This window comes from Labrus bergylta, chromosome 11 (assembly GCF_963930695.1).
Source record: "Labrus bergylta chromosome 11, fLabBer1.1, whole genome shotgun sequence".
In the NCBI taxonomy this organism is placed as follows: Eukaryota; Metazoa; Chordata; class Actinopteri; order Labriformes; family Labridae; genus Labrus; species Labrus bergylta.
Window position 1 is genome coordinate 12009702 of NC_089205.1, and position 72089 is coordinate 12081790.

At 39.1% G+C, this 72089-nt stretch overlaps 1 protein-coding gene across 1 annotated transcript; it reads right to left on the reverse strand.

Annotated features, from left to right (window-relative positions):
• Positions 1-26163: 26163 nt before the first annotated feature.
• Positions 26164-37264, reverse strand: LOC109991063 (acetylcholinesterase). The gene is made up of 10 exons (XM_020643365.3): positions 37154-37264; positions 34978-35289; positions 32352-32586; positions 31897-32029; positions 31642-31793; positions 30913-31099; positions 30155-30462; positions 28879-29088; positions 28626-28783; positions 26164-27249 (listed from the first exon to the last, which is right to left on the reverse strand). Exons 2-10 carry the CDS (start codon positions 35279-35281, stop codon positions 27152-27154), a joined length of 1785 nt encoding a protein of 594 aa, XP_020499021.2. The 5' UTR covers positions 35282-35289; positions 37154-37264; the 3' UTR covers positions 26164-27151.
• Between the last annotated feature and the right edge of the window lie 34825 nt (positions 37265-72089).

Consider the following 72089-nt stretch of genomic DNA (forward strand, 5'->3'; position numbering starts at 1 on the left):
CGCCTGCTTGTTGAGCAGGATATTGAGAATGACAGCAGATTTGTGTTGCAGATTTAATCGGTTTCAAACAGGGAAGTGAGATGCACACCTTGATCAAGCCATTATCAACCGTGAGCGAGAGAGAGATGCAATTAATTATCCAACAAAGGAAGAAGAAAGATAGGCTTCTGAGGATGTGAAACAAAAGCACATGCAGCAAACATAGAGTGCTCGATTGGCATGTAATGTATTATATGGAGCATTTTTACACTCGTTTTTTAAAATCTGTCAAGAAGGTAATAGCCTAAACATGTAGGGAAAAATGATAAGTGGAAGAGTTCCTTGTATTGAGACCAGGGGACATTTTTATAAAAGTTTATTTTGTGTGCTTTCCTTAAATCTCCACAAAGGCTAACTTCAAGTTCAAGGCAATGATGCAAGATTGCAGTTTTAGAGAGAAAGAACTCAAAGTCAACTCTCTCTGATGTGCTACCTTTCATTTTGAGGAGAGTTTAACCCATGCCCATATTGTCTTTTATACTGTACTATTGCTTTACTTTTAAAACTTAAACATTTCAAAGTTCTATTATGAGCAATCTTTGTAGGTCAGTTTTCACATTACACATTTAATTGTGCTGCTGAGGCAAATTACAATAGCCAGAGATATACAGGCTTACTAATATTTACATTTTACGAGACTTGCCGTGCATGTTTGCAAAATATATGCGGAACGAGGGATATATGATAAGTAAATATCAGAACTGGAACAAATATCACAGGTGGAGCCTGAATAATATACTGCTTACAGACAAAGTTAAACCAAATCAGCTTCTGTTTCCCATTCATTGAAGAAAAGTGTATATATATTAGATTTTTTGGGGGAGGGGATTTTGAAATACACTATTAATCCCTGAGGGAAATTCTCTTTTACACTATATACATCCTAAACACACACACGGACAAGAAGGACCTGGGGACATGCATTAGTGGAGAGATGTCAGACCTACACACTGCTACACAGGAAGCAGAGTGGTTGGGGATTTGGTGGCTTGCTCAAGGGCACCTCAGCAGTGCCTGGGAGGTACCCTGGCACCTCTCCAGCTACCAGAACAACTTCAGTAATTCAGCCCGCACCGGGACTTGAACCGGCGACCCCCCTGTTCCTAACCCAGGTCCCTGTAGACTGAGCTACTGCCTCCCCAATGGATAGATACTCGATATATACAGTATATATCCTCAGGAGTAGACTGACTCTACCACTGAGGCACGGCCAGCCCTGCATAAGTGTGATAGAGAATTGGGCAGAGGCATATAAGTCACATTTGAACTGCAGCTGCTTGTTTTATTTAGATTTTACAGGTTTTAAAGGCAAGAAGTGAAAACAATACATACATCACATAGAACATAACACATGGTGGTGTTGTGGGGGGGGGGGGGGGGGGGCATGAAACCCAGAATGAGTCTTGAGGTACAGGGTTACACAAACTAAAGTAGTATGCCCAGAAGACCACAGTATAAACACATGGACACTGACACGAGGAAGATAGGTTAAAGTAATTGCTTATTTCAAAACTAAATAAGTAATTAACTTGAATTGCAAAAATAATGTGTATGTTACAATGAAAAGCATTCTGAGTTCACTGGCCCATTGCTTTGTAAGACGTTATCCCCCACACTGCTACAGAACAATGAAGAGCTCACTAAAAATGCAGTAATATGTAGTTGTCTCGTCTATAGGCCAGCATTCATTGCAAAATCTGCACCTCGTGTTCATTTCATAATGATCCTTCCTCTGTGAAGTCAAGCAGCAGAACTTCATTGTGCAAATGCTAAAATGCCATTTAAAGTGTGCTAGATATGCAAGAGTAGACGTGCAATGTCACCTTTTTTTTTCACTGTTTATACTTTGCGTGATGAAATTTTTAAAAAGACATTTGAAACATGAATGAAGAGTATATCCACTTCTCTAGGCACCACCACCCCACAGCTGTATGTGAAAGTGGCTTCAAATAAAAAGGTTCACATTGCACGGAGATGCATTTTAAGTCAGCTCAGTGGTACAAGTATCATATTTAATACTTTCACAGGTAAAGCTCTCTACCACCTCCACTGCTTCTAGATCTGTTCTTTTGTTGTTCTCATTCCTCACTCTCTGCCCCTCCCCTCCCCCCCCCCTCCGCTGAGATGTGAGGACATAGCTGAGGGAGCAATGACCCACATTACCCTGGCAACAACTTGTGATGAATTGTTTCCGTGCATGTGTGTCTGTGTGTCCACATCTTCATCGAGACAACGGCTTATGTCTGCTTTAACACAAGGGTGTGCCTGATGGAGCAAGCTTTCTGAAATGCTCCGATCATCATCATCATCATCAAAAGGGACCTCTTCCATCGTCTCGGAACTTGTCAATCATCTCTTATTGTTGCATGAGGATTCTGACATAGTTGACTGCGCTGGCATTTGTGCTGGCAGGAGGCTGTGCATGTGTGAGATGTCTTTGCATGCAACACGATTTGCATTCAAATCAGATGAGTTTATATGTATGTATGCTGATCTTCACATTTGTTAAGTCGAGGCGAGGTCACATCACTTAAGGATGGGTTGCTTAAAAGGTCAGTCCGACTGTGGCCAAATCGTTAACAATGCAACAAAACAATCCTCTCTGTGTGCACATCTGCAAATAAATGATTTTTTTTTGCATCTTGGCGTCTCAGAAACTGCCAATAATCTCTAGTGTTGTATGTAAATGTGTGTGCATGTGCATTTACATTGATGTCCTAGTGAAAACATTGAACCATGTTAACATTCGACAAATCCTCACATTATCAGTCTACATTAAACCTTAATATCTTCTTCCCATTTGACCCCTGTTCTAAATCCATCAATGCTTTTTTTCCCCAACCCTTCATCTACAATTCCCTTGTGTAAGTCCTCATTGTTATTTTTGCATCTGTAAACAGCTGACAAAGATTGGATATAAAGGAGAGCTTTCCCTTGTGGATACAGAAGATTGAACTTCAATGAATTGGCATGATTAACCTATTTCAGATACAAGAGCAGCTCAGTAAACTATTCAACCCTCTACATAACAAATAGATGGAAGTTGAGAAGATTTACATTCCTTTGAAGGAAAAGTCACTCACATCATTTATTCTTTTTTGCATTTGTGAGTGGCAGACTGACTTAAGTACGTTAGTGTGCGAGACCATGAGCCCATAATTAGATCACATGAAATGATGCTGTATATCATCAGCAATCTCCTGACATGAAGGTCTGGCATGACAGCAGCGAGGCAGTGTGCGGCCATGGTTCTCTTAAACCCATACATTAGACTTGCCATAGTCCTCCCAGGAGATGAGAGTGATTGGCGGTTAATTCCTGTGTTGTCTGGCTGAGGACAGGTTGTGTCTCCTCAAGGACAATAGGCAGATCAGTGAGGTTGGTTTGTATGAGTGAGCCGAATTTGGATGGGCAAACTACCTTTGTTGATGCCTGTTTTGACGTTATGTCGATAAAGTGATGGAAAATATGATCGTAAATTTCCTTGTCTGACTTCCTTTCTTTCTATTCTGTCTAGCTTGACGCGTTCCTGCAGCGTACTCCATAGAAAATAGATTAGCAGCGTATTAGAAACAGAGCAGAGCGTAGTGGCACGCTCCAGAGACAAACTGCAGTGCTCGCTGAGGAAACACAATCACTGAGTGGAGTGGCAGCAGTCTGCAGCGTAGTGTACGGAGCTGATGGGAGCGGCTCACAGAGTATGTGGAAATTGGGGGTTACACAGCCACCCCATCATGATCCTGGTGAGATGTGATCATTATCATAATTTACATCCCAATTGCTTTATAATGTTGTTCCCTGTTAATTGACAAGTGTCATTGGCAATGAATGTCCAAATGTTAAATAAAAGACATTCACAGCACAAAGCCCCTTGTCCTGCTTTTAGAAATCAAGAGTTGGAATTCCTGCAATGTCTGCAATGATGTGTTATCACTTATAACAATTAGAAACAGAATAATAGTGCAGCTGCCAATATCATGTACTGAGACATAGAAATAAAGTGAGACTGGTTCAACATGAAGCTAGAAGACCATGACTAATTTGATTCACTGAGGGAGAGTTTTATTGGCGACTACTGTAATTTAAACGTTGCCTTGCCGCAGTGTGCTCATAACATGAAAAAAAAACACATCTAATAAAACTGGCAAGACGCTATGATAATGATCCGCTGAAAGGAACATTAACTTTTCAATAAGTCTGTTTGACTTAAATATTTGATCTTAGTTAATTTCATATTTAAACTCCAAACCAATTCAGATTAAGTCATTATGATTTCATGTTTTTGCCCCCAGGAGAAGACAGACTATCTGTTCTTGACCATGGCCTGGCACACTCGTCAATTTAATTTGAAGCCAAGAGACACTTCAAGGCATGGGAAAATTGGTGGACACCAGCAATCTTAAAACATGCAGATTAAAAATTGAATCTAATTAAACGAGTGATTTTATATGAGGACCAATGTCAATTCTTCAGTGTAGCAGCATTTGAATGTGTCATTGCATAATGCAGGATAAACACAGGTCATGGGCACTCCGTCATGGCAACAGTTGATCAGAGTTACGAGATAGTTGTTTGGCATGGTTTACTTCAGAGGCTGTGGAGAATCAAATGGAAACAAATCACAGGTTAGTCTGATTTACACATTGATACCTTCACTATAACATTGAGTGTGATCTTGGAAGGGCTAATCTCTTTTAACAGATACATTAACAGATCATATAAATGCAAAAATCTATTGGCAAGTACAAGGCAATCATAATATTGTACTCAAGTAAAGATATAGGCTTTTGTTCCATCATTATGACCACAATATAGCAGACTGAATTAAGACAATACATAATAATATATGCATACTTTTTCTAAATCAATACCAAGCATAAATATCCATTAACCGGATTATGGTATGTGGGGAAGAAAATAATCTTTGTAATATCCTCTCCATAGATAAAGGACAGTGTGTCCCAACCTTTCCCTCCCAATGACCCACATTGAAGGGGATGTCTCTCATCTTTTTAGTGTCTAAGTGACAGAACAGCAGCGAAGCATCATTCAGTCCATATGGTTCTGTTGAAGTGAGGGTATAAATCTAGCAATAGTCGCTTTGCAACACCAGTTTGCTTGAATTACAGCCTCTGGTATTTTAATTGTCTAGTTCAGTCTTTGAATACCAATAACTACAAGTGAAGCTAGTGAGACATGAACGTTGTAATTTCTTTTGTTAGGTCACCATTTTTGAATATTGTCATATGTAGTTAATTTATCAAGTTATCAGCCTCAACATGTGGTCAGTGTAGCTCCTTCCATGTTGGCTGTATAGCATGTAAGCGTCATGCCTGTCTACCACTGCTTTGGCGCAAACATTTATCTGAAACTATTGAATGGATTTAAATTGGTGGTTCACAAATTAAAGTCTCAATTAAGCTTCTTTGTAAAATACTTAGTGAGATAGTGACGTTTCATTTGTTGCCCATCATCAGGCTAAAACTGTCATTCTTTGGTTTATAACCAAATATCTGCAAAAACAATGACTTCCCTTACACCAATAGTACAAACAAGCTGAACTATAATAATAAACATGGTAAAAAAAAAAACAATATTGGTCTTTTAGCATTACGCTAAGAGGAACACTGTACAAAAGTAAAATAGAGTCCCATAAAGTCCCCTTCTGGAACCACTGACAAAATGCTGATTTTAGGCTTGAAGGGACAACTGCACTCTTTCTGTCCCCATTGCTGAGAACTGACTGGCCAAGTTTGCACTGTCTAATTCAATTAGCTCAGAGGCTTCTCCAAATGACCGAGTGGACAATGCTACATCATGCTGTTGCCAAGTGCTGCTGATTAACTGAACTCAATGCATCATCCATCCATCCATTTCTTCTGCTTATCTGAGGTCAGGTTGTGGTGGAAGCAGAGGAAGTAAGTCAACCCAGACTTCCCTCTCCAATGCATTAATGTATCAGTCTTGTACAATATTTTGACAATGATGGATTGTATAAGTTACAAAGAGGCTTTAATATAGTGTGTCAACACTAGACAATTACTCTTTGTCATCACTTTATTCATTGGCTCATGCTCATCCTGAAATTCTTATAATCTAACACTGCGATGGACTGGACTCTCTTATATCGTAGAAGTTTGAAGTATAGCAGCAGTTTAAGGGGTAAAGGGTTTGGTTTCACTGTCACTCCATGTATCACAAGCACATGGCAGCTTTGTAGTGCGGAACACAAGGGACATTAAGATGGCTATCAAGTATGAGTTTTAGGAGTATGGACTATAAAGTCAGTTGTTTGAAGGAGCCATCACTTGTTTGTTGTCAGGGGTGGTAGTAGTTGAAGTAGCTCATCCTGTGTGGCTGAACATTAAGCCTATGCACATTTTTAGTGCACTTATTAACACAGGTATATGGCTCGGGGCTATTAAAATAGACAGAGAAAGTTTGTAGAACGGCTTCAGCTCAAACTTACACCAACAAGAGCACTACAGAGTCAGTGCAGAATTATTGCATTTGTTTAACCCTCCCTACTTGTGTTACATTATAACTTTTTAAAGTAGTAATGAAGCATGAGCAATTATTGCCCTTTTTGATTCATGGTGTGATTGAATATATTACATTTGGTTGTGGTTAAGGCCTACTTCTTCTCTCCATTCTCCGTCTTGTTCAAGATACAAGAAGGTGAAGCAGTGAAGCTCAGCGCGCTCTAATTTCACACCGTGTTGTTAAGAAAATAAGTTCTGAATGCTTGTTAATGCATTTGTGTTTGTCTTTAAGTGTATCTATGCAAGTGTAAAATGGAAAAGAATGTGTGTGTTTGCAGCACTAAGAGCGGGGAGGCTTATATAAACGTTGTGGTAGTAGTTGTCTGTGTGAGATGACGTGTGAGATTGTGTTGTGTGACGTGAGGAAGTGAGTCAAGCAGGTTTGTGACTCTGTTAGTGTGTGTGTGTGTGTGTGTGCGTGCGTGTGTGCGTGCGTATGTGTGTGTGTGCGTGTGCGTGTGTGTGTGTGTGTGTGTGCGTGCGTGTGTGTGTTTAATACCTGTTCTGTACGGATGGCTAATTCCCTCAGACTTTGCTGTGATAGTTTGATTAATGACCCAGAGCCTGACTTAAAACAGCAGGGGACAGGATGAGGGCAACACACATATTCTCCTTCTCCCATCCTCTCTCACTTTTGTCTTTCTCTCCTGTCTCCCTTCCTTTGTTTTCACATCAAACCTTGGCCTCCCACTCTCTATATTATTGAATCTATCTTCTCTTAACCCCTACTTTTCGCTCTTCTCTTTACTTTTTTCTCTCTTTACCTTACATGCCTTCACCTCTGTCTTTCTTTCAGTTGTCCCTCAAAAAATAACAGTTTCTGTTATTTGTCTTGTATGTATATAACATTTTTTTCAAACACACAAGATGTTTTTTTGACCTTACGTCATATTTCAAATGATAACACATTTTGTCAGACCATAGTGGCTCTATTCTTAAAATGGTTCTTTTATGAGAAAACAACTGGTTGGTATCAGTATCCACCGCTCAACTGCCTTGGCTGGCCCACCAGTCGTAGGTTAATTCTCTGTCACACAGTGCAATAGGTCAGGTACTGGATTTACAGCACATGAACTCTGCATGGCATGGAGTGGTACATTTCAGTATGTCTGTCCTCAGTGGTCTAGTCAATCCAAAGTGCTCAGGCTTGATCCACCACCTCAGTTGGTAAAGCAAAATAGAATCCATTTTTTCAGTGCCATGTGGAAAAAGGGTTTGACCTATTGTCTGAGTTTAAAGGCTCCTGTGCTTTCCTTCCTCCAGCTCTTGGTTGATAGATAGCATTTGAGTTACACCATGAAGGTGTACAAGTCATTGGATAAAGTGAGAAGATTTGAGATGATTTCTGCAGAATGTGACAAATGCCAACCCTTTGTCATACAGCAAAAGCATCTTGTGCTCAGGTCCTGCACTGAGTAATCTAAGCCCTATAATAAAATGCCATCAATCTGCTGCCTGTTAGGACAGTTTTGCTGCTAGCAATGATATGTTCAAGGGCTTTTGTGCTCTGTCAGTACACCCTACAACAGACTGTGTATTAATGCAACTTCAGCTGTGAAAAAGAAGTCCTCTCAGTCTCCATTACCAGTTCAGCTATAGCTATACTGTACATCTTATTTTATATTGCACAGGTAGCACTTTAAACAGCGTTCTTGCAGAGTTTAATATTGTTGCATTAATGATGAGGCAGAAATGTGCTACGTGTCAAAGTTTGTTTTACTAAAACTCTGTTACAGCCATTGTAACTCATTGAAACACCATTTGAGATGATAGGTATGGATGTATTGGGGCCCTTTGAGAAGACTGCTTCTGGTAACCACAACATTCTTGTAATTTGTGAGTATGCCACACACTACCCTCATGTATTTCCCTTGAGATCAGTAGAGGCCAGATATGTTGCTAATTGCCTGTTGTAGTTGTTCCCAAGGCATAGTCAAAGAGGTCCTCATTGACTGTGGATCAAATTTCCTTTACCGCCCTTTTATGCACTTTACCCCTCCACCAGTTGCAAGGATTAAAGAACATTAAAACACCACTCCCTATCAACTCCAAATGGACTGGTTTGTGAAGAAGTTGCTTCACAAGTTTGTATCTCGGACAGGCTCCAACTGGAACCAGTGGCTTCCATTCCTTCTCTTTGCCTATAGGGAGATACCAAAAGCTTCTCTATGGCTCTCAGCTTTTGAAATTCTCTGTGGTTGTAAAGTGAGGGGACCGCTGGACCTTCTGAAAGACTACTGGGGGGGGATCAAAAGGCTTCAGGAGAGAATTTGGTGGCATATTTAGTGAAAATGATGAAGCAGTTGAAGACGATTTCTGCATTGGCTTAAATTGTATTGTAAAAAAAAAAAGTTTTCACCAGAAGCCATGGAGGTTTTCCAAATTGGACAGAAGGTGTTGTTACTGCTTCATTCCAGTAAGAGCAAGCTGCTGGCAAAATGACCGGGTAACACTTTTAAAGCACCCCTGTAGCATCTTGGGGGAGTAGTATATAATGAGGGTGCCCTTTGTGGCATTGTGGGTTTGTCAGTCAAGGGTTTGCTCCTAAGCTGTCTTAAAGAAATGGATTATTAGGGTAGAATAAAACTCCATTAACTCTATGCTTATTCCCACAAGGTAGGATGCACAAATGGCACCCTTATTGTTTTCCAGTTTGTTGTTTCCTTCGTCTGAGAAATCAATAAGATAATCATTTTGTTTTACTGTTACATTCAACACCCCCCCCCCCCAAAAAAAACCAACAACAACATGTTAGCGTTTAATTTCTTTATCGTACTCTTAGCAGTACTCTGACTTATCTGTATCCCACTTGTGTCTTTAAGTTCCCTGTGTTTGCACTCTCTCTCCCTTGTCCTCCTTCTCTCTGTTTTGCCCTGTCACCCAGTGTCCTCCAATGATAATTGCAGATGGCCCCGGTTGCACACGGGACTCATCAGCGTTGAAACTGAAACTAGGAGTGAAGTGGAATGCCAAAGGAAGTGAGGTAAATAATTCCACTAGACAGCGGTTTACCTGTTACTGTCACTTACAGAATGAAAATAAATGGGCCGTTTCTCACTGTTCTTTTTTTTCCCTTTGCCTAATCTGTCCAGCTGAGGACTCTATGTATGTGTAATAATCAGTGCAGGATTTGAGGATGTATAATAAACACATGCTTATGTGCAATACATGCATGTGTCTGTAATTATATGTGTGTACAGTAGTGTGAGTGTGTAATTAACTTGACAGGGGACATAAGTGCCTGTGGCAGTCGGTGATTCCTTACCCTTTAAGTCTCCCCTCCCACCATTCAATCACACAATGACTGTAAACAAACATGACAAACATGTTTCCACCATTTCCTTAAGTTGTCTACTGAGCCCTTTCTTTAGAAGATCAAAGACGCCATTGTGCTTAACTGAATGCAAGACTTTCCCTCCCCTTTGTTTCATCTGCTTTGGATCTCCTGCAGGAAGTGTTTCGTTGAAGACTGCACTCATTATGGGTTTTGCTTTTGCATTACAGATAATATTCTAATTACATTAATACAATGAAACGTCATTCACTGCACTGCCCACTTAACAGTGCGATATATTTTCCTAATTGAAGTACTGAAAGTGTATAGCTAAAATAGCTATTGTCACTGGTTGTGGAAAATGCTTTATGACTCTTGTGACAAGTTGTTTGGGTGGATAATGTAATCCATCCAAGTGCACCAGAAAGCAGCAGAGCAAAAATCACAACAGTCACATCACAAAGTTTGGTGATGCTAGAAAGTGGGAAACAGATGACTGCAGGTCATCACAGGGCACAGCTAACAATACCTTCACTTCGGTAATCCAGCCATCCCCTGCTCTTAAAGGTTAGCACTCTTGTGAAAAAGTTATATGACCTATATGTGTGATGATTTTTCTTTGAATAACTAGATTTTTGTCTTATTATATAATACAGTTTTTCTGCGGTCATGGTCTCAAGATATATAATTTCTTTGCGCTTACACCAGAGCACGGCTTATAGCTAAGTCCTTTAACATTTTACCCAAATATGCAGGAAGAATGAGCTTTTTGGTAGAGTTTCACGAGACTTCTGAAGTCAAAGAACAGATGATTTTATTTTTTCAAACTTGGTGAAAAGAATAGAACAAATAACGTTCTAAATTATATTAATGGAAAGAAAAGTAAGCAAAGGAGAGCTTCTTCATTTCTTCTTTTTTTATTGAGTTATTACATACCTAATTTACTGTGGTTGGATGCTGACAGCAAGTGTTCAGTCTCTTTGCCAAATGTTGCTTAGTGCTCATGATGGATTGATGTTTGGTCTTTGTAGATAATGTAACAATGAGTAAGGACTTTTACCTGCTTTTGTCAAGTGTAGTGAGATAACATTTGGTAGGAATTAGCAATATACAAATATAGATAGATTGATTGATTGATTTGCTTTGAGTCACATTGCAAAATAGACTCTCAAACTTGAGCTCTTCCACACAGGAAGTTAAGTATTTCCCAGTATCATGCAATAAAAACAACTTAAGTGAACAACCTACCTTAGTAGCTTGAAACACATGTTGATTGTTGCAACAGGGGTCAAACTAATGGCAGCCTTTTGGCTGTCACCTTTGTGAACCAGACTCTGAAATAGAAGATTACATCTGATGTAAGTGATGAGCAATGAAGCCAACACAAAAGGAGACACAAATCACTCAAATCACACAGGGGGTTGCTGTGCTCCTTCAATACAGGTAATATATCAGAAATAAAAGGTGAAACTCTTCAACAATTCTGGCATTTACCTACCAAAGTTTTCTAAAAAAAAAAAAAAAGACGCATTTCATTTTTTTTTCCAAAACTCATGCTTCACTTCGATAAAAGATTGACATTACTTGTGACATTAACCGGTGATTTACATTTTTCTTTCTTTATGTTATAAAACGTTTATCATTATGTAAGCCATCTTAACAGGCTGAGCTTTTTAACATTCAGGTCTATTTCCAAAAGTCATGTAACAAGTAATTCACCAAATCCCACACGGTAAATACAGCCTGAAAGACAGAAACATTAACTCAGTAAATCCAATCATTTTATATGGACTGTATAACAGACTAAGCTTTGTTGTTTTTTTAACTCCACAAGTCATTACTTTCTATTGTTTTGTAATCCCCTCATCCTTTCGGCAGCATATTTCTATTCCATCACATTCTTAACATGATCTATGTTTGAAAAACAATCTATTCACAGGTTGTACAATGCACTTCTGGACAGACACACTGAAACAAGGCAGGGATGAGAGACTGTGATGTCATGACAATGTAGAGCCTCTAGATATTAAACTGAAAGAGAGGCTGACTTTGCGGGCATTCAGAAGTGTTTTATAACAGCATGAGCATCTTTTTTTTTTATTGTCATGGACCGCCTGCAGTACCAAGTAAAATTGAAGAAAATAAAAGACTATGACACATGTCAGAATATCATGCTTGGAGCTGGGTAACAGCAGGGAATTTGATAAAGTCTGAGCCATAATATACATCACACAAAGCAAATTTGATTCTGGTTGCTGCAGTGAAAAATGTAAAGAGCATGTTCTGCTCCAAGCTTTTAACCATACATCCATGTGTTCCCAGTTTAAAGATATATTTGCTTCATGGAGATTGTTATCCATTTTACTCAACTTGGATGCAAAAATCTGTGTTAAAATAATAAGGTCAGATTGTTTTCCAAAGCCATTTTCCATCAGAGACATGTGTCCTCTGCAGTTTAGAGTGGGCACCAGGGCGCACACAGCTCCAGGGCAGAGATTACTGACGCTTACTGTTGTAAACCTCTTTAGCCAGAGGGCCAAAGATGTGTGACAGAGTGTGAACAAAGCATGACAGAGTTTTAAGAAGAGCCATAAGTTGTTACATAACCAGGAAAGCTCTGAGTTTATGATCTGGCCAGTATTATTAACTGCCCAACTATTGGCAAACCAAGAGTCTGAAGCTCCTTTCAGACATGCACCTCGCAACTGAAAATGTCCTATCAGGTAGGCTGCATGTTTGAATGCATATATTTAAGCAGACTTCAAAGTCATTAGCCGCTATTACATTGCCTGTTTACTGTAAGATGGAACAGTTTTACCTCACCCTCAATGTAAATGTCAGAAAAGAGCAATGGAGGGGCAAAGTCATTCTATCACTGATCCGGCATCAGAGGAAGTAACAGAGTGGCATCACTGTAAACGTCAGACCTGGAAAGGCAGAGCAGAACCGTGTGTGCATCTGAAGCTCACACTTTTTCTTTACAAGTATGCCTCCAGTGCTTCCACGAAGCCATAACACTGTGTGATACGAAACACTGGGATAAAAATGTTAAGCCGTTGCAGGGTTTAATGTAAAAGTACGAAGACATATTGACGGCTTATGGCGCAGTTGAATCTCGGCATAAAACGGGCTTGTGTGAATTCAGGATGAGTGGATGATTGAACTCAGCAGGTTCAGAACACCAGCTGCGATGCAGTGGTCATTTCTATGTTGTTCACACTGAGAGGAGATTCACTACTTCATACTTGTTACTGTTTGCTTCAGTTGCTCATGATGTGAGTCGTCTTCCTTCTCCTGCATGGTCTTTCCCCACCAACACCACCTAAAATAAATTGTATAGTGCACAGTAATGAGGGCATGTCTGATCTGATACTGACAGTCTCTCACTGTGTGACATACTTGAAAGGGTCTTAGACGTCTGGAAAATGTCAGGAACTTTATGTCGTGAAATTGTCGGAAAATCTTCCAGTTTCTGTTTGAAAGGGTTTGTTTGAGCTGCATAGATAATAGAAAAGAGATATAGGGCCCAACAGTGTGGTTCTGGAAGTAACAATCCCTTTAATTTTCTACATAGTGGATTTTACTATAAACCATAATGTCATAACCATCCAAGGTAGACTTACAACACAAGTGTGAAACGATGGTATTACTGTATGCTCCTGTAGAAGACACACGTTTGTATGATATCAACTTTTTGTTTTAATAAAAACATGGTTTATTTGCAATATTGGGGAAAAGAACTTCATTACTCACGATCATAGTGTCACTGTGACATCTCTGATTGGTGCAGCTCGCTGTTACCATGCCAATGTTTCCCGCCCCTCTGCGCCCTTTGCAAATGGACTGTTTCATCTAGCAGGCTATCCAGTTTGCTAGCTAACACGAAAAAGTACTATTAACCTTGATTTATAAATTCACAATGAACAAACTACAAGATAGTACAACACTTGTATAAACAGAATAAAATGTATAAAAACGACAAAAGTTACATTTAAGAAGAAGCGGTATGATTCGCAATGGATTATGGGATGGCTAGTTCCTTGACTCTGGAAGGAGAATAAATATGGATACAGTCTTGAACCTTTGTCTTTGTCTCGCTTTTTCAAAGACGTTTTTGAGCTGAATCAAATGTTTTATAGTTATAATATTGGGATTGGTTGGTTTGGTTCCAGGATTTAATCTCTTGATAAGGATTTTGTGAAATGTCAATGGAAGATTTGAATAGGGAAAGACTGCGCGGTCACTGCTAAGATCTACTATCCAGGTATAACAGGCAATGCTGAAGAGCAGGAGAAGTGTAATGTGGTAAGATATTAATGAAGCAGAAGGAACAAAAACCTGATCAATATGAGTCATATCTGTTGTCTGTACATCATGAAAGAGGACTTATATCACATGTTCCAATCCAAGGTAACAATCAATGCAAACACTTACACAATCATACAATCATTTTTTTTCTCTTCCTCCTAATTCCTGAGAGGTTTGCTTCTTAGAAGTACACACTTCATATCCAGTCACACTCAAAGTGGTTTGCGCAGATACAGAAGAGAGCATGTACCCTCTGACACACACACTTAAAAAAAAAAAAGAAATTGACACTCGACCAATTTTGGTCGCTTTGACTCTGTGTGTTCTATTATTCTCCACTTCTTTCCCCACTTCCCTCCAGCACTCTTTCAAACCTTTTGCTCAGGGAAACTAAATCTGTAATCAGCTTAGTTCTGTTGATGCATCAGACATTTTTAATCAGCGGTATTGAAAAGAGAGCAGCTCAACGCTAAGGCGCTTGGCGAAAGCAATGCACCAAGAGTAAGAGGAAAGGAGAGGAGAGGATGGCAAGATAAAGTGAAGACATCCCAATTTTTTTATCTTCATATCCCTCCATTCACTGATCAAATGAAGAAAGGTGCTGAGAAGGTTTTCTTTAAGCATTACATCGCTGCTCTTTCTAATGATTAAAGATGATTTTTTTTGAGAAGCCACTGTGAGAAAAGGACATAGATTTGTTTTCAAATGGAAAGACTGATTGCTCTGTATTCAACCGAGTTTACCTTGAATTGGAGCTGCTAATAAGTGAATCGGGCGGAGCTGTGCTATTCATCAAACTTGGCTTTTTGCTGAATGGATGAACAAAAAATACTGATACTATTCTTAATGAAAAGTAAAGGGCAGACTAGTTGTTCGCTTTTTCTTTGATTCCTTTTTTATACCACAAGATGAGTGGGGACGCTGGTTTTCTTAAGGTAAATGTAAACATGAATGTGCCATGTGCAATGTGTGTGCATTTTTGTTATATTTTTTATATATAAAAAAATATATATATATATTATATATTTATATATTATTATTTTTTTGTATTTGTGAAGTGAAAAAGGAATATTTCCAATCACTGTGAGCCTCTACTCCTTTGTATGAATCTCAAGCAAAAGCCTTTTTTGCATTGTATAACAAGAAAGACAGGCGTCTAGGGTATTCTCTTTCTCCCACATAAAATGCATATAAACCAAAGGCTGGCTGGCGGTGAAGGGTGGGTTTACCTCCGGTCAGTGGTTTTCGGCTAGTTAAACCGACTGTCAGCTCTCACACAAGCAGCCAGCCCAAGCAACCAGTCTCTTTTTCAACTTTTTTTCAAGGTGTTGGTAAAGGTTGGTGAAACGAAAAGGAACACAAATTGGGGGTAGTGGAGGACTTTCTTCATTCCCAGTTTCCAAACTGCGCTGCGACTTTAGTCAATGATTGTGTTTCAACAGCAAGCACCACGGTCCGTCCTCAGAGTGTACCTGCAGCACCACTACGCTCTGCTCCGTTTTCAAATTCTCAGCGAGTCTATGTTTGATGGAGCAGGCTGCAAGCATGCGGCAAGCTGCACAAGATAAAATGACCTGGAAAAGAAGTCAGACAAGGAAACGTATCGAGTGTCCGGTCAATTTCTACGGACTCGCGATTGCATTTTCCATCACTTCATCAACATTATCGCAGCCTTCGAAGAAGGACAGCCAGGTTCTGATTCAGATTCTTCCCACAGGCCATAACACTATTGAACACAAAATAATAATCCCTCCAAACCCCCCTCAAACCCCCCACACAGGACTACCTCACTGGACTGTGCAATATAATACTGTACATTACAGATGTTGAATATATTTTATATCTTTCATAGTCATTTTATACATAGCTTTTCTTTTTATATCTATTTATGTTTGCATTTTATTTTTTATTTATGTAAATACTTGCTGCTGTTTTTTATGCTGCACTATGACGAGCCAACTGCAACAACATTTTATTGTGATCTGCACTGTAAGGTACAATTTGAATGACAATAAAGACAGTCTATTAAATCTAGATAGTCTAATAAGTCTATTACGTCAAAACATGCACCAAACAAAGAACAAAGCAACCTCAGAAAGTCAAAGTACCATGTTGTTTGCCTAATCTTCTAGTTCTCCTGTGATCGGTATACAGCTGCTCATGAATGCGCTCCGCTGCCCTCACATTCAAGAAACGGAACCAGTGGGGCAGGTGCCATCCGAAGGAGCAAACCCTTGACGCCTATGGACAGCGGCGCACATGGAGTATGTGGAAATTGGACGTCACTGATGCTTTGATGTCACACGAGATGATTCACAATGGCTCAGCGTCAATATTCGAAATTTGAATTTGAATTCAAAATCCTTTCCTGTTAGTTATCATTAATCCCATGTCTTCTTGTGAGTTATTATGACTTGTTGACTCTTTGCATGGCTGCACAGCAGTACAGTGATTAGCACTGTCGCCTCACAGCAAGAAGGATCCTGGTTCAAGTTGGAGACAGGACCCTTTTGGATTCTCCGTCTGGGTTCTCTGGCTTCCTCTCACAGCCCAAAGGCATGGTTGTTAGGTTAATCGGTGACTCTAAATTGTCCATGAGTGTGGATGTGAGTGTGACGGTTTGTTTGTCTCTGTATGTCAGTCCTGTGATTGTCTGGCCACCATTCCAGGATGTAACCCCTGGCAACGCCGAATGGGATAAGCAGTATAGATAATGGATGTATGGAATATGTGAGTCACTCAAATGCATTGCAAGACTCATAATTGTTTGAATAAAATAGAGTGTAGAAAATAACAGACATTCTAGTAATGGGAAAAACATTAATGACCAATAGAAAAACAATTACAACGATTCACCAACACTTCCAACATTTCCTGTATGATCTGTAAGGTAAGGTATATGCAGGGGAGGCCACATTTCCTTGTTACTGTACTCTGTGCTGTGGTTGGGGGATTAAAGGATTAAATATGACAGCAGACTAAAACAAATCTAGCGGTATTCCATCAGTTACTGAAGGGGAGGTGATATTAATCTGATCATGCTTTAATTTAACGTGGCTTAAAACCAAAGCCAAGCCTTCTGCCGCCAGAGGCTGCAATTTAACTTCCATTAAAGCTCCTGTGAGGAGTTTTTAGCTGGTTATGAAACAGACTGACATTATCACTCATGTCTCCGTAAGAGCAACAAAAGCAAACAAGACCATCAGGAAGAAGACGGATAATTTCCTTTAGGTTATTTTGTAAGGACTGTAAATGCTACAAAGGGTTTAAGTGTTAGATCAGGAGATTAACAGCAAGCTGAAGAAACAACTTTGTTTATATTCTCCATAGCAAAGATTCACAGATTTGGAAAACACAGCTTTCACAAGATCAGCAAAGAGAAATGATGTACCACTTTGTCCACAGGTGGAGCCAAATTTACACAAACTGAAAGTTCCTCACGGGAGTCTTATCAATCTAAGACTGCTGGCCAAGTTTGAACTCAAGGTTTCCCTCACCTTCTTTACTTCCTTCCTGTTTCCTAACAAGGAAAAATAAGTCTTATATCATCAGCCGTAACTTGCATAATGGAGCTCTTTGATGACATCTTGTAAGTGTGCAGAGTTGACCTCAAGCATCTGTCACACTGCTACTCAACCTTTTACTGCATTCACCTCTTTATTGTGTACATGATTCATTCCATCCTCACCTTCACTTATCATTCAGTGACAATACACAAGGACAGTGCATCCCTGGATGTCGCCTGGTCTTATTCTTTTACTCTTCTGATCATCTCTTCAAACCTCTCAGTGACGCAGACCTCACAAAACGAAGAAGAGACATGTCGTGATGGGGTTCATTTTCTGCTGGAATGAAATACATCAAGAAAAAAACAAATCCAAACATTTAATATCACCCCTGACTACCGATCCAGATCTTCCACATCTCATTGTATCAAGCTTCCACTCCCCTTTTCCCCTGCCAGAAAAAGGTCAAGCAAGCAATTTATCTTCTTATTTTTTTTTCTCACAACATCTGGTCACGCAATGCACTTCAGGACAAATATTTATTTCACCCTTGGACTCCTCCATTTAGAAACCTTGAGTGGTGTTTAGAATCAATCTATTAAAAGAGCTTTTTTCTGTCCTACACATTAGCACACAGTTCACATGTGATGAACTTTGGCTTAAAAAGCCATTTGCACAGCAGACAACCAGGCTCCAACCTTTATGGAGTTTATTGTCATGCAAGTATAAAATCAGCTTAGGTCATTTGGTTCCCTATAAGGTATCCATGTCTGCCCTGCAGTGCATTAAAAGGCAAAGCAAACTACAAAGGCAACAAGTGTGTGAAAAATGTTTTAATTTCCATTTTTTTCTCAGCTTCAAGGTATATTAATATGGATACAGTCTTCAGGTTGATGCACTCAAACCATATAATTTCCCTGAAATGTTACATTACTTCTTATCATAGTCATGTGTCAAATCTAAGACAACATATGACACCATCAAACCTTAAACTATGTCCAATGGGGATTAACTGATTTTTAAATTTGTTCAGAAATCACATGAACACTGTGCTCCATTCATCAGTCAATCAATCAATCTTTATTTGTTAAGTACGGTGGCCGGTAGTGGTCAAACACTCAGCAACTGATGAAACGACATACATTTAGAAAAATGCGCAGCATATATAGAAACGCTGCACATTCAAAAGCAAATGCAAACTACCACAACAAATGCAAAGGCTGAAACGAGCTGCAAATAGGCAAAACAACTGCATAAGCATCAAACTCGCTGCAAGTACAGAAACGAAACTTAAATCAAAACACATACAATCTGGTTGTCTGTCTCTATATATCAGCCCCTGTGATTGACCTGTGATTGGCAATCAGTCCAGGGTGTACCCCGCCTCTCGCCCAATGACAGCTGGGATCAGCTCCAGCCCCCTGCGACCACTAACGGGAAAAGCGATAATGGATGGATGTAGGATGAATGGATATTTTCCTTTTAGTGACAACATTTTGGGCTATCACAGAGCATTAGTACATGTCGATGACAATAACATATTTTATAAATCCAAATAAACATTTTTAAAATACTGCTGGACAATGATGGAATATACATTACTGCAAGAATATTCTCTGAAAACAAGTTAAATAATGCATTAAATATATAGAGGTACTGTAAGGTCATAGTTAATAATCATGCCCTTTAATCAAAAGCTAAAACATATTGTTACAATGAAAAGTGGTTTTGATTAGATGTGTTTTTATAACATTAGAACTAGGACAGGGCGTCCACTGCAGGACCATTCCATTTCACTTCTGAGAAAATTTAATAACCACTGAGCGTCAGGGTGAAGTACAAATACAACTTGATCCCTGGAAAGTGCCTCAAGCAACAATTATTTTTTACCTTAGTCTGTTTGCCTATTGTCCATAGTTGATTTAAATTCTTGCATGTGAGGTTTTTAATTGCCCATGAGTGTAACTGAATCTCTGAAAGAGGACTTCCCTTGAAGCCAGTTTTTATTGGCCCCAAAACAAATCCCTCTGGCTTGTATGAACTTTTGAGCATGGAATCAGACCTTTATTAAAGAAAAAAGTTAAAAACAGACATCCAAACTGGGAGTGAAAGCTCTGTAAAACATGTTCAGTTTTTCACAAACAAAGCACAAAACGTACTGTGTAAGCTTTATCAGCTGCATGGTAGAGTCTTTGTAAATATCAAACAGATTGACCAAATCTGTGACCAATGAGCCATATCTGCTTAAAGCGCAACACGAATACAAAGTTTTGAAAATACAAATATAAAGAACTTGTGGTAAATACACATGAATTGTATTATTTACATTTCCCAGAAGAGAGGAGCAGAGACATAACACATACGTGTGCTGTAGATGTACGCGTAGGTGCTCCACTCTGTGGACGTATTCTTCACAAAATGAGAGCATTATCATATTGTATGAGTTTGGAGCCCAACGCTATCTGTCTGTATTTCTTAATAGTGAATGTCTGTCCTTGGGATGAATGGCTGTGAGAGGACTTCAAAATAACTGTTTCTACAGGAGGAACCGAGGTGAGGAAAAAGTTGAAATCAAGCAACAACAAAAAAAAAGAAAGATGCTTGACGTCAGCTTTCAAATGAAGATGTGTTATTTCCCTTTCTCCGTGCCTAAGAATGATCCCAGTGCCCCATGATAAACCATACACACTGCATAAAAATGATTTCAAAAGAGACATTTCCAAGACCTTTTTCAATACCCATGGAATGATGTTATTATTTTCCTCCGCTACCACTCATCAGTAGCATGATGAAAGGCGGCTGCCTCTCCTTGTATCGTTCAGTGTCCCCAAATCCCCTTCATTTTAAAGTCGTCAGTCTTTCATTACCCTCTCTATGTGTCCCTTTATCATATTTTGTTCCCTCTTCCAATACTTCAGTGTTTATTTTTCTTGGTCTGACAGAAAACGTTTCATCCTCCCTCTCCTTATAGCTAGTATTTTTCTTTCTCGATCCCTGCCAACTACTTCCTTCACTTTCTCACCCCTTCTGTGCCTGAACCCTTTTCATGCAGCTATTGCTTTCTCAACTTCCCATGCAACTCCTGTTATCACTTTTCTGCTCTCCCACATCAGTGCAGAACATGCCCCACCTCTTGGGTTTTTTTTCTGTTTCTCTTTAGCTGTCTGGATTTGTCCTTCCCCTAATCTCCTGTCTCATTTGAATGATGGGTGTCTTTTTGTTAACTGACAGCCGAGGTCAGACTCATTCCCACTGTGCCATGGTGTTAAAGAGTTGTTTTTTGTGGGGGTTGTTAACTCCAGGGGATGTCTGAAATGTTTCTTATTATTGGATTAACCTGCTGGATGCTGCTTTTTTATGGGTTTAACATGATTGTGACTTCATGATGACACAAAACTCTTGAAGGTGAATAAGGCTTTTGGTTAGACACGCTGCTTTTTGTTGTACTGATGTTGTTGAAAATATTTTCTTGATATCCTTTGTTTTAGATCTACATTCCATTTGAGTTTGCTATGTTGGAAATAACACTCCCATCATGTAACTACAATCCTTCACATAAAAACATGTGACATGGTGTGAATCAAAACAATGACATTGATACATTCATTACCCCCAATTCACACATACTCCGTGCGCACGGTATTGCGCCCATTCACACTGGATCCGTTTCTGGAACGTCAGCGCACGCATGATCAGATGTACACACATCACAGGAGAACTACAAGATCACGCAGGAATAAATAGAAAAATGTGCAAACAATGTTTTGCTTTGTATTTCTGAGGATGATTTGTTGCTCATTCGGTGCCTGTTTGACATAATCTTGATAAAGTGATGAAAAATACAGTTGCATCCGAATATATTGTGTCCTGAGAAGGACCACAGCGTGCTGTGTGAACACAATGATTGACTAGAGTGGAGGCTAAGTACGGCGTAGTGCGCGGCGCTGACGGACCGCGGCGAGCCCGGAGTATGTGTGAATTGGGGGTTAGAGTAAATACTTGGATTTCTGGACATTTAGCCGTCTCAAATATTTGACCCTCAGTCTTTGCCGTCCCAAGTCATTTCATTGCTGTATTTTTCTATATGCTTGTATCTCACCGTGTTACCTCATTATTGTGTTTCGTTGGGACAGAAATGAACTTATCTGCACATGAAGGCCATGTAGCATATGAGCCAAAGTATAAAAGAACCCTGCCCAATCCCTATCCTGCCATTGTATCCATCCTGTCACTGAATACTTGCAGAAGGGACAGAGCCAATGAGAACACATTTTATGAAGAGACATGTCTCTGTGTCTGGAAGCACATGGGATTAGTCTTACTCTGAAAAAGAATAAGTCTACAAAAAACAGAACACGAATAAACTTTAGTACGTTTCCACAGCAAAGCTATAAAGCTGATTATAGCAGAACACGTAATGAATCAGACACATATAGGGCTTTCACTCTTTCAAACTCAGGATATTTCCTTTAGAAGCTGTATATTTGAACGCAAACGGCCAAAAATTTTTGCTTGGACTTCACCTGGAGTGTCTCCTGCCAGATCCATAGTTTTCCATAGCATGTCTGAGTAAGCTGATTGAGAACGCAGCAGGATGTTTTTTTCGGAGAATTCAGCTCAAGCCAATAGGAGGGGGAGTGACGTTTCTATACTGTTACTGCTGCATCGCGCATAAAATGGATACATGCGACCACTACAATCTCTGTGCACGTAATTAAACAACTGCATTACATTTTCTGTTTGCCAGTATGTTGTTCGCTGCTCTTTTGTTGATGTTTTCATTCTGTTGGACTACACGTAGCATTGATATAAAGGCAAATATTCTCATTACGGGTCGTATAGCGGACTCTGTTGCTTCGTCCGCTTTGACCCCCCGCCGACCCTCCAGTCTGACGGGGATAGTCTCTCGCTGTGAGGTGCATATGCAAAAAGACAGGTCAGGAGATTCTCCGGAGCAGTCCTCCTGTAATTATCTACATACTTTTAGGAGTGAGTAGTTGAAAATGGCTATAGAGTATTTCACCACATTACAATAAATGCTACGAATTGTCTACTGGGGTTGGTAGTAGTAATTTCACATGGCACCCAGTGGGAGGTGTTGTCCTCTTAATGGAGCTGTCAGTGTCATGTCCATTAATCACAGTTCACCCCTGATACCTGTCAAAGTGTCATGTCAGAGTACTAAAGTGTGGCACTGACATGAGTTAAAACTCTTGTGAAGCAGTTTGCAAATAAATATAATTTTGCAAACTGCAAAAAACTCATTAAGTTTTTAATGAGTATTGTTTTCTCAAGTGCAATCATACAGGAGAAAACAAAAATAAGAACATATAGCCAAATATTTAGCAATTTTAATTTGTATTTATATATTATTTATAATATAACTGTTCAGCTTCTTTACAGTTATTCAACCTGGAAAAAATCGAGCTATATCTCTAGCATAAGCACAAATTAAGTCAAATGTGTAGCTATTAACAGACAATAGCGTAAAGGGTATTAAGGGAAAATTCACCAAAAAATGCTTGGTAGACACGGGGCCTAAGACAGCTATGATCCTTTTAATTATACCAATCAAACAATTTTGCACTTCAATTATTGTCAAATACCGACATTGTGACGTTTTTTAAAAGCCTCAGCACAAGGCTACTTTTCATAAACAAATGTAAGCATTACTTTGCACCACTGGAAAAAGAGGGTGACATGTTAAATATACAACCCCAATTCATAAATATTGAGATGTTCTGTGAAATATAAATAAAAACAGACAAAAGTGCAAACAATTGAAACTTCATATGTAATTGAAAATGACACACATGTTAAAACTGAAACTGTCATTTTTTGAAAACTATAAGCCCATTTTGAATTTCACCACAGGAGCACTTTTCTTAAAAACTGGTCAATTTTAATTTCAGTTCAAATTGTAAGCGTTTTGGGAACTAAAGAGAATTGTTTCTGTGTTTGGTTTAACCATTCTTGCTTATTGTAGGATTTCAGCTGAACGATTGGGGTCACTTTTGTCTTATTTTACACCAAACATGTTCAATGGGAGACTCTTTACTGCTGAACATTGTTGTTGTAATATGTGTAGAATGTGGCCAACCATCAAACCTTTCTGCCTGCTGTGTCACATGGAGAGCCAAAACAATACAAAATAGATGAAGGCAAGGACAAAACTCCTGCTGTCCAGTCCCACTGTCTCATTCCCACTTGAGGAGCAGGGGAAAGGTCGAACAACTCATTCACCCATATTCAACCACCCGTTCACTAAGGTCGAACACCCTACACGTGCTGCGTGTCCCACAGACACATTTTAAGGTGCGTTTCAGGCCATAGCCCCAGTCCTTCGGAATCTCCTGCCCACCTCGTTATGTCTCTGACTCTGTTGAGTCTTTTAAAAGCAGCTAAAAACGTTGATGTTTAGACAGGCCTATAGGTAATCTATGTTTTACTGTGTCAATTATTGTCCCTGATCATAGCAGGATTTAATAATGTCGGTCCATGAAGTATTCATTTGTTCCTGTTTTTATTATACGTATGTTGTCTTTTGTTGATGTAAAGCCCTGTGTGACCTTTGTCTGTGAAAAGTACTACATAAATAAACTTACTTACTAACTGACAAAAATCCACTGATTCTCTTTATTTTCATCTTCTCTTAACCCGTGTGGTCATGACAATTGGGAAGAAAAATCTTGACTTGATATATTTAAGCTGGTTAGCTCAGGCTTAAACTACTCCTGAACTGTACCTTTAAATACTTGTAATTGTATACAAAGGTCTCTTTAGTAAACCTGTTCTTTGTTGTCTTTTTGTCTCTCTGACTTTCTTCCTGTTAGTCACACACACTGACTCTTGTCTTCAGCTCACTGTCTTTGTCTTCATCCATAATGGATGCGGCACACTAAAGACAATGTGAATGTCTTTGGAAATACCAAACTTCAACAAGGTGAGTGCGGTGATGTCACTGCCAATGCGTGTGGTCCTGTCTCTACAGACCACCTTTGCTGAATAAGCCCCTTCCACTAACACGCACGCACTCAGTTTTTTTACTAAATTATTAAAACAGGATTCAAGGTCATTCAAACCAAAGCATTTCATGTCTCTCCAACACCTCAGCTTTTTTTTTTGTCAGTGACACTGTTAATTATCACATTACTGTCTTCAATGACAGAACAAGAAACAAACACCATTGTGCTAAACTGTCCACACTTCAGATGACAAGATTAGATATCAGGCCTGACACTGTTTCCCATTGTAACTGAAAATCACACATGATAAGCAAAGGTTCCTGTTGCCATATAGCATGTGTTTAAGGAAGGTCTGCCTGGTGCGAACACACTTACAGTTTTTTCTCCATAGCTTTGGCACGCTTATTGAAACATTTTTAAATAGTCTACTCAAATGACGCATTCCCAAAAACAGCTCAAATGTGCAACAAAATATTACAGTTAACCAGTCAGAAGGGTACAGCTCAAACAAGCCTTTAATTCATGAGGTGTTTATAACAATAGTTGACTCACGGTCACAGAAATGGCACATTACCTTGACATTTTGCAGAACCAAGGTCATCAAAATGTTTGGATATTTTGTTAGAATGATGGAACGTGTTCAACATATCCACATTTCCAAATTCACATACAAAATGTTTTTACTGGTGAATACTAACTGCATCAGACAGTTTTTATTTTCTAAATCTAAAACCCAGATGCTGGTTTCAAGCATCCAATGTTTCACATTTCAATTTGTAAAGAAAACTATTATAGTCAATACATTGTATAACACCTTCATATAGCACCATGTCACAACAGATGGAAACGTTTGACATTTACAGTAACATTTCAGATCCAGTTGAGACGGTATGATTTTACATATCACCTCTGTAAGAGCAACTAAGGACAACCATTTTGAATTTTTCCTGCAAAGTGAGACAACACAGTAAAGTTAGCTGGAAATAAAGAAAATATACACAGCAGTGCATAGAGACAACAAGTATTATATCATCACTAGATAAAATGATTAGAGAAACAAAATATAGTTTGCTACAGTAACAATGTGAAGTTAAAGTGAAGGGGTCGATGGACATCCTGTGGCTTTTTGCAATTATGAATATGTCAGTTTAGCAGACGCAGATGACTACATATCAGATTTAATTTATTTTGATCCCAATGACATAAACATTAAGAACTGTTGCAATTGTATACGTCTATCCGGAACCATTAACCAATATCACAAGTAATAAATGATGGTGAAAAGTTGTAAATAATGTTTTGATGATTTGAACTTTTATTCAAGAATTGAGTCAAATAAACAGAGAAACTGTAAGGATGTACAGAAGTTGTCAAACACATCAGGTCATAACACCACATGTCATGGGCTCTCGCATTGAAAATGAAAATAAAGATATGTGTTTTTCCTGCGGGAGGAGTCTAATTGAAAATACTATCAATATTATAACGAGTGCAGGAAATACAAAAATAACTTCATTCCTTCCCTGATATCAAAGTCAAAGTCAACTTTATTGTCAATTTCAAAATATGCCAGACATACAGTGGAATCAAAATTGCGTTTGTCTCTGTCCCGCGGTGCAATACAATAAAATGGATGATATGCAAAATGCATATCATATCATATGATGAAGCAAATGCAAACCTGTTGAAAACAAAAGAAAGGTTGGGGTTTCCATCATGTGGTTGTGGAGGCACATTTGTGTATATATAACAAATTAACTTCATTGATATGTAGAATCTACTATTGAATAGATATCCTTGTTTATTGATCTTTCCATGGTCTTTATTTTTTAATACTGCAGATAATACACCGATACGAATCCAAAACTCTCTTGATTGTCTTTGAGATGAATCAATTTACAAAAAACATAAAACACAGACATCATTTCTGCATCAGCCTCATTTTCTGCATGATGTCAGTCACTTGTTATATCTCTTTTTTTTCCCTGAGTCGATTGCATTGTGTTGAAGAACCAACTCCTGATTCATACCAGACAAGTGCACCTAACAGCATTTCCTGTATACGTCATTGTAATACTTTCAAATTGAAAAAAATAACAATTATGAAAAAAAAAAGTAGCACTTGCAGTAGCAACGCATGCAGATGAAAAACTTAAAGCACTTCTTGTATCACAAACACCATAAACATTTATCATGATTAAATCATGTTCCTGAAGAGCTCAAATATTACTGCAATCAAAGCAAAGCATCTGGTTACTGGTTATTGGAGGAATAGTTGCATCAAACATGAGTTTTTTTTCTGCCAATGGTCCATTAGCAAAGGGCATAAGTACAAAGTAAATACCATGTTAAGCGTTTCTTCAACTATACCTCAAACTCAAAACGGACTATAAACAACTTACAACTATCAGCAAACAAAAATAAAGGGTTATTGAACATTCTTTCTGTCTACTGCTTTGTGATGTAAACTGTTGTAATGTCTATGGCAGCGTATGAGTCCAGGCAGGTATCTTCAGTCTAAAGACAGATTAAAGTCATAGCCAGTAGAATAATGAGGAAAATGTTGTTACAGCAGAGCACAATCCCATTTGCTGTGACACAGGACAGCAGATCATCTGTTGAAAAAGAGGAGACAATGAGACTGTTATATAGTTGTTTTCAACAGGAGTTTGTTATATTATGTAAATGTGTCAAACAACATGTATTAATATAGCTACCCCATTTAAATAGTAATAACAGGATGAGATATGTAGTTACATTATTCTTTCAACTACAATCAGAGGACGGCTCAGTTAATCAAAAATGTTTCTTTGTTAACTTTGAATATGTTTAACAATGTTGAACATATGAAAAGCATCATAGTAGTTGACCCAGTTAGTTTGGTTAACAGGCATTTTGGCTTGTTATTCACTGAGCTCTCTAAAATAAAGGAGGCGCTACGCTCTTGCCCAGGTTGTCTATGTTTCCGTTATGGTGTGGATGTGGTTTTTCTATTCTTTTTATTTATTGATTGAGTGGAAGCAGAGGAATGTTTGGCAGCACTTCGAGTCCAAGAAAAAATTCCCCAAGGGGACAATAAAGTGTATCGTAATGATCGTATAATCGCAGGGTTTGGGTGTAAATGGAAGCCAAATTTAAGTAATGATTATCTTTTTCAAATTATAATAATTTAAATGACTGGGTCCTGGTGGTGTGGTGGTTGGTACACATGCCCCATGTACAGAGGCTGGGCTTCTAGGAGTTGATGACCGGGGTTCGAGTCTGACCAGTGGCTCCTGAGTGTCGTTCCCCACTCTCTCACTCGTTTGTTTCATACTCTATCCACTGTCCTATCTCTACAATAAAGGCACAAATAAATGAGTGCATATAATTAATGTTTCACGGATCAATGGAAGTGTGCCCAGCACTGGCATTATAAATGACAGTGAAGATGTCATTCATGACCTGCCAAGGGACTGCAGATGTAAATTAGGTTTAAGCTAACTCTGGTACAACGTATCAAATGGCAACAATTTGATTTAGTATTGAACACGATCCCTTTACCAGTAAAATAAATTCAATTCAATTAATTGAGGAAAAGAGTGATACAAAACAAACAAAAATGAGACAGCTCCATCATTTACTTGTTATTACCTTGTGTAAATGTGCAAATGTGAAGTGTACCGATGTACCCGAGTGTGAATAAAAGCTTATGTGGGGAGGGTTATGAGTATTATTCATCATCCTGTGTGTGATCAGTGCTCAGTGAAGTGATGACTTAGCGTCCACTCCTCCCACTCAGACCTACAGGAATGACAGAGCTGAGGGGGAGCAAGCCGGGATACACATTTCCTCTACAGGCTAAACACAGCAAAACACCTCTCTAACAGAGTGTGACGCAATGCCTCCTACTTAAGATAGGCTTACTATTATGAATGTACTACATAAGTGATAGATAGATAGATAGATAGATAGATGGATAGATGGATAGATAGATGTATTTGTTTCTAACCTGAGACTTTCTGTATACTTGGCATCAGTTTGTTCCAAAGGTGACACTCTTTAGCCCTCATCATCCTCTTTTGTTCCGGGTGGTTGTAGTTCAGAGTGACATATTGTTGCTGTTCAGGGCTGAACATGGGCCACACAGCTCCATCAATGCCGGGATTCCTGACAAAAAGAAAACCCAATCAAGGCATCTCATCAGTTTCACGAGGGGTCCTCTCTCTGCTGGAGGGACTGATTGTCGATCTGATTATGCTCACCCTGTCCTTGCAAAGTTGGCCCAGTGTTTCATGAACTTCTTGGTCATGTTCACCTCGTTCTTTGTGTATCCCAGGGACACATTCAAAGGCATGCCAAAGACAAATTCTATCTCATAGCCGTGCATAACACCCATCCATTCTGGCCAGGGATTGACAGATGAAAGGTGGTCAAATGAATAAAGGAAACTCTTCCCGCCACGCTTTGAGTACCTGGGGAATAAAATACAATATTTAAGTATTTTTGATAAACATAATGAAAATGTATTTAATAACCTTGTGATCGAGTATTGCGATCTTAAAGTCCCATGACATGAAACTTGGAGAGTATCTAACTTTTTTTTTTTTAACAAATGTACAGTGTCTTGGAGTTTTTTTTAAAAGTGCTTGTAAGTAAAATGTATTATTATTATAGAAACAATCACAAGATAGAAGAAAAGACCATAGAGTGAAGTCACTCATCTGTTACTGCAGGGGGCTTCGGAGTCCCATTAATGGCTGTCATCATGCTGGAAATGTTGTCTCAACCTAACCTTAACTCGATCTAACAACAGGTTGAGAGCTCGACATGATGCATGTTTTTAAGCCTCTTAAGAAACCGATACATCGCACCCATCTGTCAATCAGGTGAGCTATGCACCTTACTGTGAATAAAGCTTATCCTTCATAAAATCAGAACAATTGAAAATTCAACCCCTTTACAGTATGTGCTGATCGACATGAGCTAATTAGACCAATTTTGTTATTTGTACCAGGCTGTAAACATTGATTTCTGCTATAAAAATTAGCATTTTTCAATTAGTGTGTATTTAAGTTCTGCAGCCAGCCTCAAGTGGATACTCAACAAACTGCAGGATTTTGCACTTCACATCAACTTTTATTTTACAGCACTGGAGGTTTCCGCTTGGGTGGGACTTTAGGATTGGATCATTAGCTTCTATAAAGCTTTATAATTTGTCAAAAAAATAAGTAAACGCCCCTGAGTCCTCAGACATTTGAAACATTTAACAGGAAGAAAGAATACGGTTATATTGATGAAAAAAAAAAAAAACTCAGATAATGCTTAACTGAAATACATAAATCAAGATTTTAACACAGAAGCATTGGATTAAATTCTGGACAATGTATTATTTAATTCACAGGGACTTTAAGCAACTTTCCCTTTGTCTCTTTCAAAACCTTGCTTCTCAGTCCATTTGTGGAATTCTTACCATCACCTTTAAACAATAGTTCAACTTTCATGAATACCACATTGTTAAAACTAAGAATTGTTCTTTACCTTTCAGCGAACTCCAGGTGAGAACAGAACATTTGGTCTCCAACCAGACTACCCAGCAAGTCCCGATTTTTAATTCTGTTATTCTCATCACTCCAATCTGTGTACTCGAAAATTGCAGCTTCTCTTGCAACAGCACTTGAATCTGACATCGCAAGGCCAACTGCATTCAGGAAATCCTTTCTGGTAATAAGACTCTCGCCTGTGAGGCTAAAACCAGGCACACCATACATAAGGAAGTAGGTCCCCTCATCCTTGTTTAGGCCAAACAACAACTCCTGCTTACGGAGGTTCCCCGAACTCAGCAACGCCTGGAGAGGAAAACCAGGATACAGTTGGTCAGTCAAAGTATGCATCAGCCCCACTTATAAAATAAAAATAAATGAATAGGAGATTAGACTTAAAGCTGTTCATTACCACTAACCATCATTATTTTCTTCTCTCTAGATCCATGCATGTGTACAACTCACCCTCTGATGTGTATGTAGCTTAGGACAAAAGTGTCTGCTAACTCCATTGTAGAATTGTAGCAAGATAACTTTTGATTTAAATTCAACTGTCGTCTGTATCTCAGTGTCAAAAGCTTGTGGCAAATGGAAATGAAAGTGATGCGAAATCTAAGTAAATGCTTTTGCTATTGACATTTACCACAATGTACAATTTAAAAAATACAATAAGTATTTGTAATATTATGTGCAACAAAGACATTTAACAAATAATGACCGGTCTGAGTCTTCTCCCACATACAGAAACATACGTACTTCAACTGTATCCGGTAGAAAGTCCCCATCCACAACAGGGACAAAGGGAAAACCTACAAGTAATGGCTTAGTGAAAACATCAAATGTCTTTGATGTCAATTTCCAAGCATCAACCTTCTGCAGACACGCTTCCAGTTGAGCTCCATTAGATGTGGGACACCCAAGCAAGGCAGCTAGCTTCAAAGACCTGTATCATGACACATAGAGGAGAAGCAAGGCAATCACTGAGAGCTTCTGCTAAACTCTTACTCCCCCAAGAAATATGTGATGAAATCTTTTATGGAATAAAAACTGTATTAAATACAAATGGAGACATCAATCTGGTCGATCTTATCTGAGTAATGACATTCTGGTGACGAACGTGTTGATGATTGTTGACCTTTGCTGCTTGTTGGGCAATTTAATTATTGTTGCACTTGGACTTATTATAATGATCAATTATATTCAGTGAAATAAAACAATGTCATGCTAATCAGCTGATAATGAGGACAGTAAGATGGATAGAGAAGATAAGGACTGTCAGACCAAGCTGCATTAATAATGCAAGTTAGCATCCTGATGTAAATGTACTTCAGGCTAGTGTTAGCTACAGCTGGCAGGTTGCTTCTGTTTTTAGTCGTCTTCTCTATAACTCTGGATTTCATTGCATATCATACAAATGGATGAGGGATTCAGAGGTAAACCAGTACCTAAATAAATGTTATTACTGACTGAATTAATACACCCTACCGTTGCCAGGCCTCATCCTGGCTGATTGTGGCCCAGGGTGCATTAGGAGAGCCACTCTGCATCACAGCCCGCTGAAATAGACCTTGGCTGCCTGGTGAGAGCAGCTGAAAGCCCACTGACGCTGACCCAGCGCTCTCTCCAAACAGAGTCACCTGGAATGAACAGTACAATCTAATATCTGTGTGTATTTTTGGATTTGACAATGTAAACAAATAGTATCATGTGACTTGAGGTTAGGAGGCCCAATCACCTTACCTTTGACGGATCACCTCCAAATGCAGCGATGTTATCGACTACCCACTGGAGGGCCAATCGCTGGTCCAGCAAGCCCGCATTTCCTCGGATGTTCTTGTTGTCAGGGAGAGACAGGAAACCCCAAGCTCCAAGTCTGTCATAGACAAGGAATGAGGAAATTATAAATAAGACCTTCAGTTACTTCCGATGATATGGTAGTAAGCCGTCTGCAAAGAAACAGGTAGTGCCAGTAATGATAAGGACTTCCTGTTGACAGATTCCTTTTTTCTACTTTGAGCACCAAGATACCATTATTTGTCTTCATAAAACATTCAATATAGGCAGGCATCCAATGTCATAACGGTTAGATAGGAGAAAACCTGCTCAAATAAGATTCCCATATCTTTCAGTTTCCAAATCCAGTTTTAAGCTTTATGCCAAAATATTCTATAACAAAGGGCTATTTTAATCCTTACCTGTAATTCATTGATACCACGACCACACCTTCAGATTTGCTAAGAAAGCGGCCATCATATATGTCCAGAGAGGATGTTCCTCCATTGAACCCGCCTCCATAGATCCAGACGAGGACGGGAGCTGGTCCCGAGTTATTATTCTGGGTTTTGTTTAACCGTGGAGCCCACACGTTTAAATACAGACAGTCCTCACTCAGCTCAGTGTTTGGGTTCCACATCTCTGAACCTCTGAATCCTGAAAAGAAAGATCATATAATACAGGTCAACAGAGCTTGATTGGGAGTACAGTCTAGCAATTAAAATGAACGCCTATCATTGTTGTTTCAATTCTTTAATTTTAACTTCGTTATGACAAAATAACACATGACCACTGTGGCTCAGTCAGTAAAGTTGTTGGTCTCTCAACCGCAAGGTTGGGGGTTTGAGCCCCAACTCCTGCAGCAACATGTCTGCTGTCCTTGGCAGGACAACAATTCCTCCTGATGCTGGAGTGAGATTAGGTACTTCTGATGGTCATCCTTTGATTAGTCAGAAGACTAGTGCATTACAAGCTTAAGTCCATTCATCATTCCAAAGCACAAACAGCAGCCTAACCTCTACTTCAATGTACTGTTACGTGCCGTAGTTTTGTGTGTGTGTGCTCCCCAGGTGTTGCTCCTCAGCCTCAGAGTGCTCAGCATCACCTGTGGCTAATTACTAATCGGGGGCAAACTATAAAGAGCAGGAGAGAGGAGGCTGCCAGTTGCCAGTGGGTTGTTGGACTGGGTGTGTCTTTGACGAAAACTTTAGTGTGCTCCTTCTGTGGAAGCTTTGTGTTCCGATTAAGGCCTTGTTGTTCATATCTTGAGTGTTAGTTTTGAATTGGCTTCTCTTTTGTTTTTTAGAAGAAGCTTGTTTTGTGTTGCACATTTTGATTTCGTTTGTTAATAAATCATTTTAAACTGTGCTTATATTTAGTTCCTATTTCTTTTCCCTGGGTTTTAATTTATTGTTACTCCCCTCATCCCCTAGCCATCTTGGGGAACGTAACATGTACTTTTATAGTCATGTCTATATTTAGAATATGTTTTCCTTGATACACTTGCTTGGCACAGGTTTTCAGCTGGCTCCACAACCCTTGACAGGTGGCTGTGTCTATGAATAGCTATGTATGCGTGACCCCACCCCATTCCACTTCTTGGGTTGGGGGACTTAGCCTGTTTCAAATTTTATTTGTGTTTGTGTAGTTATGTGTGCACAAGCAGGAATATTTGTTTTCTCAACAGATACAAGGGGCTCCAAAAACATGATTCCTACAACACAGTATGAATCATCCAATCATTCACAAACTCTGAGTGGTTGTGTATGTGTGACATGTTGTTATATAACTGCTTATCCCCACTGAAACCCCTACCTGAAGTTAGCACATTGACCTTAAAAGACAACTCTTATTCAAACATGTACTTATATGGGATACTCTGGTGCCTTGTTACACTCTGGTCATCCAAGTGTGACAAGGCAACATTACATCAGATTAAACTGCATCTTGGTCAGAAATAAGTTTGCAAAAATGTCATCTTAAAGGGACAATTCATTGAGTTTTCACATAAAACCAAGTTTCCTGGGTATATTTAGTATTTTTGCACCAGTAAAATTAGTTTTGTAATGTGTTCTGTGGCCGTCAGGCTACATTGCTTAGGTCTTACAAAGTAACTCTTGATGATGTCATAGTGATGTCATTAGGCTTCTTTACGTGTTGGGAAAGTTTGCATTGCACAATGGGGGGGATGAGCAGTTTAAAAACTAAGAGAACAGACAGACACTGCTGAATTCCATCAAGGGAAGTGTGAAATGTTAGGTTTGAGAGCAATTCTAAAAGGCACGAACACCGAATTTCAGTTTCACTTGCAAACAGTATGACATTTTGTACTTTTGAATTGAAGGCGGACAAATGGATGTGTTTTGCTTTGTATTGACGAGCTGATGACTCAAATCACAACTCTCGGAGGATCGTCATTAAACGACTTACGGTGAGCCTAAATAAAGTGTTTCTCTGGTGTTGACACAAGTCAGAGCTCAATCATGGATTTTGATATTACAGTGTTTCCTACATATAGACAACACATGCGTGTGCAAGAGAGAGAGAGTGAGTACAGGCACGCTTAAAAAACGGTGCGACGCTTCACGCTGCATCGCTTGCCGGCTGTTAGGACACACCAATAGGAAACAATAGAACCAAGCTGATTTTGTCGCTGGCGCTTGTTTGCGTTGCGGGCTGTAACAGACAGATAGCTTGGTGCCATGTTGCATCAGTTTTGATGATTTATTATCTCCATTTGGATAAAATTGCGTAATTCAAACCTAGAGATCTATGAGATATTCCAGTGATATGTCTGTACCTCATTTGGACTAAAATCATCAGCTGCAAGTACTTTATCAGCCCAAACTGTGTAAACCTGAATCTTGTTGAAAAAATCTCTTCACACCTGGGAGTGTGACAGGAGATGAGAGTAAACCGACCTTCATCAGATATATTGCATTAAACCTGATGAAGGTCAGTTTGGACGAAACGTGGCACAATCAAATACATATGTCAGCATAAAACGAGACGATGTGCAGGAGCCTTTCTCACTAACATGAATCTTACCTTTATACGCTGTATCAGGAACCTGGTAACAGGATTTTGGTAAATTGGTAGAATCCTTTAGCCCATCCCATCTTCCCACAGGCTCAGGAGGTCTGAATCTCAGTTCACCCAGAGGTGGTTTTCCATAAGGAATTCCAAGAAATGCTCTAACCTCACCACCAAGCACTGACAGCGACTTCCCTTGAACTTTCCCATGCTTTGTATTGATTACAAGGTCATCCTGAGGGACGAGTGTTGCCGTTGGGAAATGAGGCAAGAGTAGAAGAAGAAGGGTGAAGTGTATACACAGAGAGGCTGTCGCCATGGAAATTCCTGAGAAGAGAAGAACACAAACACAAACAATATATCCAAAATATTTATACATTCAGTTGTAGATGATTAGATTTAAATAATTAATTTGTTTACTTACACTCTTAATTTTTGTGGCAAATCAAGCATAGCCCAAACTTCACCACTTTTGTTCTACTGTATTTCACTTTTTTTTCTCTTTATATTCTTTAATTCTGTGATTGCGGACATCTTTCAAATTAATTTAGTTTAGGGTTCATTAAAGGAGCAATATGTAACTCTGACAAGTACTGCAAAACATTGGAGAGAACTGTCTCCTCCCGCCCCCTCACACCCAGAGTCAATTGTACGCATGCGGACACAGAAGCCTCAGTTTTTAACCAGCTCTGCAACGGTCTTGAAAACTTACTGTGTTCTAACCTCTCTCCATTTTTCAAAAGCATCTCCAATATTTATCCTAGTTTTACCACGTTTTTGGTCGTGGAGCTTATCAGAAAAATGCCAATGTTTTTTTTATTTGGGTAGAATCAGTTATTTATGGACTAGTTTGCTTGCCTGCTTCCATTGCAAACTTGTTGGTTTGCTGGGATAACTGGTCTCATATTTGACAAAATGAGTGGTGTCCAAAAAGGCCGTATAGAAGGTCTCAAAACCGCCTACCTTCTCTGATCTAAAACAAACACAGAGCTTAGACTTGCTGTTGCATTGTTGTCAAGAGTAACCAGCACTTCAACAGAGCATGCTTCCTTAATGTCTGATGATGTAGTAAAGTCATTTAATGATTTAATTCAGTAGATATCTTACATAGAGCTCCTTTAAAACTCCCGGTAGGATTTTGGTACACCTTGTGGACAAAGTTGAACCTGTTATATCTTTGTGCAAGTTGTCTTTTTAGACCCAAATAAAATCTCATCTAGCTTTCTTTTAACAATCAAATGTATCACTCGATGTAAATCTTTGCAATGGAAAATGTAAACAAAGGTTGTTTCTGCAGTATGCTGTTAATCTGACACCTTCCACAGCAGAGGCATACCAGGCATTACAATTTATATATTTATCAACCTTGTATTTAATGTTCTTAGTTTGCTTATGCAGATCATAAAGATATATTATTATTAATTTTAGTCATTAAAAAAACAGCTTAAAGCTTCTCACAGGAGCTTTAAATTGGGCTCAAGTATCATGGCTAGCAGGGCAATTAAATAGGTTTTTTTTTTTCCCCTTGTGTTGCAGTTGGCATATCCCTTTTTTAAACACTGCATAAATAGACTCAGTAACTTTTGAATAACTCCAGTATGCAGTTGTCACTTCATGACAGACTAGCTATTGCAAGATGTAACAAAAAATCTAACAAATGTTTGGACATGGATTTAATATTTTCACAATGGGCATGCGTCTGGTAGAAAACAAACAAGACTTCATCTGCATTTAGCCTCCGCCTTAAGCTAGGAAAAGAGTGGATCAAAAGGTCCAGTTTCCTAAGAAATACGGATCAATCTTCAGACTAGAGGGTGTGTGTAAGAGAGAGCTGAGGGAGAGAGAGAGAGCCCCGCGGCAAGTGTTTCACTTTATAGCGTCTTATTTGAACCCTCAAACATATGGAGACATCAAGGCCGTTAGTAAATATAACGACGCAAGTGGCAAGTGACAATGCACGCATTTATCTTGTGAACCCGTTTTCCTATTAAAAAAAAAAATAATACATAGTCTAAACAAATAGCTTCCAGAGAAATAAAAGTCGCGCGCAGCTCTAATAAGGAGACGCGCGCTTTAGGGGGAGACGCGCACACTCCAGGGATCCAAAGACACAAGTTTAAAATAAAATATAGGCGGCTGGAGTACCAATTTTTCGACAGCAATTTATAAAAAAGCCTAAGTGACGTCTTACCGTGTCAGCTGGCGGTGTGTGTCTGTACTGAAGGAGAGAGGAGACTGCTTTGATGGGATGAGGAAGGCGTGGAAAGGGTTAGTATCCAGCGGGTGTTGGGCTGGCCTGGCCCCTGTCCACCACCCTCCTGCTGCAACAACTACTTAATAAATATAGTCGGAAAAAAAACGACTACTGCTACTATAACTAATACCACAACTAATAATAATGAGAAGAAGTTAATTATCCTCATCAGCATCACAATGTCTGCATTGTATTTCATGCATTTGATAGCCTACATTACCACAGTAAAACCTCTTTAAATAAAACATTAAAAAAAAGTATTTATAAGCTAAATGTGCTTTGGACGAAACTTACAATTTTAATTAAGTTTGTTAAGCAACATGATGAAAGGTATATGCATTATTTTGCAAACCGAATGGTTTACCTAAAAACTGTTGCAATTCAATATTGCATGATGACTATTTAATGGGTTTTGTCAAAGCGCTAACAGCAACGTAGACAAAAACAGAAACCATTGGTTAAATATTGAAAATGTAATTACTTTATTTAAATTTAACATAATACAGGTTCTTCCCTCACCTTGGCAAAAGTGTTTTTGTTTTCCTGAATTGCACCACAAGCTGAAAATACTGTAAGAGGATGTTTCCCATTCCTGCTGTCAAATTTCAGTTGAAATTAGTACTGTTAGCCTTGATCTTCTCCATGATTTGTTACGTACTTTAAAAAAAACCTAGCACTTCAATTATGCAAGGCAGAACATACTGAACGTGTTACTTGACTTTTCAGAAAGTCTCTGTACGACTCTCGCTCTATCGTAGAGGAACAGGATTGCACTAGTGAAAAACAGGGTCGATATTCACAAACATTCATCATGGCGTCCACCTGGTAATTAGCCCATTCTGTGCCATGTCGCTCCCATGTGGTGGGTGAATGTCATCATCATCTCCGTCATCCTCTTCATCATCATCCTAAATCAGCTCTCAGACAGTATCCTTGCATCATGTGTTCACCCTGGCCATTTCCCAATAATGCCCATGATCTCGTAGTACGCGCTGAAAACAATTTGTGCATCGATGCTGTAGTACCTTTTTCTAATAACAAACACATCTCCATTTTTTGATGGTGCTATAATACAGATGTGCGTGCCATCGATTACACAGGGCAGCATGCTCTACACTCAAATGCCCGTTTGTGAGCCTGCAGGTTGTGGACATCCAATGGAAAGTATATCAATTGTGTCACAATAAGAGGCTGTGATAGCACTGTGTGTGATCACCCCGCTGATGGACGGTCGTGACAGACCTTTGGTCATCACTGCTGCACTTTCCCTGTTGCCAAATACCTAAATGTTGTGATTACTTTCATTTCCGGGGACACAAAAATTTTTCTGCACGATCCAGTTTGTAATATTAAATTAAATCCCTGTCATTTATTGTTTGGAGAACATTTCTCCTTTTTCTCTATTTTTCTGTCATTTTCTCCTCTGTTTGAGAAACCTTTAAGCCTCTGTAAAGTCCTCCTCACTAGTCCTTACAGTGTTTGGTTCCTACAAACCTATTAGTGGCTGTGCACTTTAAAGTTACAGAAGAGTAAACAAAATAAAGAAAAACACAGACGGAAAATAGGTCCAAAGGTAACTCCAAGAATAGATCCAGGTTTAGTAAATGAAATTTACTAAACTTAATTTAAATTTGACCCCAGTCAGAACCACATTTTATTTTTCATTCATAAATCTGAAGAAGTTACATCGTGTCCACTAGAGTCCACGCTGCAAAGGAAAAACTTTTTCTTTTTAAAGCATGCTTTTTTTTTTTTTTTTTAACAAATCCTCTTCCCTCTGCTGTTTTTGTTTGGACCTGCACCTACGTGGTGTATGTATAACTTTAGCAAACTCATGTTCAGTTTGTCATCGATCCACTCAGGTGCAGAGAATTATTTTGAGTTTCTTGAATTTTAGTTTTAAGGTTTTCTGACTTTGAGTTTTATTCAGAAAACACTATGCTTGATTGGCTCAAACTACCTCCAAAGTTTTTGCCTGGAGGCTCCCTGGAAAACACAATAGCAGACATTTAATGGGAGAGCGAGTATTATGGGATAGCTTGGGTTTGAATTCGGAATTAGGCTCTTTTCTATTTAAACACATTGAATGAAACAGATGTGTTAACTTGCACAAAATCAAGCTTTTGTTTAAAAAAAACCTGCACTTTACGGTTTAATAATTACAATCATTTGATGTACAGAAAAAGTGTCTCCATATCAAATATTTCTCTACAGTCTCTACGGAGAAATATTGCATTAACATGAGAAAATAAAAATCTGCTCTGTTTTTCTGATTTACAGCGATACCAGTTACTGAAAATCCCAACAGAAGCTCTCATTTAGACAACTACAAGTGGCAAACACTCCCTGACTGTTGAGTTGAAAACATTTTTATTTGGGTTTGACTCATGGGGAGACACTCATGTATTTCTGTATGACGGAGTATTAGTGCCACATTAAAGAAAAACAAATCCAAAACTTTGAGATTAAAGTCGTACATTAACAAGATTGAAGTCGTAATTATATATGAATAAAGTAAAAATATAGTATAGTATAGTATGAAGCCGTAAATTTAAGTCAGTATGACTTCAGAAAGTCCAATTTTCCTACAGTATGTTTTCAGGGCCCTGAAACTTATGACAATGTGATGCTGATGTGCCAAAAGTATGTGTAGTTTCATATCTGCAGTAAAGCCCCAACACAACTAATCAGATATTTTGAGACCTCCTCAAACTGTTGTTTTAAAGTAGGTCATTCTACAGCGAGTAAATATTCAGTCAATCTGTGTTACAGACTACAGAGGGAAGTATTTCATCATTTGTGAAAACTTTACTAAAGTATATCTTCACAAGATGCTCCACGTTCCTCATTTTTCTACAGACAGATGCTGGTCTACTGATATATAGAGTAGATTAAAATAAAGAATGTATGACTTCTTTCTCTGGCATCTATGACTTTAATGTTGCTAATTTACAACTTTGATCTCATAAATTTATGACTTACTTCTTTTATGACTTTATTCTCATAAATGTATGAGTTTATTCTCATAAATTTATGACTTTGACTCGAAATCTCAGATTTTTTTCACTCTTAATTTGGGCCTTCTACTCCCTCGCATATAGGTGACAAAGATGGTATTGTTATTAGTTTGTCGACTTTGCAAATTAGATCTTTGCAGTTCAGACAAACCACACTCTCAGAAGTCAGTATCAGCTATGTAGATATAAGACATGCCTCACTGATATAATGTGATTATTCTGAAATGCATATAGGTGGGCTGAAGAAGCCAAGGCCAAGAGAAAATAGGTAAATTGCCGAAAATCCTGGATCATCATGGAGTGCAACTGAGAAACATGGTGTTGTGCCGACAACTTTGTTATTCGTTATCTAACTCTTGTAACAGCCGACAAATTCGTTATTCATTATCTAGCTCTTGTAACAGGATTTGTACGATTTTCCTGAGACCTTCTGTCAGTGATCTTGATTTTGAAGACATTTTTGGTACACTTTAAACTGCTGGCCAGTGGGTTGCAGTGTATTGCATGACTTGCTAAAGTTCTCTGGAATGGTTGATGTGAAAGTTTTCCAACAAAACCCTTGCAGTGACAGTGACCTGAATGAGCATAAAGGGTTAAAATATAAAATTTAAACCAGGGCAACACATTTTACCCAATCCCCTATGCAAACATCTGTATTCCTTTCTGTCTCTCCCTCTCTTGCTCTCTCTCAATCTCTCTCTGGTTCCCTCTCTTGTTTTCTGGTTATTTTCGTTTGACACATCAGCTAGCTGTAACAGTGACAACACAAGAAAAAGGGATCCATGGGAGGCCTGGCTCTTTAGGGAGGCTTATGGCTCAGCAGGAGGGTTGGTTAACTTCTCTCACACACACACACACACACACAGACGGATAGGAGGATAGACAAAAAGATAGAGGAAGCAAACAGTTTGTTTGAAACACGAGACAGCACTTTAACCACACACCAACAGGGATTAGGCGGTTAGAGGGAGAAATGACAGGCATTTGATAGGAGCCTTTCAGCGAATGTTTTCTCTCTTTCATCCCAACTTCATCAAAATAGATTTGGGACTGGAATGCAATCCCCCAAACACACACACTCAGAGACAAGTTAATTTCACCCATGCCCTTTTAATGCCAATCTGCTGTTATGGAGACAGTGATAACACTAAAAGAAAAAGAGGGAAAAAAACTTCTACAATTAATATTTGATTTATTTATTCTGTGTAAAATGGGAGCGATGGTAGAGTAAATAGCCAATCATGAGCCGTTTTCGGAAACACACACTACTGAAAATATTGAAATCATTTCAGGAGAACTGCTCCAGATATTCTCCTAACCTGGCTGTTCACATATGCACCTCAAAGTGGGAAACTATCCCTGTCAGACGTGATGTTTAAAAAAGATGATAGGTAGTGGACAAAGCAACCGAGTCCCCTATACAATGCTATAATGATAATACTTGCCTTTATGTCAATGCTTAGTGTATCAACAAAAGAGTGGATCAAGTCAGTCAAGGTCAGAACTTTGATTGTAGGACAAAATAAACAATTTAATGTTAATATATATAAATTAGCTCAACTGATGTTTATTTTCGTGCCTTTTTAATACAGAGATAGGATAGTGGATAGAGTTGGAAACCAGGGAGAGAGAGCGGGGAATGACATGTGGAGAGGGGCCACGGGTGGAAGTGAACCTGGGCCTACCGCTTGAGACGAGAGTCTCAATATGTTGAACGCGTGCCCTAACCATTGTGCCACCAGGGCGCCCCAGTTCAAATGTTTGATTAGAATTGTTATGAATGTTTGTTTAAAAAAGGTAAATCTTCTAAATTATCACCATCTAAATTGTGTTATTTGATGTCCTTCTCTAAATTCCCAGCAAAATATATCCAGGTATAATGTATTGAATCTTAAACATCACACTGGCAGTAACACATTGATGCACATACTTTAAACATGCACTAACACAGACACCAGACTAATCATTGATGGGTCTGGCTTCCTCTAACCTTCACAGGTAATAGAATTCTTGTCCTTCACTGACAAATGCCCCTAATTGGTGGAGCAGAAACAGATAGGGAGCAGAGACAAAGCTGGTGAAGTTCCGTTTGGGGGGGTGTTACTTAAAAGCTGCTGGACTGCAAAGCATGGAGAAAGGGGTAATGGATCTGTGACAGATGGTTAACAGGTTTCAGAACACACCACTCTAGCTAGATAACTCAGTAAATGAAGTGCACAATGGAGACTGACAAGGTCAAGTTGGGACTGTGTGATTGTTGGATGAGATCAGATGCACTACAATGCCTGGGCACAGGAGACAAAGATGTACAGTTCATGCAAACATTTGCAACCAAAATACACTGCAAATACCAACTGGGCAGTACAAATTGCAAGTCATCATATGCAGCTTGTTGCAAATTGTTAAATTTCCTGCTGCAAACAGCAACACAATTTTAAGTATAATGAACTGGCAAGGCAATGTCACAAACAGTGTATTTAACAAAAAATTAAGACTGAATATGCATCAGAATTTGGGGGAAATTAATAAAGAAATGATTTTAAAAAATCAAACAGATTTGGAGATGAGTGAAACAAACCAAACCAAAGCTTAAACTTCCAGCTGTGTTTGCCTAAATACGTTAAGGATAATAAGAGAACTGCTCTATTTCTTTCACCATCATTTACCCGAATCTGTTGTCTTTCCTGACTCACAGTCTGTTTTAATTACATACAGTATGTTTAAATTTTGCATGGACTGTCAGTAATACTATTAAACTGTAGTTCAACTAGAAGAAGCTAAAGTGACATAAAGGTATATGTTTATCAAGTCAATAACAGGGCAATATGGCTTTTTGTAAAAAGTGTAACGGTTATTTTTGAGTTAGACACCTTTGAAGAATTTAAAGTTCTGGGTACAGCAGGGTACGCAAATTGACCCAGTCTTCCCAGCAATTTTTTCTAGCTTCTGTTAATCCCAAGGCATCCCAGGCATAACACCGCCAGCAAGCTCTGGGTCTACCTCATCCTAGGCCAACGTGCCCTGAAGACCTCCAAGGGGAGGTGACTTGAAGGTATCCTAATTAGATGTTAAAACCACCTCAACTGCCTCCTTTCAATGCTAAAGACTAACAGCTCTACTCTGAGCTTTTCACCCTATCATTAAGGCTGAGCCGAGACAACCTTCGGATGAAACCAATTTGAGCCACTTGTATCTGTGATCTCATGTTTTGGTCACTACCTAAAGCTTGTGACTTTAGGTGAGGGTTGGAACTTAGATCGACTGGTAAATAGAAAGCTTTGCCTTTTGGCTCAGCTCATTATTGCTGATGCTGCACCAATCTTTTTTTTTTTTTTAGATTTATTTTGGGCTTTTTCGTGCCTTTAATTCAGAGGGAGGACAGTGGATAGAGTTGGAAACCAGACTGTTTATTCTGTCACATGTTTTGTACAGGCTGAGGTCCAAAATGCACAATTCTTCAGTATTTTGTTTTTTTGATTGGTCAAAAAATATCTGAAATTTGGGGAGAGTGGGGAATGACATGCGGAGAGGGGCCACGGGTGGAGGCAAACCCGGGCCTACCGCTCGAAACGGGAGTCTCAACACATGGGATGCACACCCTGCCACTGCGCCACCAGTGTGCCCTGCTGCACCAATCTTGAGATCCATTTTACCCTCAGTCTCACAAGACCCTGAGATAACAGAACTCCTTCATTTGAGGCAGAGACTCACTCCCCAACCAGAGGGAGAAAACCACCCTTTTCTGGCAGAGAACTATGGCCTTAGATTTCAAGGTGCTGACCCTCATCCCCAACAATTGCTTTGAACCTCTCATGAAAGAGACTTGACAACTTTGGTTGATGACAGTCTGTGCAGAAGTAAACTAGTCAATAGGGGGACATACTGTTTTTACAGTGTATCACTGAAGAGCAGAACAAAGATTTGACTGCCTGATCGCCAATCTTTGTAGAAGATGGTCAGTTGGTAATACAGTTCTAAAGTTTACTTGTTGGACTTGACCAGCTAACTACATCTTTAAGAGGAAAGAAGGCATACATTAATAAATGTATTGAATAGAGATCAAAGTTGCTTCTCTTCAAGAAACTGTTTCTCTGAAGAAAGTTAGAAACCATAATTAACTTGAGTTATTCCAGAATATACAAGCTATATATCGACTACTCATCCCCTTTCTCTGCTGCATCCAGCAGCAAAACAAGCCAGCCCTCACCAATGCCATCTGGGAACTTATCAAGCCTTATGTCTGAGCATAAGTGAAGTTACTTGATGGAAGCCAGAATTCCTTGCATTGTGGAGCACTTGTTAAACCCATCATTCAACCCATAGAACTATTTATAGAAATATGCCATCAGTATAAAAGAGAAAAAAAAGACATATAAGGGCATATAAAACCAGAAAAAGCATAATATGGGACCTTTAAAGTGCAATTGAGTACCACCCAAAACCCAGGGGAAAACAATTTATGGTCACTGACTTTGTATTGCCTGAGGTGCAACCTTTACAAGTCTGTGTGACACCCATAGAGACAGAAAATGCCTAAAAGCTTTGTTGTGGTGAGATACAGTACAAACAGAAAAGAACTGAGAAGTGCATCAACAAGCTGCCAAACAGAAAAAAAAGAAACTTGGCTATGGAGAAGACAAAGGTGGAGACAGGAAATAAAAGATATCACAGCAGAATGAATAGGAAACAGAGGCATCCTGATGTTAAGCAATTTGACCAGACAAGCAGTTGATGCAAAGTTATGCAAGGCCTGGTTTTCAGTGGCTGGTCAATTTTTGACTTTGCCTGCTTGTTTCATCACTAAGTTGTTAATACAAAATCAATGTCAATGCTAGTGATTCAGTTGAACTGTTTCCTGGACAAAGGAACGTGAAAACAATGGACACAGTTATAGACAGTTATAGTCAGGTTACCGCTTCCTCTTTTTATCTAGGATACATGCAAGAATCGAAGGATTTGAGCTCGGCAGGCATTTTGCATTTATTCCCCCGTTGTACTGAGATTATCTCTCCACCCAGCTATATATTACATGTGGGAATGTCCCGACCTGAGAGATGATTGTTTAAGATACACCAGTAGTACTAGGCATTAAGGCACAGTTGTGCGTGATGGATCTGGTCTTTTGACCTCCACTGAGCAGTGTGGATGGGTCTAGTCTAGTGAGGAAGACAACACGTGACATAAAGGATTTACTTAAAAGATAAACAATCACTTTTTTCTGATGTTCTGATCTTTTGCCGCTCTCTGGATTACCAGCACTTTTTTGTTTTGTAGGGTCCCTTGGTTGTGGCAGTTACCAAGCAGACGGTGAGAAAACAAAATGAATGCACATGATTCAGGCTCCAGTGGAAAAGGCTCCTGGGGCTCTTGCTGCCACTGAGAACCCCAAGAGTTTCTGGTGTGGCCAGCTGCCCCCAGCGGATCACGCTATAGCAGCTCTGATCTCCCCTCCAAAGTCCATACTGGGCATAACAGGCATCTGGTGCATGAGCTATGGGTGTGGGTGTTTCAAAGTGTTTTACTCTTCAGGGGAGTTCATGTAACAGGGAAGGAAAATCAGGCACCAGAGGTTAAGACAGAGATCTGAATGTGGACTGCATTTTTTCTAGTTCTCTTATACAGAGGCCTGTAGGTGCAAAGGCTCTGCAATGGCTGAAACGATGTACAATAAGAAAATGTGCAGCATATTCAGAAACACTGCACATTCAAAAGCAAATGCAAACTCCTTAAACAAATGCATTGGCTGAAACAAACTGCAAATGAAACATCTACCAGCCACCGTATTCAAAGGCACTACTGGCATAGGGATCATTTCAAGCACGTTTTTACACTGATTACAGAGGCTGCCAAACAAGGTGCCAGCCTTCGTCGCACCAATCTCTTGCCAGTATATTGGCAAGGAACACTTCTTAGTGTGGATTGCAGTAGCACAGGGACTGGGAAGCTTTTATCTTCTGATCAGTGGAGAATCTGTCTGCAGCACAGCTGAATGCTTCCCTCCTCCATTGGGCATGGTTTTTAGAGTGAAACACTTTGCACTGTGTGTCTCCCTGTGAAAGCTCTAGTGGTATTTGAGTATTAAAGTAACGTCAACAGGATTTACAGTAAGTTCTTCTCACAACGCAGAATATACATTTCATGGAAAAGAGGCAGGAGCAGTGATTTATTTCGGGGGCTAAGGGAAGTTCTGCAGAAGGCATACAGTTGGACAGACCATGGCTCAGGAGATTCCAACCTGCTGATCGTGCAGAAAGCTATGCAGTATTGTATCACCAACAAATCTGTGTCAGTGGGAGATCACATGGTTTTCTTAGTCCTACTTTGCCACTATGCCAGCCTTGATTCCCATGATTTGTTCTTTTGTTCTGAGTTGGTGAAGCTCACAAAGAAGTCTCACATTTGAAACAGTGAGGCTACTCAACAACTACTTAACTTAGACATATTGTTGCACATATTGCACATATTGTTTTAACTTGTACTTTTTTTGCAGAATATTGAAATCGCCCGAAAAGTGTTTTTTTGTTGTTGTTTTTTTCCTTAGCCTTTACTTCCTCAGGTTCTTTAAAAAGAACATCATAACATAGTTTAGACAAACAGCTGACAGTTTGATTATGATTATTTTGTATTTTTCTGAAAGTGATCTTTTCTTAACACTGTTGTTTCAAGTTAAAAACGTTCTGAAAAGCCTTACACGTGTGGATTTGGTAAGGGAAGAAACAACATTTACTTGCTTCTTAATTTAATAGTCTGTATGCTTACAACTGGCCTATGGTACTTCAAATGGTATTTTATGTCATGTGATCAGAATTTAAAACTCAAATCAGCATTCATTTTCCATTGGCTAAAAAAAGTAGAAATGCACTGAAGCTGGATTTACCAACCTGCTGCATTTTTGAAAAAAAAATCCCCAGCAGTAACTACGTTCTGGATATTTAAGCCAGATGAGTGTCCACTTTGCTGATGTCACTGTACATAATTCAAAGTGATTAAGTCTTTAAAACCCCTAAAAGGACATGCAGATATGACCCTCTGCTTTAGGCTACCATGCCCATTCGTACAACCAAAATAAATTGTCTTTTTTGTCTCACTGCAATCATGCATGACATCACACAAAGAAATAATAGGTCACATTCTTGGCTAATGCCCACATCCATATTTGGGTCAGGCTTCACTCTTCAGAGTAAGTCAACATGGTCCTTGTGCATGTCATAGACAGATTACCAGGGATTAAGCCTGTTTATGCTACAGTATGCTGGTAGCTAAAAGGTTACAGTGCGTGTGCAGCGTGACTGCAGGACAGCAAATGGACCAGAATCTGTGTGGCCTGAGTTTGTATGTGGTGCGTGACTTTATGTGTGTGTGTTTGTGTGAGAGAAAGAGAGAGAGAGAGAGATAGAAAGAGAGATAGAGGGGGAGTGATGGATTATACATTAATTTAAATGGTGTAAAATTTCATTTGAAATCCTACTTTCGATTCCATCTTAATAAAAAAACTCAAGTGTCTTGCGATCCCATTTATTGTCCCAGTGCTCACATACCCCCATACTCACTCCTTTCTTTCTCACTTTGCGCATGCTCTCAGATACAAACACACGCTGACACACGCACATACACACACACACACACACACACACACACACACACGCACGCTTACTCATATGCACACAACAGGGTCCTATCAGGCTGCTGTGTGTCTGAAGTGTTGTTTTTATATTGCAGCCATATTTCATTTTGGCCTAGTTTCTTTAAATTGCCTATGGGCTTTTGTATGGGGAGAGGAACCATCACATTTATATGAGATTGAAGAGAAAGAAAGAGAGGTGGGAGACTTGTTTATGTTCTTATTCATTTTCTTTTCCTCCTCTTACTGTCTATATGCTGTCCTTCTATTGTGATAATTTCCTTGGATTTTGGGCACTATTTATCCTAGCTTTCATGAGTCCTTCACACTGCCCCCCCCCCTCCACCACCTCTCTCTCTTACTCTCTTTCGCCCCCTTTCTCTCTCTCTCTCTCTCTGCTTCTCTCTATTGTTTCCTCCTGTCTCTCCAAAAGTATGTGCCACTGTGCAAAGTGGCTCAGTAATTGCTGTTGAGGTGGATGGAGTGGGGATGATGCATGAAAACATGTACAAAGGAAAGGAAAAGGAAGATGGGTAACATTCTAACATGTCTGAGAAATCTTGAAGTGCTGGGTTATAAAGAGGCTGAAGTTTACTTAAGCACAGCATTTTAGATTGACCAAAAGGTGACAGACACTACCCCCTACAGTAAAACATGCTTTATGCTGTTGCATCAAAAAAAAAAGCATTTTTTGATTAATGTAACTTTTTGTGCCGGGAAGAATTGTAAACTCTTGGAAAAAACATAGATAGTGTCCACCAGAGTTTGAATGAAGAAGAAAAACCAAAACATACATACAGTATGTAGAAGTAGACACAATAACATATGAGGGTTTTTTTGTTCAGGTAGAAAATAAAAAAAGATATTCACATTAACTCAAACTCATACCCAGGGAATCTGTCCCTAACACATACAAACACACGCACACGTTAACACATTCATGAGCATAATGCTTCTTGCTGGTAACTTTCAATTTGTCACAGTAAAAAAATCATTTCAAAATCACTTTGGCCTTTGACACTGTAGATGCTGATTTGCATTCATCCTGTATGTTTCAGCATTCCATGTGCATGTCTGTTTGTTTAGATGTGTGTGCAATGCAATCTTTTCCATCATGTTTATTCAAATCATGAAACCAATTTCAAACAACATACTACCCTAGTTCAGCCTTGACACCAGTGGAAACAGGCAACAGGTGAAGGCAAATCAAACTACAGTTGTATGGCTGTGAAATTAAAATGAAGCTGTAGTCATTTCCAATCGTATCAACCTCTCATGGAAACCACTGGAGCCACAAATTGTCACATGCTCCTGACATGCATAGTTAGTAATATGTTTGTTTGTGTATGTATATGTGTGCTTGTGTTTTCAATTGCATGTGGCTGTGTGTAGGAGAGAGTGTCAATGTACCAGTGAAACATATGGAACCACAGCAGCAGTAATGATCACAATTAAATAGAGATAGCAATCATCAGTGCAGATCTTTGATAATCCTTATAACAATGATTGTTTTATCTTCATGATTTAGTAGATCCAACACTTAAAACCACGAAACAAGCCAATAGTGAGGAGTAAACAAACAAAATTTAAAAATTAAAGCTGTTTATAAAGATACTATGAAATCCTCAGTTTTCAGAGATCGGCTATAAGGATACAAGTTGTCTGGGTCATATAAAGGTCTTCCAACTTTGTTCTTTTAAAATCATAAGTATATACAAGAAACACATTTGAATAACTTTAAATATACATTTGTCAACATAATTATATGTTTATTCTAACTCACATTATTCAGGTAATGCAAAGATAAAGTTGTTGTTTTACATGGTCATTACAAAAAAATGGTCTTCTTTTCTTTATTGGCTGTTCGATTAAACTTTGATGCCACGTCTGCAGATTATTGTTGAGTCTATTTTTTTTACCTGGATGGTCTGAATCCAAAACAGATAACATTTGACATTTGGCAACACGAGAGGAGAGACCGACCAACACTTAACCATATTTGATTTCCACAGGGTAGTGTTGTAGTCAAGACCGCACTAACCAAGACCAAGACGGACCCAAGACCAGAGTGCTCTGAGACCAAGACAAGATCAAGACATTTAAGGATCGAGACCGAGTCAAGACCAAGGCAGGGAGAGACAGAGACAAGACCAAGACCATAGGCATTTACTTAGACTGTAACACTGGTAAAGTTTTGGCCAGGTACTTCATATGAATTTAAGTTATTCCTTTTAGAAAGAGGCGTCTTCCTTCTTATTACAGTTATTACATGGAAAAATAGCCTTTTATTGGGGGTCTTGTCTGTTCTAGATTTAAGAGTCTGCTCGCCCCGTCTGAGTCCGAGTAAAAATGCTTTTGATTCCGAGATGAGATTCCTTCATAAAGCGGTCTAGAGAGCGGTCCTAGGACCAAGACCAATTCTGAGTACTACAAGACTACCTTAGGGGGTTGTTCACAGGGGTTATAGGACTACAACCAGCCTTCTTTGTTGTTGGCGACCAAAGCATTTAGAAAAAAATAGTGACCTGTTGGTGGCATCTGCATGAGAGTTCTCTGTAATTATGACATATTTTAACCTGGACTACAAATAATATACACCTGTCTGTTATCCGATGCGTAACATGCTCATTTGTAGCAGTTATGTACGTCTAATCCAACATTTGTCTCAAGTGAAGTATTGTGAGATGTCTCACTTCATGGTAACAGAGGATGATTGTGAATAATACCCTGTATCAAAAATCTAACCAGCAAAAAAAAAAAAAAAATAAAACCAGCAAGAGATAAATCATTGACTCACAAACGGCAGAAAATGCTGTTTCTGGTGTAATGAGTGACACCACAGAAGGTATTCATCATCTGCTGACAAGAACAAAACACCTGAGCAGACTTCACTGACATTGCAAAAGGAAAGACCTGAAAATGTCATTGAAGAGAAGGTGTCAATTGAGTAATGGTTGCTTTACCTCTTGGTTACTGTTATTAATCTAAAACATCCATCATTCAGAGGAAACTCCAAAAGAACTATTCAATGCAAAGCTCAATCACAACGTGTTGAAAAGAAAAAAAGAGAGATTGGTATCTTTCTGAACGGACAAGCTCAAAGTGAGGTAAAATAGCTGAGCATTATAGAGCAATGAGACTTACTATTATTAATTCACTGGATTACACTTTCCAACTGTCATTTCTGGTATGCATCTGTGACATTGCACATATTTTTGAAAACTGAAAATGGCATAATGAAAAATGTGAAAAAGTTACTTTTTTAAGTGTTTATGTTTGTGAGTTCTGACTGGGGGGGAGTGGGGAGGGGGTCAGCCATGTTTGATAATTTAACAATGATATCATTTTGCATGTATTGCTTCCCTTTAGGATGGAATATTTTTGCATTTAACATATTTCCACATAAAAATGAAACTAATGTAGAAATTTTTGTATTCTGTTTTTCAAGCATAGTCTCCCCTCAAAGCAAAGTCATTAATAATTGAAGTGCTTACAGGCCGTTATAAGAGGAATTTCAATTGGAAAAAATATTTGCAAGGGCCTGAGTTCTGCAAACCTTAGAAATCAATATAATTTTACTACGGCAAGGTCTAACTGCCTTTAAATAAATTTTTCTTTTGTCATCGCAATTTGTCTAATCAATAATGTAGATTCGATTTAACAGTTTTGTTTTGAAAGTTTTTACGGTTTTTTTTCTCTTAAATGTTGTATTAATATGATGATGCGAATGACTTCTCAGATTTCTGGTGGTAACAGGAGATTAATGTCGTAGTTATGTTAATATCCACAGTGTGTGTGTGTGTGTGTGTGTGTGTGTGTGTGTGTGTGTGTGTGTGTGTTAGTTGTTTTTTTCTTTTCCCATGAATTGGACTGACCTGCTTGCACAGCAGCCGGGCTGGTTAAAGCTGGTCACTCAGCAGGACTCCATTAATTAGACACCAGAGAAAGATCAGGACCCAACAGGGGCAGCTAAAGGGTAGGATATTGAGGTAAGTAATGGAAGAAAAAAAGGTGGAAAGACAAGCAGAAGAAGGTCTGAGAAGGAAGGAGAGAGAGGGAGGGGAGAGAGGATAGTTGTGGTCAAGAAAGAGTATCTGTCATGAAGAAAATGACAGATATGGGGGAAAATGAGGTATAGATGCAAAAACAGTTAAATATTGTGTCAGGGCAACAAGATCACAGCATTGAATGAAAAAGGATGTTTTACCAGTGGAACCGGTATGAATTACAAGTTCAGAAATGTTCGGATGACAATGGTTGGCTTAAAGAGAAGGGTTATTGATAATGAAAGAAGAGCATGGCCAGACTGTTTCAACTGGTAATGCCCAACTGGGGTACTGACATATTCAAGGGTGGCATGTATATGTCTGATTGTGTTTTCCTTTCTACTTTATCTCCTGATATACAGTATGAGCTTTTATTGGGAAAAAAACAACACACAACAAATATTAACATTTAAGTATTTTGATTCTTCAAGGACACAGAGAAGAAATTTTTACACACATTAAAATGTGCTACATTGATATACCTTATAATCTACTAGCAGTCCAGCATATGTCTAGGCAGATAGCCAATCGAAATTGTTGATTTTGATTTTAGAGTGGCATCTGCAGCTATGCTCTTCCTGGCCATCTTCTGGTCACACCCATCAGTGGCGATTCTAGAATCTGTTGGGGCCCCAACCAACAATCTATTGAGTGGCCCTCCAACCATCATGTCTACCAGTGTCCCGATGCATAGTCTTCCTCTTTTTTCCTTTTTCTTTTTTTTCTCTGTGGTTTAAAGTTTGTCAGCCCTCAGGGGCCCCCTACTGGTCTGGCGCCCCAAGCAGTTGCCTGCCTTGCCTGATTAAAAGCAGCACCTCTGACACCCATGCATGGATGCAAGAGGAAAAAGGTTACAGAGGAAGATTACAGTGAAGTGTCCGGTTTGGACGATGTTTATGGAGGGAATAGTCTTTAAAATTATATATGTAGTAAAGGTTTGAACAAAGAGGATTCCAGAAATGGGGTGAACTGTATCAGGCAAATGTTAGCACAAGTACATAAGTAAGATAAAAGATTTAAAAACAGCAAAGTGCTGTAACACAAGTCTTCATTCATAAATATTGTTTTAAAGTATGACCATTGAGGTAAGAAAAAAAGAGCCATGGAGAAGCTGCAAGACCCTGGAAAGTGACTGCACTGATGATGGGGTACGTTATCATGATTAAATAGATTTATAAGAGAGACTTATAACACTTCAGTTAAGTTTATTATTGTCTTTTAAAATATTCAGCTTCCTCTGTACGATATATTGGAGAAATATAATGCTGACTAATAAAAGGCTTGTAAAATATGAAGTAGCTATCTGAGTCATACATTAAAATATGACCCTATTAAACAGAACAGACATTCATTAAGAAGTTTGGACAATCCATAAAAGTCAACTAGTAGAAATACCCCCTCACTGCCTCTCTCAGTCATTTAATAGAACAGTGGTTTATCACACCTACCCATTCACACACTGATGGCAGAGGAAAGTAACTAATCCCAGTCATACGCATTCATACACCGCTGGCGAAGCAGTGGAAGCAATTCGGGGTTAAATGTCTTGCCTAAGGACACATCGTACATGTTTCTGCAGGAGCTGGAGATCGAACCCCCGACCTTCCAGTTGAGAGACAACCGGCTCTACCAACTGAGCCACAGTAGTTATTTCATCCATCTCCTGAGTGTTGATATTTGAAGAAAAAGAAGCGAAGAACCCCTACTGCACTTAATGATTATTTGCTTGTCCCAAGAAGATGAAGCATGTCAGCCTTGGTGGTCAGTGGACTCTTTCTCTAACAAAAGCATGAGTTTGACATTTGTGGTTTCATGTAAATATCTCTATAATATTACATGTATTGTCATATTAAGCATTAGACATCTGTGTCTTATTTAGGATGACTCCCTCCCTGTGTGTAAATATATTAACAAACACTGGAGTGAGCCCTGAAGTTACTTGCTATTTGTAAATCCTACATTGTAGTTCTGAACTCCACTTAACTTCCTTATGTTTGCATTTCGTCCCAATTACTGCTGTGAACTCCCTAACAGTATTATGGCTGCTGGCATTTGAGATTTTGTTTGTGAAGCACAATTGGATCAAACTGCCATCTCTGTGACTAGTTAATGACCTGTTCTACCTACAGTGCCCCAGTTTGAGTCATAGTATAACATTTCTCCAAGATGACTGTATATGACACAGCCAGGTTTCAGCAGTGACACAACAAATCGCACCATGCTTTCACTTTTCAGGTAAACTCAAACCCAGGTGGCTAGAATTAACAACCTTGTTTTCTTGTTTGTGTGAGAAAAAAAAGTGCGAGTTGAATAATAGGGCGTGTTTATGACAGGGAGAGGACATTAGTGGTATAAAATAAGAAGAGATGATCAGATTACAATGATTAAAAGTACCACATTTGTTACTACAGGTTGAATGTAAAGACATGGATGGATATTTAGTGTGTACTTGTCATGTGTGTATCCCTCAGTATTAGCAATGACATGCAGGGTTAGAATCACAAGGGGAGAGCCTGTCTTGCTGTGACAGCACTTTCCAACATAATAAAAGCTGTGTGCAAGATGGCAGAATGCATGGCTGCATAATATGTCTTCATGTCGAACTGGGGAGAAATGTATACGAAGAATGACAATACAGGAGGAGAATGTCTCTCTGGTGTAAATAAGGATTCTCTTTCTCCTTTTGGAAGAACGACTGCTCCATTGCAATTCTGTATGAAATGGAGCCAATTAAACGAGTGCTGGTACCTTCCAGTGAAATAAGTACAACACACACATTGACATGCAAAACAAGGTTGTACAAGCTGACAAAGAAATGGAAAGTATGTTCTATAATTTCATTTTGAACATCAACCTGTAAACATATACACAACAGATTCATTTTGAATTCACAATTTATTTTGTTTTGGCTGAAACTTTATTCCCTCATTTCCTGCAGTACATTTTGAAATCAGTCAAATAAAACGGTCAATACTGTAACCTTGCTGTGCTCAGACTCACCACATAAACATAACTGAGGAAACATAATGACATTTTTTTTCCTTTGTATTCAAATTCATTTATATCATTTAATTATTGTAGCTTCTGTGTAAATGGTTTAATTGTGGTACAATGGTTTGTATATCCTTATTAGCAGTAAGACCGGGCATTACCTCCCAGAACAGTCACCTGTTACTTAATGATGAATACTGAACTTCAAATATCAGATGCTAGGGGAATACCCTCATGAATATGGCTGTGGCTCAGTTGGTAGAGTTGTTGTCTCTCAATGAAAAGCGTATGAATGGTATTAGTTACTTCTGATGGGCACTTAACAAAGCAGCCTCTACCATCAGTGGGTAGGTGTGATATGCGGTGTAGGTCTACTCAGTGATGCAAGAATACTCGTGAACTGGTATCTAAAAAATGGAATTCAAACATTTTTATATTATTCAAAGGAACTAGGTCATTTCATATAATCAACAGTAGCCTATACATACACAGATTAAACCCAAGAGTTTAATTTAATCACTCAGCTTTAAAGCTGTAAACTTCTGGAAGTACTTATTTTTGTGTTTGTGTGCATGCCAGCACGGTTGTGTGGGTGTGTGTGTCTATGTCACATTGTGTATCCATGTTTAGTTGTATGTATAGGTCCCATTGGCAACATTTGCCCTGATGTTGAGCTAAGAGACCTATCAAACAGTCCCCCCAGGTTAAACAAGGCTGTGTAATTGAACCATTCAATGTTTCCCACTAACCTGTAACTACAATTTATCTCTCTCTCTCTCTCTCTCTCTCTCTCTCTCTCTCTCACACGCACACACACACACATATTTGCACACAAACACTCACTCATGTTCATGTGGCTCCAAATGCACAGCTACTACAGCTGCTTTGTGGGTAGAGGCTTTTCTTCACACATCCTATCATCCCAATTGGCAATTCTGTGTCCACTCACAAGCCTCGTTCCTAGATCTTTAAATCCCTTGACTCATCTCCTCCTTTCCCCTGACCTCCAATTTTGCAGACATCACTCTGAGCGCTGATGTTCCTGTACTGTTTTATAGACATCTGTTCTCAGAATTTCATTTATAGTTGCACCTACAATCAAACCCTGTTAACCTTAATGTTTCAAAATATTGAAGAAGTTGCTTTTCATGTATTCATTTTCTTCCTCAAAAAAAAATCTGCTGCATCAATCTGCAGCTAGAATTTCTAGCAGGCTTTCAGTGTTTCCAAAAGTAGAGACATTATCACTGCTGGTGACTGCACTGTCTTGAGAGGTACAGACTTTACAGGTAGAATGAACACTGCAAAAACATGTTGTCATAAAGTGTATGTGTAAGGCTCATGAAGAATGATTTATGTTAGCTGACACGTCATACAACAAGACAAAGTTACTAAAGATAATAATAAGACACTAAATTTATGAACATCAATTGTGAGTAACCCAGTTAGCTTAAGCTCTAAAAATGAGATTCAAAACTGCTCTATGTGATGCTTTTATTTTGCTTTTCTTATTGCCTTATGCCTCAGTGCCTCTTCATTTCCAGTCTTCATATACAATGTGCTTTTATTTTGAAAAACTGCAAAGGGGACTTCCACTACATCGTAAAGTTACAGGAGTAAATCAATACAGCTAAAAGAACAACCAAAAGGAGAAAATGTTACACTTACGTGGTTTTGTGAGGTGGATTTATCTTAAAAACATCTGTTTGGGTGATTAACTATCTTTCAGAAGGATGCTACACGTACACGTTAATGTGAAGGGAAAAAAAACACACTTTGCGGCTGGTCAGCACTCACAGACATACAGTATATAACACACACACAGAGGTAGACACAAGGCACAGCCAGTGTTTTGCATGTCATTGATATTCTACTTAGGTGCAGGGACGGCAGCATCCATTGCCCAGTTTGTTAAATACACAACAAAGCAATTACCTGATAACAATAATTGTGAAACGCTGCCAATGAGCAGGATTGGATCCCTCTGGACTTCAGTCACAGTTGTAATAGACTAGAGCCATGGTTCTCTACTAGTGGGTCGGGATCCAAAAATAGGTCGCAATGTGGATTTTAGTGGGTCACTGATGTCTGCCAGGGGAAAAAAAAGTTTATTAGTGTTTTATAGTGCAATTGTAGTAGGGTTTTTTATTCATACTCAGTAGGTACAGGTATGTAACGGTAGGGGGCCGTAATGCATCTTGTTGCTGGTCATCTGCCACTAAACGACAAGAGAAGGTTTGATTTTATGCTGTCAGTTACAATGGCAAAATAAGACACCTAAAACATGTTTTTGTACATGTTTTAAAAACGAACAACCAAATCTTTTGTGTGCAGTGAACTACTGGTACATGAATGCATGGTGCCTTTAAAACTGTCAGCATTAGCAACGAAGCACTCTGCTTTAAAATACAAACCTGTTGACTACTTTCAAAGATGAAAGTTATACTGGCATGTTTTGTGATGTTGACATACAGTGATGTTTTTGAATTTTGAATTTTATACATTTTAATGGTTTGGTTGTGATTTGTAATTTAGTAAGTGTCAGCTGAGAGCCACAGCTGGACCAGAGCAATGGTTTCAAAAATGATGAAAAAAAGAGAGAACGTTTTCTTCATATTGTTTCTGATGACTCCTTTGGGGTTTCATAACATGAAGATTTGCACATTTAGTGTAGTGACACTTTTTTTTTGCTTCGAGCTAGTGCAGAGATGAGTTGTAGATACTGTGGGTTGATTTCACCACCACAGCATTCCTGCGTGTGGTCTATGGGGAAGCTTTGCCAAGCCAAAATCTTCAGGAGGACATTCTGGGGTGGATTGTTATTCAGATTCCATTTCGATGTTAGGTGCACATAGCAGAAAACCAATTTGAGGATAGGATTACAATTGATGTTCTTAATGTTAGAAATGTCCAGTTTTTAACTCTGTACAGCACTTTGAATTATTTTGTGTATGAATGATAATCTATAAATAAACTGGCCTTGCCTATTGGTCACAGAAGTATAGTTGCATTGAAATTGGTTCGCACAGGATGTTGCAAGGGGTTAAAATGGTTCCATGCCTCTTTGGCACCTACAGTGCAATTGTGTAATTTTCTAAAGAACATCTCACTCCTATTTTGGTGAAGTAGAACTCCCCCAAAGTGGTGAACTCTACTGCTGAGAGTCCTCATGTTGAGCTTACACCTCCTGTCTTTACAACAAGAAATGTCTGCTTACAAGCTTCATGCCAGTGTTCTCTGCCCAGATTTTTTTTTAAAAGATCTGGGAGTGTGTCGAGGCAGAGTGGCAGAAGGTCTTCTGTGTTATGGCCCATATTTGGGGTTTGCAAACTTGTATCGCAAGATTGTTGTCCAGTGCCAAGGGTGCTCAGCTCGATGACGTGAACTGTCTAGAACCTAGTCCTGTTAAGTGGTTGGGGAATAAGGGACCTACGCCTTGGGAAGTACAATCATTTGGTGTAATGTTACAAACTGCACAATCTTTTTTATAAGGAAGTGGCATCAATAGCACTAATATGAGACGTGCTTCTTGTTTAAGAGTTTCTCTTTTTGTCCCTCAACTTAACAACTGGAGCAGAACATTTCAGGATATGCTTTTCAATAAAACTGGAACTCGTTGTATAGTGAAAACAGTAACTTTCAGCAGAGGTGGAGTGTCAGGATGTTCCTACGGTCTGCTGTCAGGAGAGTAGAACAAATGGTTTGTGTTACATATTAGTTGAGGTTGCATGAATCTCAGTGTCACAGCCGGGTACAGTCCCTAAGATTTATCCCCAAAGCATTTGAATTGACTTTGAGCAAGTCAGACAGTATTAAATCAGAGGGCAAATGAAACTCAGACTGTCATGGAGACATTTTTTAACTTTGTATACAGTCAATCTAAAGAAGTGAACCTTCCTTGGGCTTAAACTCTCTGCCAAAGTTACATAATGCTGAAAACAGGCAACACTGGTGCTCTGTGGAGATGAGATTGACCCTTTTGAAATGTACTGTATTGTTAGCTCAACTTTAAACTTACATTTTAATCAGGAAAAGTCACATATAGTTGCTTTATGGATTTTGTAGAGATGTCACTCATTTTTTCAATAACTAATATGAAAATATGACTTAACTGGGCCCTGACAACCAATGAAAGATACATACTAAAGAATCCCAATTGGAATAAAAGCTTTGATCTTTATGCTATTACAAAGGCATCGGTGGCAAAAAAAAATATGTGTTAATATTAATGAACAGAAACGTAGTGATACTCACTGATCAAGGAGAACAAACAGCAGCAAGGTGTGAGTACAGTGTGTGTAATAGTGTGATACTGCAACCTTACCCTGCATTATCCCGGAAGACCATGACTGGTGGTGGACAGAATTAAACAATGAACAAATTATTAAAGGAATATATAAGATATCCCGTGAATTAAATCATAAAATCTGTTCGAAGCAGGCGAGTGGACTGGTTCACATTCTACATAAAAGAGCTTCTGCATTTTTTCATGACCAGAAACTTGGTAAAACTAGTAAATTATTTTTTTAGAGATGCTTGTAAAAAATGGTGAGAGGTTAGAACGCAGAAAGGTATCATGTCAGATGCAGAGCTGTCTTAACATTGAAGCTTCCTGTGTCTGCGCCATGGCAACCGGCAAATGCATCGACTCTAGGGAGGATGGGGAGGAGGGAGACAGCTCTCTCCAATGTTTTGAATCATGACGGCTGTACCAATTTTAAACACTAGGTGTCAGACTTATATATTGCTCCTTTAATATCTGACATTATTCTTAAATCATTGCATTTTGCATTCCACATCAACAACTACATTGTGAAAAAATAGTCTATTGCCACTTTTACATGTGGGGAGCGTTCCATTCTCTTAACCAACAAAAAAATCCAGCATGTTTTTCACTGTTTCCATGACACCCTTCTTCTGTTAACTTGTTAGTGTTGACTGGATAATCCTCAGATGACTAGTGACCTTCTCCTGTAACTTCACTTTCTTTACCTTCTGACATCTTGTCAGGCCCGACTTCATCATGACCCTGTGACATGACCCAGGCACATCATACAACTCACTTTAGGACTAATGGATGTAACCCAAAATAAAAACTAATTTGGAGAGGCTAATTCTTTTCTGACGCTTCCCCGGCACTATTGTTTTATGAGGTCAGCTAATCTGGCACATTCAGAGGAGCAATTATCACATAAAGCGCCTGTGTCAAACTTTGGAAAGAGAGAGTCTAAAGAGAGGGTCAGAAAAGGGCAAATTATTTTTTATAAGATCATCGGGACTCTTGTTGATGTAACATTTTGAATGGGGGATATCTGATGTGATATTGCACTTTAGAAAATATTGTTTTAGAATTGTATGATTGATGTTTCGGTGTGTTCATAGTTTACACTCAAATTTCTTTTATCTATCTTTCTTTATTCATTTACAAAGGTAATTCAAATACATAAAGCAAATGTGTACTCCCTCGTAAAAACTATCATAACCCACTGCTGGAGAGAACTAAGTGTGTAGTGTCAAGCTTTGTATGTGTGGTGACCAGCAGACCAGGAGACAGACAGGCCAATTACCCTGCAGTGACACTTCCTCCAGCCTTCCTCCAGCTCCCACAGCAGATGGGTCACTGGATGGTAGGGTAACCAAGGCTTGGCTCACACCAAGGGGAAGTGTGTGTGTGTGTGTGTGTGTGTGTGGGTGTGTGTGTGTGTGTGTGTGTGCGGGGGGGTGGTGCTCTCTGCACTCTTGTTCTGTCACTGATGCCCAGTCTGAAACAACAAGGGCAGGCACCCTGTTCTTTTAATCTGCTTTAAAGCTAGCCCAGAGCTTGTCAACACCCTTTAACAGATCATGCACATCATATTTATGTGGACAATTAAAAACACAAACAAATGCAGATATGGTGACATTTCTGTATCACATGACCTATCACTAACAGTTGTGCTCTGACACAGAGCTCTTTGAGAACAGCATAGAAACAGTCGTCTCTTTGCCATTGCCTCATGTCGTTCAGCCATGTCCTCATAATGCCCTGTCCTCTCTTTCGATTTTCCCCCTACTTACTGATTCCCTTTGCCACTATTTCTCCCCTGTGCTCTCACTTTCTCTTCCTTTTAACACTCTACTTCTCCATCTCCCCCTCTCCCTCACTGCTTGTTTTTTTTTTCTTGGACACATAAGAAAGAGGGATGAGGGACAAATGGAAGAGAGTAGCTGAGATAATGAAGTGAGGGGAGGAAAGGTCTTTGGGATTTGTGAGTATGCCAGCCTGCTTATCTTTCAGTTTGTACTGTTGTGTGGGTGTTCTTGGTTGCCAATCTGTCTGGGGGTGTGTTCCTCTTTTGTTTGTCCCTGTCTGCCTTTACTTTTTCGACGTCACTTTGGGCAAACCAGCAGGCCTAAAGCAGCTGCCTGCAGAGGCCCAAAGGCACTTCCAGCCAAACATAGAAACATGCTGAGCAACAAAGGCAATCACACAGAATGTGCGCCCAGACTTCCCAACAAGGTTAGAGCCATTGTAACGAAAAAAAAAAGAGTCAACGATTGCCTGAGGTCCTGAACCCACACCAAAGGGGAATGTTTTACATTTTGTCCTTATTTCTGATTGAACCAAGTGTGTTTCTTTTTCAAGCATTTTCTTCCAGGCAAACTCAGTGTACCAGATTGTAATTGACTCTTTGGCCCTTCACTTGCCCTAAGTTACAGAGGGAAGAACTACATGCTGAATATCTGTCTGCTCTGTAAAATGACAGCTATTGATATATGATAACTTCCCTTCTGATGGCTCAAATACTTAAAATAAAGAGGGCAGCAACACAGCATATTATTGTTGTGTTTTTCCATTTGACAAATGTCACAACCAGGCACTAAGTTTTAATTTAATCATACATGTACAAGCTTTCATGCTTGTGAGGAAGTCAGTGTATGCACTGTTGAGTGTTTGATGAGTCTACAACACAATACAATATAATATAATACAATACAATACAAACAAATGCTGACGGCAGTCTGCAAGGCAGGGAAGTGAATGAGAAGACAGAGCAGGTCTGCTTTAAAGCCTCCTGAAACCAGTCTGCTCAGGTGTGCTGCATTACAGTCCTCTCAGACTCCACCCACATCTACCTGCAACAAGGAAAACAAAGCCAGCAGCAGGGAAGATCATTAGGTAGAGGCCAAGTCTAAGGCCGTCACACAAAATATTAAACGTTTGTTGCATGTGTAATTTAGAAATTAATTTCAGTTCATGTTAAGTACCACAGTATGTCAATATTCTTCCTCTTTGTTGAACACCTCCTAAACTTTCTTGCATCAGGTTTCTCCACAATTTAAGAGTACACTAGTCCCATTAATCACTGGCTAGCATTAATATTCATTCACACATCCATCTATGTTTCATGTCTTATGTGTACTTGGCCAGAGGCTGGGTACAGGTTGAACATGTTCCCATTGTATTATATTCAAAAAAAAAAAAAAGTCCCATCACATACAGGTATTCAGAGTCTCCCTAAATCACTAAATCTGCATTTTAATCGACCGTTTTAAGATCACAGTCAGCTGGTAGTTTAAAACCAAAGGTCTCATGTTAAAGGATTTATATGCGATTTTTTGATCCAGCAGATGTCGCTCTTGAGCACCAGCATGAAACCAAAACAACTTGCGGTGCATTGTTGTGTTAGCATGCTAATGCTAATCTTTATTATGCTGGTATCTTCACACTGCATGTAAATTTCCCCGAAATGAGCGTGATCTAGAAACACAGTTACACAGCAGTGAGTACAGCATGTTATTCTTCTTTTCTCTAGTCCCTCAATTAAACAACTTTTATACGCGAGGGGAGGAGTCAGCCGGCCGTCCCGGCGATGTAAACAAACTGAAAATATGACTCGGAAAACTCGGAAAGCATCACAGACAGTGTGACTCGGGTGTTACACCCATTGTAGACAGTCATTACTCACAGAGTTATTTTCAGAGGATATACTTGATTTATATTATATTTAAGTGTGAAAAAACACATATAAAGCCTTTAAGTGAAAGTCTGATGACGGTCTGTAAAGTTCATACGGACAATACATGAATATAACACACCTTCATAAATCTGCATGATTGGCTAAATCAATGATTATCAATCAAAATATTCAACAAATATCTAAAAAATCATATTCCCTCAAATGACTGACAAAATGATGGCAGTGCACACACACACACACACACACACACACACACACACACGTTCGTCATAACATTGCAATCAGCGGATTTGCCCTCCTGTCGTTCGTCTAAATAAGCAGAGTCTGTCTATTCATATGTGCTACATTGAGCCGACACTATAATTAGCTGCATAATCATAATCATTGTTACATTTCTCTCGTTCACTTCCTGTGCGGGGGGAAATCTCAGTCCATTTTACATCATTAAAGTAATTGCCCAACACTTGCTAATGCACCAGTTAATGCCAACTAACACCAATCTAGCCTCCCTGCTTAGCTCTCATTTGCTTTTTTTCGCCACCGATGGTACCTGAACAAATTGGTGGGAGATCAAGAATTGCATGCTGGTTCATAAAGTAATGTTAACAAATTAAAAATCCAGGGTCTGTATAGTGTAAGAGTCAAATTGAAACTTTTTCAAACAAAAATTTGATTTGAGGACAGTAATAATAATCATATTTTTTCTCTTGGAACAATGATGGTAAATGGTAAATGGACTTGGCTTGGACCTCTACTCAAAGTACTTTCACACCGCAGGTCACACCTACCCATTCACACACTCATGGCCGAGGCTGCTGTGTAAAGTATCACCAGTGTTACCTAATCACATTCAAACGAAGCAGCGGGAGCAACTTGGGGTGTTTTGCCCATGTGGCTTCAGGAGCTGGGGATCAAACCCCAACCTTCTGGTTGAGACGACTGACTTCACCACTAAGCCACAGCATCATTGCATCACTTGCTCAACTAAGTAACCTTGGTATGATTTAGAACCACACTGTAATTGATTATCCATATGACGACATGGTTTATACTTAACAATATAAGAGCAGACAACTTTTTTTTAGCACTGCACTATGTATAAGACTTTTCATGTCCAATAAAAAAAGATCAAGGTTGATGCAGCAGAAATAGATTATTTTTTTTATTCCATTGGGAACTTTTAAATTTATATACAATTATACGATTCAACAACACAATGCAATATAACTTTGAATAACTTGTGGATTTTGAGTTTGAACTATATTGTACATGTAACGAAAGTACAAAGATTATCAAATACAAAAAAAGATCTAGTCATTTTAAGATATTAACATAGAACCAGGCCCTATGTATTAACATGGAACAAAAATGGCTGGGCCTCTGAAATGCCCAGTCCATTTAAATCAACGTATTGACATCCTAACTTTGTGCAGGTGGCTATACTGATTCCGACATTACTGTGTGACGACTCCACTGGTTCCTTGTTTTGCTGTTTCTGCTGTTTTGTGTTTTGTGCCAGTGGGTGTGGCTGTGTGATCATGGATTGAAAAAACCTGGGCCCGGTGTTCTCCTTCCTGATTTGGGGGGAGACCGGGAGAAGGAGACAGGGAGAGTCTGTTCCCCAATGCTGCTCGTTACTTTGTTTTAACTTCTGATAAATATGTATTTAAATGTATTTTTAAAAGTAACTCCTTGTCTCCTCCACTTATTTGTCACAGATTTTGAGCCGTTACAGTTAAGTTCACTGGTTTATATCATTTACGAAAATGGGGTTGACATTTTGAAATAGACAACATTTTATTGAAGCAGCAATAGTATCAAGTATAGTGAAAAGTATTTTAGTGGAAAATAAAATTTGGTCATTGTTTGAAATTAAGATGGACCATGTTTTTTTTGCTAACCTCCACAGGGCCCTCCCCATGTGACTGGTCCCCAGAAAGCCCCCCCTATGGGCAGCCTAGCATGGAACAGTTACATTATACCTTTGAACTGTAAATTGTTGCAGTTGTTCCTAAGTTGTCGTTTTTTTACGCATAGACACTGTACTCGCTCGGACCATTTGCCTGTGCTAGTGTTGGTTCTGTCTCTATGCATTGGTTTGAGGAAGGCTGAAGAAATGAAGAGAACAAATGACAGAGAGAGTTGATAATGATATCTTGTGTAGGTCAAGAAGAGGTAAGCGAGAGGGGGACCCTAACCCTGGATGTCTATTTGGAGGAACAAGTGCTCAGCTTGTGGTCAATTAACCTTGAGGGCTATTACTATGTGTGGCACTTTTACACACACACTAACACACACACACACACACACACACGTGCTACGTAACTCGCACACACACACAGACTCACACACCCAACCACAGGAACTAGGAATATAGTAATTTACTGGAGACAGGCCTAACCTCTTTGCCCTCATGCTGTCATTGTGTTTAACAGCAGCTGACAGAAACACAAATGTACACACACTCGTCCATTCTATCTCCCTGCCTTCAGTCCTTCTTCTCTTGTGAACCTTGAAGATATAAATCTTTAAATTGGTGTGTGGTGTCACTGTGATGATTTTACTGCTCCTAGTGAAGTCTGAGCCTCCCCAATCTGAAATCGTGTTTAATATTTACGATTCCAGGTCGGACTGCCTCCGACAGAAAACCTGCATTAGCCAATAAGAGTGAGCATGCTTGGAAGTGTCACCAATTGGATTTTGCGTCCTCTGACAACTCACCCTCAGCTCACGTTGCAAATTAAATAAAGCCGCACATAATCTGTCTTCTCAGCCAGGATTCCATCGGAATGTTTTTCTCGTTTTCTGTTTGTCACTGCACAACAGAACACACAGCAGGACAGCTGACAAAGTCGATCCTTCCCCCTTTATTTTTTTCTTCTGAAGTCCCATTTGTTCACGCAGATTAATTTCAGGTCTCGTGTCTGTGAAATCTTACTAAAAACTACAGGTGTGTGGTTTCCCGATCTGGCCGAGTAGTCTAGTGCAGTGGTTCTTATCCACTTGGGGGTCGGGACCCCCAAGTGGGTCGCAGAGCTCTTTTCAGTGGTGTAGCGTAATTAAATTATTAAGATGTTATATCTTTATTTAACCTCGTATTTAAGAAGGGGCACCACTTCCTGTTAAAGGAAGAAAATAACTTTAATGGTATAAGTTAATTAATTAATCTGTCAGTTTCATTTCTTGAAAGAAGTAAGTTCTGGAAAAGTTAAACAAGAAAACACACGGACAAAGTCCTGAATTTTGTGTAAAATTTGATATAAAAGGGAGTAAACAGTAATGTATAGATGAAACAGATAAAGAATATAATTATTATGATCAAGGTAATGCAATTATAATGTATGGTGACATTATATATTTAGTAATGAGATAAGACGCGGTATTGTTTGAATGACTTGATCAGAAAATGGTCAAAAAGAAAAAGTTGATAAAGGTATTTTGGGATTCTATTTGGATTTAAAGGAGGGCTCTGATAGACACGACTCATGACTTAATCTTCCAACACCCCTTGCCACTAGCAGTCTTACTGTGAGATGTGTTCAATTGAACTCCGCCGGCTGGTCCCGCGTTTCAGTCTCTGGCAAGAAGTTGTTTTCAGGCCCAGAGAGGTCCACGGGCCAGATTAGATGCCTTGACAACTTGGTCGGAGTGTGCAGCTGGGATGGAGATTGCACGTCGGTTCAGCTGTCGTCTCAGAAGCTCCAAGAGGATCCAACAGGAAGAAAATATTAAGAGTCGTTTGATACATCGATTTCCAATTCAGATTAACCGGATGGCCATCTTGATGAATCCAAACTAAGGAATTGGCGTTCAAAATTGAAGAGCAAAGATTTTGGAGAAGAAAGTTCAAAAACCTTGCTTGAGCCAGAAAGAATTGATGTTCCAAAAATTGTGCGTGAAAAAGAAAATTCGGCAGAGACTTGTCTCTACGGCACAAACTTAAAAGAAGTGATTCGGACCGAAGTCCGAAGAGAAGCGAGCAAGAGCTGAAGCTCTAGGATAGGATAATACTTTATTGATCCCCAGAGGGGAAATTCGGGCGTTACAGCAGCACAGACAAGAAAGCTCAAATACACATTAAACAGAATAGATAAGATAAATAAAAAAAAAATAAAAAAAAATAAAATAAAAATAAATAAATAAATAAATAAAAACGGGGTATATACAGTACAAAATGAATGACAAAGTTAACTGGGGGGAATTGAGAATTGAAACAGTATTTGAAGAAAATGACAAGATAAAGTGACAAGTGATGATTAAAGTGACTTGGTATGATAAATAAATAGCAGCAAGTAATGTAAACAGCAGAGAAGAGAGGCAGTGTTGTACCACAGTAATACAGAGTGCAGTAATATAATATAATGTAGTATAATATAATATAATATAATGTAGTATAATACAATATAATATAATATAATGTAGTATAATATAATATAATATAATATAGTGCAATATGAACAATATAGTGTAATATAATGAAATGTTATATAATATAGACTAGTATAATAATTGTTTAAACTAAACCGTGTTTACTCAATAAGATTAAGAATAAGAATCTAAACATATATACGTCACCATACATTCATTTCAATATTATTTCTCTCAGATCCACGTTGATGTAGGTTCACGTCATATATTTAGACAAACATTTCTATCAGATTCATGTTGAGATAAAAATCACACTATCTGGGAACATCCTCAGTCAATCCCAGCCTGTAGGTGAACAAAAACATGTTATACAGTCAACATTCTTAACAAGACATATTAATAAAGTAGGAAAAGAAGTTGGTGTCTTTAAATAACACCTTCTATAGCTAATATCAAAGAGTATGCTTTATAACACGTCTAAATGTATAATTATGAAGGTTACGTATTCATGAATATTCTAACACTAGATGGCAATAGCGCTCCACGTCAAATTCCTATTAAACCTAATATAACTCTTATTCCTATTCTGAAGATCAGATTTTGAGTTTAAAAAGATGATTATAATACATTCACTGTGACAATTACAAATATCTAGATGAAGACATAAATGTTCATTTGATGCAGAATTGAACGCTGTGGTTTAATTCAGCTCTTCAGCAGTCCTTCAACAGGTGGTCAATTTTACGACTTTGCAGAGACTGGTTTCGGTCACAGTTCATGTCTTTGGGGTCAATTCGTAGAAAGCAGAGTGTTCTGTCTCCGCTCGGTTGTTTATTCAAGGTGTTGTAAAAGTTCCTAATATCCTGTCTGAGAGGGAGACTTAAATCATTGATCAGTTCCTTTGTTCCTTAGTAAAATAAACCCAGATGTCAATCCACAGTCCTGAGTCCTGCAGGAAGAGAGGTCGTAAAACGTGGCTGCTGATAACGGCTACAGTGGGTCGCCAGTGAGTGCCAGGGGGAAAAATGGTGTCAAAAAGTCAATAAAGTGCTTTTATAAATGTTTTCTTATGCTGTATCTTTGTTCTGTCACATGTTTTAAAACATCTGAGGTACAAACTGCACCATCCTTCATTCAAACTAAACTTGATTGGTTGAAAAATATCAGAAACTTGGGTCGCGGTTTTAATGGAGGAGTTGGTGGTGGGTCTTGAGGCTGAAACAGTTGAGAATCACTGGTCTAGTGTGGTCTCCACGTTTTTAAGAAAGTCTAGTTTGTAGCCAGCTTTACATGAATAATCACAGAATGTGTGTGTCAAAAAAATGTCTTTAGAATGATAAAAAAAAAAAAAGACGTGACATTTCGAATGATACAGACTGGATTGTACAGAAGTGAGGCAGGGAAAGGGCAGCAACAGACAGTGGAAAAAGGCATAAACGTATGGAGAGATCTGGAGGTCGGAAGAAGACATTCCGTAAAGTACTTTCATAACCCTTTGTCTCACCTCTTGCCTTCTTGGAACAGTGGCTCTCATGAAGGCTGCGTAATATTTACAGGATGTGATCTGGTCCTTTAAATGCAGGCTCTCCAGCCTCCCTGAATTATGAGCTGAGGTTTAACCCTGTGTGTGTGTGTGTGTGTGTGTGTGTGTGTGTGTGTGTGTGTGTGTATGTGTGTCTGTGTGCAGTAGCAGTGACCTTGAATGGGCAACATATCATTGTTAAGCACAGATGGCCCGTGTTCACCTTTGCTGTAATCTACAGATTTACTCAGTGTGTGGCCAGGCTCAGAAGACTGGGCAGACAGTGTGTGTGTGTGTGTGTGTGTGTGTGTGTGTGTGTGTGTGTGTGTGTGTGTGTGTGTTTGTGCCTGGTCAGTATGGAGGACAGACTGCGTGAATAAAAGGTGTATTTATCAGATTTATTGAGCGATACTGTGTGGAGGAGAGTACACTCTTAGACCTATCATAATTAAATTGTAGACATCATAAACTTAAATTTGCAATGTTCTATAGGATCCATAAATTTGCCACTCAGTTCTCGTTGTCAAAATATAAACACACCTCCTCAAATGATGTTACAGCGCTCATTGCCAACTCCTGTGAGATATTATGACAGACCTAAGTGTCTGGCATTGATGTGGTCTTGTGTTGCTGTAGTTTGTCAATGTGTGTACAGGCAGCAGATGCTGTCTCCATAATGATCCAAGTCGAGCTCTAATGAGCAGCACACCCTAATTGATTACAATCAGCACCAATGAGACAAATCAACCCACCGCTACCTAAGAGCCAGCCCCCTTTTTTCCTCCCTCCAGCTGCTTTGAATCCCCTCCAAGTAAACAAAAAGTAGAAAGGAGAGGCAGAAGCAGTTAGCAGGTGGAGACAAAGGGTAGATAAAGGTATGCAGATGGACAGAGAATAAGGGGGAAAAGCTAATGAGAAAGGGATCAGCACAAGGGAAACCCGCATGGTAGGACAAAGAGGGACAGGAACAATCTGTCAAGAGTAATCTCTGTTTGTGATGTTTGGAAACAGCATTCATAGGGCACACACAAACTTAAAGAAAAATTAGGATGACAATTGAGAATTTAAGAAGAGGAGGCAAGAAAGAGGGAGCGACAGAGGTGCATTTTTAGACAAGATTGATGTCATAAATACATGGGCATCAAATAAAGAGAAAAAAAGAATCGTTTGCACTGGAAAGATAAGAGGACAGAGTTAAGGGAATAAAACAAGGCTTTGGAGTTCAAATATCGTCCCACAACATTAAACCTTAATATGACTTCAGTGAAAATGGAGAAAAATAACACTGACGGTTACCTGTTCACACTCCTCCGCACCTCTCTCTGTGTTCCTTTATCTTCTCCTACCCATCCCCTTTGATACCTTCTATTTCTGTAACTTTCCATGTCAGCTAACTGCTTGTGCTGACACACAGTTCTTGGAGAGAGACTCCTTGAGTAAATACATGATGAATGTAAGAATTTGATCATTTTAATCATCTGACTATAAAACACATGACTGGAGATGATTTAAATAATAATTGGGGCTTTCACATCTGCAATAAAAACTGAAATAAAAAAATCCAGGAAGCTTCCGAGTTGAGCTGAATGTGTGAATGCAATAGGACACATTTTTCATTGTGACTTTACCCAGATTTTGTCATGTCAGCTCCCAAGTTAATTTTCCGTGTGTCTTGGTGAACTCATACAGTAGCAAAAATATCCCAAAATTGACCGCATGGGTGCAGGAGGGGCTGGTGACATATTTATCCTGAGACTAGACTGTATGCGTACGACCAGTATGATCTCCATTTGCATTATAAAACTGCTTCATTATGTTTTCTGTTCACAAGTATGTTCTTCTCCGCTCTTTTGTTGATATTGTGAATGTGTCAAACTACACACAGCACTTATAATGGTGAACATGGTCCTTATAGCCTCAGACACTTTGCATTGTGATTTTTAGGCCATGCATGTGAGATGCATGTGTAAACAAGCAACTCAGGAAGATTCCAGGGGAAGTCTTCCCAAAATGTTCTAATGGAACTAGGTACATTAAAGCCCCCTCCCATCTTTGCCTCAGTAATGTATAAGCTTTCTTACTCATCATGTTTAAGCCTATCTCAGTCCTCCAAATTCCTCTCTGACATGCACAAACATGACATGAGTAAATCAGTACATGGACAATTCTCTATTGAATGCTGTCATTAAATAAGAATTTAAACTTCCATTATAGTGGCAAATTTTATTTTATTTTCATAAACTTGAGTAGGTAAATACATGTATTGTAAATGTATTTAATGTGGTTTGTCATGCAAATATGTTGTTGCTTTCACACAATTGTAAAGCTGGTGTATTTATTCTGTAATTTTTGTATTGAAAACCACATGTTTTGCTGTGTTGCATTGTCTGCCTTCAAATGAAACTATTGCTTTGACTTCAAATGCTTGTGTTTTTTCTTCGCTGGCTGCACCTCCTACCTGGATCCTCGGCACACTCCAGAGAGTCTCGGGAGAGACTTTGATGTAGTTGACAACCCAGTAATGAGGATGCTTATATGCATCTGATTGGAGTCCCCATTATGAAAGAAGGACATTTTGGGTCATGTTTGTTGACATCACTCAGCTATGCCACTGCAGCTGATTAATAGACAGGATGCTGGCAGCTTTAAACATTCATAAAGTTCAAGACTAGACTGTAGAAAATGATCTATATCTAATCCCCTCTCGATAGAGCTCCCTTTAAGGGGGGATTTAGGATGACTCCCCATCTCATCTAATCATGACTCTCTCTCTCTCTCTCTCTCATTTATGGCATTCCCTCCTCTTCGAGGTCTTTATCTGCCTGAGTTTTCTAAGTCTCACACATAACAAATCTGATTTATAACAGTCTCGCTGTATTTGCTCACTCTCTTGCTGCTCCACAGTTTGCTTTGTCATGTTTTCTCTTCGGAGCTCTTTGCATTAACAGGAGATGAGGGGAAAAAAAGGTTGTGAAGAGTCTTGATGGCAGACCAAACAACACTCTTCAAGCATATACACACAAATCGTGGTTATGAAAAGTTTGTGATGTATAGGTTCAGCTTAGTGAATTGCGTCACATGTCAGTCTGCAGCTTTAAGTTCTGCAGCCATAGGTCCTGTACCCTAGCTCGTGCATCGCTGCTCAACACTGCATGCAGAATCATCAAGAGTCAGCCAAGTCAATAAACAGGTCTGACTGGGTGACATTCACTAGTATAATATACTTAATATTAGCACTAAATAGTAAAACACATAACATACAACTGTCATTCTCAAAATATTGCATTGGACTGTTGTATCAATGCATGTTTCTTTCACCCCATGTTTCAAAAAGCTAGGTCATTAGG

What these genes read in the sequence shown, in the direction of transcription:
- LOC109991063 (XM_020643365.3), bottom strand. Translation starts at nt 35,281, where the DNA reads ATGGCGACAGCCTCTCTGTGTATACACTTCACCCTTCTTCTTCTACTC. An exon ending in CAGGATGAGGCCTGGCAACG is followed by an intron (nt 31,100 to 31,641) that starts GTAGGGTGTATT and finishes GTCATGATACAG; the next exon opens with GTCTTTGAAGCTAGCTGCCT. An exon ending in AAGTATACAGAAAGTCTCAG is followed by an intron (nt 27,250 to 28,625) that starts GTTAGAAACAAA and finishes CTTTTTCAACAG; the next exon opens with ATGATCTGCTGTCCTGTGTC.